This window comes from Eschscholzia californica, unplaced genomic scaffold (assembly GCF_041429995.1).
Source record: "Eschscholzia californica isolate CP2 unplaced genomic scaffold, dmEscCali1.0.p SCAF_5, whole genome shotgun sequence".
In the NCBI taxonomy this organism is placed as follows: domain Eukaryota; kingdom Viridiplantae; phylum Streptophyta; class Magnoliopsida; order Ranunculales; family Papaveraceae; genus Eschscholzia; species Eschscholzia californica.
Window position 1 is genome coordinate 21558653 of NW_028238472.1, and position 60948 is coordinate 21619600.

Here is a 60948-nt window from a genome sequence, read left to right on the forward strand (position 1 = left end):
AAATAGAAGTGACCTCTATGTATTTTACATTGAATTAAGTTGCATTGAGTCTTCAAGTCTGTAACCAATCAATCCCACGATTGTGGAGATAATATAATGTAGCCATTAATGGCTTTCTCCGTGAATGTAGGTCGTGATCCTCCGACCGAACCACGTAAACTATGGTGTTATTTACTTTATGTTTACATCTCTCTATCACTCGATCTCAATCTCCCTCTCTCGTTCTCTGCTTCAATCCGAGCTCACATCACCATCTCACTCGGCTTCACCGAGTTCACCTCTCTATCTCAGCTTCATCCGAGACGAACATCTATAGAGGTTTATACCTCTTCACATGGTATCAAGAGCAGGTTAATCAATCCTGATCATACTTCCGCATATTTTCGATTTTTTATGGATCGATTAAATTATCCTAAGCAGGTTCATCAATCCTGTTTTATCAAATTTCTTTAGCTTCCGCTATTATCAACGTTGTTTTCATTGTGATCGATAAATCACTTTGTCGATATTATTTGTCCAAGTTAATCTTGTGATTCTTTGAGCAGGTTAATAAACCCTCATTCATTCTTCCGCACATCTCCGACGTTTTTTTTTTTCAAATCGTTGCGATTCCATTTTTTTGGAAGCATTAATGGCTTCCAAAACCCTTCTTCTCCAAACCCCTAATCTAAAATCACCATGGTGTTATCCTGTTGAATCAATTAGCTCGAGTCCCGAAGATGTTGGATGATGAATTCGGTGCTGCTTCAAACAGCAAAAGTAGGTTAACTGTCAATCTATTTTGGGCGCTACCCCAAATTATCCGGTGATTAATCAAGCCAAGCCGACTTCATGCAATTTTGGATTTTTATCTTTTCAATTCCAACGGATTTCATGCATGCCTTCTTATTCAAGACATCAAGAGGATTCTTAGTTTTCCGCTTTGATACCTCTTTCTTTTGCACGTCAACTTCTATAGGTTTGGGAGCCTCCTTGACTTCTTTCTTAGGTGCCTATTTAGACACTGAAGGGATTGGACAGCATCACGAGTCCAACTAATGGATGAAAACTGTTGTGATTCAATATCTTCTCTCATCCAAGTTTGTTGGACGATCTAGTCCCAATCTTTATTATTATTGAAATCTATCATCTCTCTCGGCCATTACCCTCCCTCTCGGCTATATATCTCTCCCTCACAATATCACTCGTGGGTTGTAAGCTCTCCCTCATGGTTTCTCTCACGTGAGTGTGAAATTTCACATGGTTTCGAGACGCTATCTTTCTGTCACCTTCTCTTTTATTTGTGACAAAATTTTACCACAGTTTTGTGTGACATCTTTTGCTCATATTGTTGCAAAATCTTTCTGGGACAAATCACTACTGTTTCTTATCTCCGACTATTTCTAGTTGTGATAAAAAAAATTTCTGTCACCTATCTCTTCTTTTTGTGACACTATGTCTTCATCATCCTCTTCATGGATTGACCGGTTACTCTCTTCCATCGTCAACTACATATGGTATCGTTTACTCCTTCGTTTGTTGATTAATTTGAAGCTCACCTCCCTCTCACTAAGTTTTATTCAAGCTCGAGAATGAAATAAAGCAAAAGAAGAAAAGAATGAGATTCAAGCTTACGAAAGAAAATATTATGATATCAAGTTTATGTGCGATTACAAGTTCAAGTTGCAGACAAAGAATTCAGCATCATTGGCAATTGTTCGACATTAAACAACAATTAAAATTCAAGTTCAAGTTTGAATCTGATCGTATGCGAGCAACATCCATCTTTTTCAAGTTCAATTTCCAAGTTGGAAACTTCACAAGTTCCGCTTCCAACTTGAGGGGGAGTGTTAGAGTATAAAGATCGGGATGAATCGAGATCCGTAGATATCCGTATCAACCGTCCAAGATATATGAAGATATTATTTATACTTATACTTATCCTAGATAGAGTCCTAGGAAAATAAGATACCCGAATCACTCTATAAATAGAAGTGACCTCTATGTATTTTACATTAAATTGAGTTGCATTGAGTCTTCGAGTCTGTAACCAATCAATCCCACGATTGTGGAGATAATATAATGTAGCCATTAATGGCTTTCTCCCTGGATGTAGGTCGTGATCCTCCGACCGAACCACGTAAACTATGGTGTTATTTACTTTATGTTTACATCTCTCTATCACTCGATCTCAATCTCCCTCTCTCCTTCTCGGATTTAATCCGAGCTCACATCACCATCTCACTCGGCTTCACCGAGTTCACCTCTCTATCTCGGCTTCATCCGAGACGAACATCTACAGAGGTTTATACCTCTTCACATCGTTTTTGTCGACTTGTTTTCATATCGTTTTTTTTTTGTTCCATTATGGATGAACACCTAGGTTGTTGTATGTTAAAAAGATAACAAAAAATATTTCTAAGAAAATAAGTTTGATTGAGATTCGACATTTAATGAAAGATTTATATATTTTTATTTAAATTTAAAGTGAAAATTAAGGAATTAGTTATGGAATGAGGTAGTTTGGGTTTTATAAATATTTTGACCTAAATAATAATTAAAAGAGTGTTGGTTGTAATTATTATTTTAACTGAAATAACTTAAACCCCAAAAACTAAGGAATATAAGATAAAGGTTGAACCATTACCTAGTGGCAAGAGAGGGAGTAAACTGAGTTATATATACTTAAATCTATTATATAAAACAGAAGGAAACACGATGACTGGGACAAACATCGTTTTCTAATAACGGATACTACTGGAAGCCCTTCTCAAAATTTAAATTATAGTCCTTCTTAGAAATAAAATAGCTAATTTCAAGAAAGAAATTACCGTGTCTTTAGAAAAAAATTAACTATTTTTAAACAAAAAGAAAGCAAAAGATATTTCAAGAGTTAAAAAAAGAAATTAAAATCTCTATCCATAAAATAATAACTAATTTAAGAAAATGAAACAAAAGAAAATAATACCAAAAAGTTACGATATCGACAATATAACAATATTAAATAACACGTTTGGAGAATACAACTGTCCGTGCCTTAGGGCACGGGATATACCCTAGTCTATATAATAAAACATAAGGGAAAACAATGACGGGGACAAACATCTTTTTTTTTAATAAATGATATTGTCTAGAAGCTTCTCTCAAAATTTAAAATATAGTCTTTTGTAGAAATAAAGTTACCTATTCAAAAAAAAATAATCGTTTCCTTCTTAGAAATAAAATAACTAATTTTAGAAATAAAGAAACAAAATAAATTTCAAGGGTTAAAAAAAGAAATTGAAATCTCTCTCTCTCTCTCTCTCAATAGAATAATAACTAATTTAAGACAAAAGAAACAAAAAAGTAATATAAAAAAATAATAACTAATAAAAATCTCTCTCTATCAATAAAATATAACAATAAATTACGTAACATTTGATTGATGCAAATGTGCATGGCCTAGGGCACGGGATATACCCTAGTACATATAAAAGTTTAAAGAGACAATTAAGGAATTGGTTACACAAGGAAGTGGTTTAGATTTTCTAAATATCCTGACATGAAAAATAGTTACAAAAAAATGTTGGTGTATTGCTTTTGACTCAAATAACTTAAGCGTCAAACACCAACGAAAATAAGATAAAGATTTAACCATTACCTAGAGCCAAAAGAGAGAGTAAGATGAGTTATATTATATAGGTTGGGGTGAGAATCGGGCCAGGCTCGGATGCTCATGGGTACTTCTAGTCCGGCCTCAGACATTTCGGCTATCACAGATCACATATCAATGACCTTAGCATGTGGGACTGGGCCGGATAATTTTCTTACAAATTACTTTAGTTGTTTACATTAATTTCGTGTACCCAAAATGAATAATAATCCTCCACCATTTATTAGTATGGTGGTTAGATACCCACACTAAAACTTTAAGGATCCCTATCCGAATCCAGGGAAGTAGAAACTCATGATTTATTGAACTGAAGCGCTAAAAAATGGGTTTAGAAATTAAAAGGAAAAAAAAGAGCTTTAAAGAGGTAAAGTGAGTTACAACAAAAAGAAGGTATTAAAATGTTTCTTGAAAGAAATGGACCAAGTGTTAAATGACATGATAAAAAAACGAAAATGAAACCGTCGTCTGCAAAAGGACCAAGTGTTAATGGTATGATATAAAGACGAAAAAAGGAAAGGCCGTTGATTTCATTGAATGTAATCTACTTTTCTCGACTTCTGTATCAGCGTTATTTTATATTTTGACAGTATATATGTTCTTTAGTTGTCCAGACTGAAGAGCGAGAACATGATTTAGAAATAAAAAAAATGAGAAAAGCGTTCCAGAGAGGGAAAGTGGGATAAAAGAAGGATGGTATTGATTTTCATTTTTGCTTTCTTAAGTAGATGCTACAAATCAAGTTTTAAGGTAAGCGTTCATCCTCCCCTATTTGCTCCTTTAATTGTAATGGATTTCCTTCCTCTGACCGCAGAGTAATTTTCTTGCATGCTTAGGCATTACCCAAAAATATCTTTTTTTGAAGCTCGAAATTTAGGGATCTATCAAATCATAGCCTTGTTGTAATTAATACATCTCCAGATGAAGTCTTGTGAAACTTTTATTAAGGAATGCCTGAGAAAGAAAGAGTTTTAAACAAGCTTAAAAGACAACACGATCTATTTTATAATTTACATATTTGCTGAAGCATGCAAGTCTTTGTATAACCTATTTCGTATTAGATTTACAAAATCTTATTATTTCTCTAAAATCATTTCTGTTTTTGCCAGTAGAATTAGTAAACTAAACCTATAATTGATTTTCTAGACGTTTGAATAATTATTACAAGTATGACATAGAAAATTTTCTGATTTTAACCTATCGTTTGTCAAATTGAGTTTAATGTGTTAGCATTTTTCAAAGAAAACTTTGATCAAGTAAGGATTTAGATTTCTGTTTTCTTCATTTTTATTTTCAATTTAATAAAAACCAACTCTGCATGTTTTTTTTCTTGTTCCTTATTCATAATGTTTATTAAGCAAAGAGAGCCAGTGATTTTGGATGATCTGATATTAAATACTGTAATTTAATCTTGCCATACCTAGACGATTATATTTCAAAGTTTTCAACTATTAAATTTTTTGGGGTCTATTATTTTTTTAGGGGTTTGGATCTTCAAATTTGATTGACGAATTTTATAGATACCAACAATTTCTTTATATTAAGATAATATAGTATTCATGTCTCGAGCTCAAGATGTCAAGATCTCAAGACCTCAAGGATGAAAACCAATTTTGAAACCACTCCAACCAAAAGTTCTTGACACGATACCTATAATTGGTCATTTGTGGTATATACGTTCTTTCCCCTAAGAAAATATGATTTAATTATGTTTTCGCCACTAATTCGTGACTAACTCGTTGTTTTGGCCCCATAATTGATCGACAGTTCATTTTTACCCCCAAGGGCCAAAAGAGTTTCAACTCTTTCAAGAAATACTCTTAGTAGTAAAAAACGAACTACTAAAACACTTAAAAATAATTAAATCCACCTAATCTCTCATTCTCTCCTCCATTTCACCACCTCTCTCGTTCACCTTATCTCCCTCTTTCTCTCCCTCTCTCGTCACCTCACCATCTTCTCTGACAAAGGTTTCCTGCCGGCTACTTTTTTCCGCAACCTTCAAATTAAAAATAAAAATATTTATTTATCACTTCTTTCTCTCTCGTGTTCTTCCTTTTTCTATCTTTGTCTTTCTTTATCTCTCTATTCTTCTTATTTTCTCTTCTTTCTTTCTTTATTTCTTCTTCTCTTCTTTCCCTTCTCTTTATTCTCTCCCTTCTCTCTCTTCCCACCCATCTCTCTTTTCTCTCCCTTCTCTCTCTTCTCTTTCTCTCCAAACCTCAAGCAAAGGGGAGGCTTCACCGGAGATCTTGTTCACTAGAGCTCGAAAATCTAGTGAACTAGACCTTCAAAGGTCTGGTGAACGAAACCTCCGACGAAGGCTCCCTTATGACAGAGAATTAGAGAGAGGAGAAAGAAAAGATAGACAATGGAGAGAAGAAGGAAGAAAGAAAGAAAGAAAGAAAGAAAGAAGGGAGAGGAAAAAGGAAAACTAAGAAATAAATAATTAAAATGTAGTTTGAAGGTCGTTGGAGGAAGTGGTCGGCCAGCGACCTTCGTCGGAGAAGATGGTGAGGTGGCGAGAGGAATAGAGGGGGGTGCAGGAGAGAGGTGAGGAACTGGAGGATAGAAGGAGATGAGGCGGATTTAATTGTTTTCAAAAATTAATTCTTTTTTGGCTCTAAGGGTATTTCTAGAAAGAGTTGAAAAAAAAAATTCTCCACAGGGGCCAAAATGAATTGCCGCACACTTATGGGGTCAAAACGGTGAGACGGTCACAAATGTGAGGTTATTACGAAATTAACCCAAAATTTATTTTATTTCAGGACTAATCTTTTGCCCTCTTGTAATTTTATCAATTTACATATTAATTCCAAAAACTTTGTAAAAAATACCATATAAATTTTTATTTCGTTGAAAAGGGATCGATCAATTTTTTCAAGGCTTCAACTCTTTAGGTATCTTTGTAATTTGTAACAGCTTGCAAGAGGTTAGCAACAACTTACAAGAGGGTTGCAAAAACAAATTGGAGTTTTAACTAAACGAAATGTAAGGACTTGGGTTTTTAACTAAACAGAATGTAAGGAGTTGGGTTTTTAACTAAACAGAATGTAAGGACTTGGGTTTTTAACTAAACAAAGTATAAATCGTCTTTTTAGCTTAAAAAATTAAAATTGGGTTTTCGGCCTTACTTTTGTATTTCTAATTGTTGTCTATAGGGACAAGAACTAAAAAGGTCAAAATAATATTGAAAATTAGTAGAAAAACACAAAACATTTCTTAATTATTATTCAGGTCAAAACCATACAAAGACTAAAGTACCCTTTTGTCATTTTTGTAACTAATTCTTTTATTTTATTTTTAAAACACTTCAAATCTATATAACTTTTTCTTGAGATGTCGGATTTGTATGAAATTTATATATTTAGAAAGGATTTTACATTAGCTTTCTAACAAGATCCACTTACAATACTTAAAAAAAAAAAACTTAGCAAAACGTCATTTTTTTTTCTTTTTCTACAAATTGGGTTTGCAATTTTTGCAAACATGGGCTTGAAAAAATGTAAATTGCAAACAAGGGTTTGCATAATGTAAAATGCAAACTGGGGGTTGCAAAATGTAAGTTGCAAACTAGAGTTTGCAAAATGTAAACTAGAGTTTGCACAATGTAAACTGCAAATTGGATTTGCAAGCTTTACAGACTGTAATCTCGGGTTCAGATTTTCCAAACTCAATTTGCAACACGATAACAAAAAAAACGAGATTTCTTCTTCAAATCTGAAAATTTTCATATTCATATATCAGAATTAGTTTGCACTCAAAAACAATATCTAAAACTTAGTGGTGGTGATGAACTAAATCAAAGAAAAGAATCAAAGAAGAAGAAGAAGAAGAAGAGATGAACCAACGAAGGAAAAAATATCACGTAAAACAAAGATCCGAAGTAGAATTGCCTCACCGTCTCAACCGCAAATCTTCCAGCGGAATGAAAAACGAGCTTAAAGAAACAGACATGAAGTAAATGACATAGAAAAGCTTTCATCTTCTTCATTTTCATGTAACAAAATCTATATTTTGTTTTCTAGTGCCAATCGGTACAATCACATGAAGCAGTGAGATCATACGAAGCCTTGTCATTCTATATATTTAGGTTGATTCGAAGAATTCCAAATCTTGCAAAGGGCTTTCATGGCTGAATCAAACCTTTTTTCAAACCCTATCGAACAAGAAGAGATTAAATCAATAATAATACGAGTTTATCCATGAAATTAGATGGCTATTTGTCGGATTAAAACTAACATTGTAGACAACATTGGTGGAGAATAAGATAAAGAAGATGAAGGCTAGGACATTCTAGAGAGAGATAGTAAATGAGGGGAGAAAAAATAGAAGTCAAGATTACGGGGGTATTTCTGGAATGGTTTTTTTACAAATGGCCTAAAAAATAACTAGTCATATTATTTTACACAAGGCTGACAAATATGCCTTAATATTACAACACATTTTAGTTGTTTGAAAAAGTGAAGTGCTTTTTTACTTATAATGTAATTTTGACCTTTTTTTTGTGGAAAAATGTAATTTTGACCTAAAGAGTCATTTTCTATAGTTTAAATACTTCATACATTTGCAGGATAATTATACGATTACAACATTGTACGTACTACTCGATACATATTACAACATGGTTATATCAAATGGATGTGATAAGCTTAAGTGGGGAAAACCCAAACAGTACAGGAATCGTGATAATTGCTCCAAAGGACATGGTAAGTATCCTAAAACCATCAACTACCTACTAATACACATTGAGACTTTTATTTCACAAGTATTACAAGTCATTGATACATCTAGGACCGGCTCAATGGTGGAATGGGCCTAAAGTAGACTCGGAAAGAGAGGTCCCTTTATTAATTTTATGACAACGTCACAGAATTATGCCTGAGTTACTACCTGTCAACAAAAAAAATACTCCATTACTTACCTTTTTTCCTTTTTAGTTTTTGGAACATATTAATTATTTCTTATATAGAATTTGAAATTTCTCTTATGTCTTGAGAGTTTTTTTTCTTCTCGTCTATTATTTTAGAGAGTTTATTTAATAAAAAATAATAATAACACATGAAATAGCAATACAATTTTAAATAATTTGCGTTTAACAGGTATGAAAACAAATTTTATGATGGATTATATGGTTCGTGAAGCTGGGAGTAACCGCAACGTTGGATTTAGCGATACTCCCTCATCCCTAATGTCCAATTAGAGATACTCTCTTTTTTAATTGGATAGTAGTGAATCTCCTTTTTTTGCACCTAAAAATACGAAAAAAATCGGTACGCTTATTATATTTTATTTCTTCCTCTCTTATCACTACGACAGACATAACACTCTAACTTCGTCTTCCCATGAATTTTTCGATCTAGTTTGTAAGTTCATGACTTACATAATACTCTAATTGCGGTCTTTCTAGCAAAATTTCAATCTCATTTGCAAGTTCGATTAGTAATTTTGTTTTAACTTTTCGTTCAATTCATATTTTCAATTTTTATTTGTATCTTTTGAATATATACGAGTTATAATTAATAGGAATTGACAACGAATATCAAGAGGTCACTACCAAATTGATTACACTTGAAAACAAATTTGAACGTAAAACAAAAAAAACAAATGAGAAATTATTTTTCTTCCTTACAATTTACGAATTTTCTATCAAATTGTTGTGATTTATCAATTTTAATTTTTCGACAAATATTTTTAGTAAATTAGAAAAATATGGATAAGAAAAAAAAAAACTAATAGTTATAAATGACTTGGGAAATTTGTGCCCATGAATTAGGAGTTAGATTTTTTTTTTGTTTCTTTGTTGAAGGGAATCAGAAGTGAGATGGAAGGAGGGAAACGTTTATTGTGAATTTGTGACCGTGAGTTAATGTTAATGGCATTGGTTGTAAATAAACTGATTTACAAGACTTATTCATTATTTTTATTATTTCCCTAACCAACCTTTGTAATGCTAGCTGTCAACTTCCCATATCTGTTTCTTCTTCTTTCATATCTACGGTAAGGAGCTCGAGCTCATACCCGGAGGTATGAGCTCGAGCTCAATGAATCATTGCCCTAAATTTCAAAGCGGCCAAAAATCATTGTTTTAGCAACTATTTCATTTCTACTTTTAGCAAAAATATCTAAGTCATTCCAATTAAGATTTTCTGAATGACATTCAACTGTAATAACAACTTTGAGCAAAATTAGATGCATGCTAAAACTTTTTAGTCGACTTAGTAATACAGTTTAGGCGTTCAAACTATCAGGGCCATATAGTATTATTTTTCACAAAAACTTCAAACACCTGCTATATTTACGACGTAATGTCACACATTAAAAGTTTTCAATGTTACGATCAATCAATATATCACATAATTATTCAATAGAAATAAAAACATAATTGTACAATACAAATATTTATAGAGAACGGTTGCTTGGGTCAAAATAGTAGGTATAATAAGCAAAAACGTCAATGGCGTTTTGAAATAACGAAATGTGTCACATTAATTATGTGTAACTATGTCCTGTTTGTGAGATAGTATCTCCGACTATCATTCTGGTCATTTTGTATTTATCTTCACTCCAGAAATACCCTTAGCCAACAAAATTGATTTATTCTTTACAGAAATTATACAGTTCTGCTCCTCCTCCTCCTCCTCGTCCTGCTCCTCGTCCTGCTCTTCTACTTTAGACAGAGTTCATCTTCTCCGTCTTCATCTTATTCTCATCTTCACTGTTATGGAATGTAGAGAGAGAAACAATCTGAGACCGACAATCTTCTTAACCTCTCTCCTAACGAAAAAGTTAAACCAAATCTATTTTAGAAACCAAAGGAAGACGAAGAAGTTAGATCAAATCTGTTTTTGAGGTTTCAATTTTGTCGACTTGTTTTCATATCGTTTTTTTTTTGTTCGATTATGGATGAAGACCTAGGTTGTTGTATGTTAAAAAGATAACAAAAAATATTTCTAAGAAAATAAGTTTGATTGAGATTCGACATTTAATGAAAGATTTATATATTTTTATTTAAATTTAAAGAGAAAATTAAGGAATTAGTTATGGAATGAGGTAGTTTGGGTTTTATAAATATTTTGACCTAAATAATAATTAAAAGAGTGTTGGTTGTAATTATTATTTTAACTGAAATAACTTAAGCGTTATTTCCCTAATGGCCCCCTACTTTGTGACCAGCTTCCCGATTGGCATCCCACTTTACGAGAAATACCATATGGCTCCCTTCCGTTATAACACCGTTACTCTCTCTCCTCCATCTCTTTTTCTTTCTCAGCCATGTCATGCCACATCATCTGTTACGCCACCTCATCACCTTCTCCGGCAGAGGTCACCCGCCAGCCAAATTTCCGGCCGGCGACCTTCAAACTAAAAAAAAAAAAAAAATATTCTCTCTTCCTTTCTCTCTCTCTAACACTACTCTGACGAAGGTAGACCTTCGCCGGAGTGGTTTGTTCTTCAATGAAGAGACCATTGTCTGTTCTTCAAGAACATACCACTCCGGCGAAGGTCTCCCTTCGCCGGAGTAGTGTTAGAGAGAGAGAGAGTGGAAGAGAGAAAAAAAAAATTAATTTGAAGGTCGCCGGCCGGCGACCTCTGCCGGAGAAGGTGATGAGGTGGCGTAACAGATGATGTGGCGTGACTTGGCAGAGAGAGAAAAAGAGATGGAGGAGAGACAGTAACGGTGTTATAACAAAAGGGGGCCATATGGGTATTTCTCGTAAAGTGGAAGGTCAGGCGGGAAGCTGGTCACAAAGTAGGGGGCCATTAGGGAAATAACCCATAACTTAAACCCCAAAAACTAAGGAATATAAGATAAAGGTTGAACCATTACCTATTGGCAAGAGAGGGAGTAAACTGAGTTATATATACTTAAATCTATTATATAAAACAGAAGGGAAAACGATGACTGGGACAAACATCCTTTCTTTATAACGGATATTATATGGAAGCCCTTCTCAAAATTCAAATTATAGTCCTTCTTAGAAATAAAATAACCTATTTCAAGAAAGAAATTACCGTGTCTTTGAAAAAAAATTAACTATTTTTAAACAAAGAGGAAGCAAAAGATATTTTAAGAGTAAAAAAAGAAATTAAAATCTCTATCAATAAAATAATAACTAATTTAAGAAAATGAAACAAAAGAAAATAATACCAAAAAGTTACGATATCGAGAATATAACAATATTAAATATAGAAAATCGGGTGAACCGTTTGGAGAATACAATTGTCTGTGCCTTGGGGCACGGGATATACCCTAGTCTATATAATCAAACAGAAAGGAAAACGATGACTGGGACAAACATCTTTTTTTAATAAATGATATTGTCTAGAAGCCCCTCTCAAAATTTAAAATATAGTCCTTCGTAGAAATAAAGTTACCTATTCAAAAAACAATTGTCGTTTCTTTCTTAGAAATAAAATAACTAATTTAAGAAATAAAGAAACAAAATAAATTTCAAGGGTTAAAAAAAGAAATTGAAATCTATCTCTCTCTCTCAATAGAATAATAATTAATTTAAGAGAAAAGAAACAAAAAAGTAATATAAAAAATAATAACTAATAAAAATCTCTCTCTCTCTCAATAAAATATAACAATAAATTTCGTAACATTTGATTGATACAAATGTGCGTGGCTTAGGGCATGGGATATACCCTGGTACATATAAAAGTTTAAAGAGACAATTAAGGAATTGGTTACACAAGGAGGTGGTTTAGGTTTTCTAAATATTCTGACATGAAAAATAGTTACAAATAATGTTAGTGTATTGCTTTTGACTCAAATAGCATAAACGTCAAACACCAACGAATATAAGATAAAGATTAAACCATTACCTAGAGCAAAAAAAGAGAGTAAGCTGAGTTAAATTATATAGGTTGGGGTGAGAATCGGGCCAGACACGGATGCTCATGGGTACTTCTAGTCCGGCCTCAGACATTTCGGCTATCACAGATCACATATCAATGACCTTAGCATGTGGGATTGGGCCGGATAATTTTCTTACAAATTACTTTAGTTGTTTACATTAATTTCGTGTACCCAAAATGAATAATAGTCCTCCACCATTTATTAGTATGGTGGTTAGATACCCACACTGCAACTTTAAGGATCCCGGTCCGAATCCAGGAAGTAGAAACTCATGATTTATTGAACTTAATTATAAATACAATAAAGGATGAGTGCTTAGGATAGTCTTTACAAGTCACCGTGCTCCGTGCTGCTCCTTCTGTCTTTTCGATTGGGTTAGTGAGTTGGGCCTTGGTGGCCCTTTTAATTCAAACATAAGTGCCTATAAATTCTTTTATGTAAGCTAAATGAAAGTTAGGGTGACCCCTAAATTTGGTGGCCCAAAACCAGGCTTTGCTCGCTTTGGGACAGTGCAGCCCCTGTATTGCTTAATAAATTAGCGGTTTTTGTTGTACACTTTGTATTATCTCAGTCTAGACCATGTCATAAAACAAGAAATAAATAATAACATTTACATGACAACAAATGTGGATGCATCCTCCAACAACAAACTTTCTCCTTGTCGATTTCATCATGACCAACCAAAAAAAAAACTAACTCTCCAAATGACCAAACATTTGTGGGAAGTTATTTTTATTTTTTCGACTGATGTACAAATGCTTTTAGGTGAGCATGCAGAAGAGATTCTCCATGCAAGGGTGTGTCATTTAGTATTTATGAGATTCTCCATGCAAGGATTGTGTCATTTACTGTAATATTTATGAGATTCTCCATGCAAGATTGTTCATTTACTACTCATATTTATAAGACTCTCTTCTCCTTCCTAAAAATAATTTCTCGACCAAACTTAAAACAGAGGAGCTAACATATCAAGCAATATTAGTTCAAGCAATGGAGGAAGTTGTTGTAATTGTTGGAGCAGGTCCTTCAGGAATAGCAACTTCAGCATGTCTCAATCTTCTATCTATTCCTAATATAATCTTAGAGAAAGAAGATTGTTATGCTTCCTTGTGGAAGAAAAGATCCTATGACAGATTGAAGCTTCACCTAGCCAAACAATTTTGCCATCTCCCTCATATGCCACATCCTCCCAATACTCCTACCTTCATTCCAAGAGCAAATTTTATCCAATATATAGATCAATACGTATCCAACTTCAATGTGAACCCATTATATAATCGGTCAGTTGAGTCGGCGGAATATGATGATATCCATGGAAAATGGAAAATCAAAGTCAAGAAGACAGATACTGGCGTGGATGAGATATATGTTGCTAAATTCTTAGTAGTGGCTACTGGAGAAAATTGTGATGCATATATTCCAAAAATACTTGGATTAGAGACTTTTAAGGGAGAATTAATCCATTCAAGCCAATATAAATCTGTGAAGATTATAATGGGAAGAATGTTTTAGTTGTTGGGTGTGGAAATTCTGGCATGGAGATAGCATACGATCTCTCAAATTATGGTGCATCAACTTCCATTGTTATCAGGAGTCCGGTAAGCTTAAATTTATCTTCATATTTACTAGTTTCGTTTTCTTGGTACAAACTTTACAGAGACCAAGATTAAAAAAGTTGATAAAAACAACTAAACTAAATTAAAACAAATAAAATTTGATATGGATGCAGGTGCATGTTGTAAACAAGGAGATGATATACCTCGGTATGCTTCTTTCAAAAATGGGAGTTCCTATTGGACTAATGGATACTATAGTTGCTACACTTGCTAGATTCAGATACGGCAATTTAACCAAGTATGGCATCCGTAGGCCTACGGAAGGTCCATTTACCCAGAAAGCCACAATAGGCAAAGCTCCCGTTATTGATGTTGGCACGGTTGAAAAGATAAAAAATGGGGTCATAAAGGTAACTGTAATTTACATTTTATACAAATAGGCAAATTAGCTAAGATTTTTGCTCAATCTAAAGTAACCAGTAGTTTAAATAAATCATCATCAAATTCGATGATGTGCGCGCCTATAGAGCTACCCTTATGCATTCCTTCAGTAATTCACGTATCAAGATCTTACTTGTTACGAACTTATGATGCGTTAATATGTGTTCACAGGTACTACCTGAGATATTGGAGGTTAAAGATAATAATGTGACCTTTCAGAATGGACAATTGCATAAATTCGATGTCATTGTCTTCGCAACTGGTTATCGTACTTCAAATGCTTGGGTTGAGGTAAGCGATTCTAGTTTCTACTGGTCACTTTAGTCACCCGATCCCTTTGACTCCAATAATACTAAGAAGTGATGTTATTGTAATTTGGTTGATAAATTGAGTAAAATGTAGGTCATTTGTTAAATATGTGCAGGATAATGGGTATTTGCTAAATAATGATGGGATGCCAAAGAACAAACATCCTACTCACTGGAAAGGGGAAAATGTGATATATTGTGCTGGGTTTTCCCGGAGAGGTTTAGCTGGAGTTTCCATGGATGCTCAAGCCATAGCACATGACATCAAGTCTGTCATTTCTAGTGAAATGAAAAGATAGGGTCGATTGTTGAAGCAGACATTGTGACAGTATAGCATTGGTCAGGATAAAATTTTGGTTTCACACCTTTAACTCTCCAAGAGAGTTTTTGTTGTAAATTAGTATTTAAAATATTTATCCTCTGGATAATTGTAAACATAATTCTTTGAATAAAAAATTTAGGAGAGTAATACATATTGTAATTATCGAATGAAAAAATATTCTTTGACTATCTTTTGAGTAACCTAAATTTGTTAAATCGAAATATCGATTCATTTCAATTTGGCCCCCAACACGTGACCAATTAGAAAATTTGGCACATATAATTCTCCAACATTTAACTTTAGCTCCCAAATCTATGATTACGTAGTCAGATTAACAACCAATATTTTCTTTTTCTTATTAACACAATATTTTCTTTTGCTTATTACCCTTCATTTCGAATAGTTCCTCTCCCTGTCCTCTATCAATTCTCTCACTGGAAAAAGTTGTCAGCAAAAGGTCGACGACCTTTGATGAGCCAAAAAAGGTGCGAACTTAAGTGGAGGTATTAAGTAGTAACTCGGTAAGACCGAGGTTGATCCACATGGATAGCTCACACGTAGCTTACCATCGAATGTTAATTTTGTCTCCACAAAGACAAGTAATAATATACCTAAATACCTAACTAATTAAACAAGCAAAGAGAGGGGGGTTTTGTAGATTAGACAAAGACCAAAAAAGAAACAAAAGAGAAATAACTAAACTTGAACTAATAATTAAGGGCGTATTCGGTGACTTAGGCTTTTATTTTAACTATGAGAGAGGTTAAGGATTCGGGATCAAATATACTTATGTAAAATGCTTGTTTGGGTCGATCTCGAGTTTGAGTCTTCTCGACTCAAAATTAGATGCTCTGAGTGTTAGATATACCTAATTGTCATAAATAGTCAAAGGGTCATCATATTCCATTAACATCGAGTCTAACATTGGGTAGATCAATTAATAAGTAAATATTACATGTGTTTAACAGAAGACATGAAACAAGATTAAACGATTAACCTAACATGAGAGAGACATCAACATACTCGTCTAATCAATATAAATACATAAATGGAGAGATTCTTGCATTCAAGCACAGAGAGTGTAATTAACATTATTAACATCATGAAACCCATTATTTTACTCTCTTTATTTCTAATTTCTCTCTATCTAGGATTTATCAGTAAGAACAACTAGTAATCAAGCTCTAGAGAGATTATTTTTAACTTTGAATCAAGAATGATAGTATTTATTCATAAAAATAATCAAACCAAAGTATGATAACATGAATCACTCAAGTTAAGTATTTTATCTCTCTATAACTCATCATGAGAAAGTTTAAATAACTCAATACAACCTTAAGAATAGCTTGAGAAACCCTAGAAATCAAAAGAAGAAGAGATGATACAAATAAAGGAACTCAAGTGGAGCAAGAAAGGTGTTTGGCTGACTAAATCATAGGTCGACCAAGCCTTCTCATGACCTAGACGAGCTGAAGAAGGGTGTTGGCCGAGCTAGGGTTGCCTTGGACGAGATCTCCAAGGCATGGTCGGCCATTTCCCTTCAGTCTTCACCTTGCTTTTTCTTTAATTTTGTCTAGTTTGACTTGCTCAAGCTACAATGACTTTTTATTTGACTCCATTTAGTTCTAAGTTGACTATCGACCTCTCTAGCTTGCCCAACGGGTGCCAATTGACAATTTTGCCCTTGTCTCTAACTTGCTCATTAATGTTTCGAAAACTCTGTAGACTTTTTTAAACTCTCTTTTATCCTTTTTAGGTGAAAAATGACCAAAATGCCCTTGGTGATCTCTTCTCTCTTCTAGCTTCATTTCGCTCTGTAGGCTTTAGGACATATCCTTGGACTCTTTTAAGCACTCTTGACTCTTCTACTTAGATGATATCCTTGCATAACTCTTTCATGGTACCTTGTCATAAATATAGACATAACTTATTAGAATTGGAGCATAAAATGGACTAACTTATCTAGTTTAAGTGACCTAAACGTTATGCTTTCACATCACATCAACCTTTAACTAAAAAACTCAATCACCCGTTTCTTCATCCTCTCTCATTTGTCCCACCATAGACACCACCATCTCCTTCACCATCTTCATTTATCTCCTTCAATTAAAATGCCCACAATGATGAAGTCTAAATTTGCATTTAGATTACAATTCAAATGCTTCGTTAAATCTGAAACTATTCCTCAGGAGTTTGGGGCGAAACCTGCATAGAACTCTAAAACCTCTCCAACGCTCAAGTCAGTAAAGGCGTTCTTGCACTTAAATTAATGAGGATTAAAGTACCGAGTTTAGGAATTGGACATTTGATTGATCCTTTAAACTTGAGATTCAGCTTGTAATCGTCCCTTGTTCAAGACGAGTTTGTTACCTTTTATAGGCTTCTTTAGCCGACTTCGATAAGTGGTTTTGATGAGGCCGTTAAGATCCATTGTCTTGAGATGATACTGCTTTTTAGCTGTTGTAAGATATCGAGATTTTTCTTTGGAATTATCCGTATATTTGATGGATGCAAGTTCCCAATCTTGTATATTCTGTGGGGAAAGTTTTCTCTTCGTGACACTCTTGTATCCCAAGTTTATTAAATACTTAAGATCTTCGCCGCTTAGGATCTTGGATCAGATCCAGGCTTAACTCGGGAAAGCACTAGGCACGCTTCTACCCCTTTCATTTCAGGATTGAGGTATCGGCCCCACTTACGCAGACTTCCTCCCTCTATACCAGAATCCATATCAGACCTGAATGTATTTAGAGCCAGTGTAGGGCTTAGCCTCCGATGACACTCGTATTGACCCCCTAATTTTGGGCTTGGGTGGTAAAGCTCTTTCCGATTCACTTACCTGGTGACCTGCTACTTCTTAGTCGAAAGAAAAAAAACTAAAGAGTAGAATAACTTATAGTATTTCTTTTATTTGCACAAATTATTTATGTAGAGATTAAGATAATGCAAGATTAATTTATGAAAATAAATCATTGGGATTAAGGATACACCTGAACTAACTAGGGCAGTATGTGAAACCTGGTCTTACTTACCTTGTGTGGTGAGATGTCTTCTTGCAGCATTGCTTTCTAGGGTTGCTTACGTTTCGAATACGAGAGGTTTGAATACCTTTAGTTCTTGAAGAACGACTTTCGTTTTTCACTTTTGATTTTCTGATGTCAAGTTGTTTGATAACTTGATCGCGTTTTTTCTTTATAACCTTTTGGTTAACTAATTACAAAACTATTGATGACGCGTTAGACACTCTTGCTTCTTTCATTGGTTAAAAGTCTTCGTCATTTCTGATCACATTAATTTCATGTCTAACTGAGTCAAAGATTTGCCGCAATTTCCTAACAAATATTTATTACTTCGCGAATTTCCAAGCCACCTTTAATTTATGCTTCATCTGTTTCAGATTTCTTTTCCTTCACCTTCTGTTTATAAATAGTTTACCCGATCCTTGTATTTTTTTCATTGGCAACTTTTTCTAAGTTGTTCTTCTTCCTTGATTTATTTCTTTAAACATTCTAATCTTTTCAAGATCAGGCCTTTCCTTGAATTTGATGTTGAATTTTCGATTTGTTTGTCGTTCTATTAATGGTAACTAAGCTAAATGGGAGAGCCATTCAAGGAAGTCGTGCTAACCTTGGGAGTCAGTTCTAGTTACTCCGTGGTACATATGAAATTCAGGTGGTGTGATAATTTTCTCTCATCACTTAAGTTTTCGGTAAAATCCAGTTGCAAGCCGAGAGAGACTCTCGGGGTTTCTGATTTCAATATTGGAAGTTGGATGACACAAGGGCAGCGTTTGGGGATTTCGTGGTTTTTCTTTACTCAGGTTGTTACCTCTTTCTTCGAGTGGCTCGATTATATCTCTTCGCCCTCCATATGTTGATGAGGGACGAAATTTATTTGTTAGATGGGGGAGACTTATGACGCCGGCTTTGATTTTCTTTTAGTTTTCACTCTGCACTTTTTTAGTGGATTTACAATTTCTTCTATAATAGATCCAGATTGGGATGTAAAGTCTCTTGTCTTTGGCTATAACAACAATTGTAAAGTGATGATGACGATTCGAAGATGAAGAAGAAGAGAAAAAAAAAAAGGTTTTTTCCGTGATAAAGTGTTGATGACGATTCGAAGATGAAAAAGAAGAAACAGAACGAGAACAAGAGAAAAAAAAAAGTGGCGGGTGCTTCCCTAGTAGACCGATATCGAGGCGTAACAACAATTTTAATGGGTGCTATCAACCGCTTCCATCCGCTGACCGTTGGCGAGTTTAAATTTTGGAATAGTTAATTTATTACTTAGGTATACGATTATTTAGCACATCATTTATTTCAATGGATTAACCTATTATCATGAATCATGAAATTTATTCGTAAACCTCAAACTTAAAGTATGATGAGTTAAGTTTGTGGCCATCCAACTCAAAATCAATTGGCAATGAGTGGAGAAGACCTATACTTTATATTCTTGGTTGCTAGTTATCCATTCTCCCATGTGAGACTATTCTAACACGCTCCCTGTGTTTTTTTTCTTTACGGGTGACGTGGAGCACGTGTGGCTTTTAAGCCTATCACGTGTGGGCCTAGCTAGTTTGGGCTACAACCGAATAAATCATGAATACTTAAATCTCACAGAAAATGGTAAATTGGGGTAATATATAATTGTATTCTTGAATGACAAATAAGTATGGCATCATCCAATTTTAAGTAATTTATATAATTCACATAGAAGGTTTAATTACATAATTGATCCACAAACCTTTTAAGTTGGAAACTTCAATAAATAAAAGGAAATTGAAAAACGACAATTCTTATTGACAAAATCACTAATCCCAAATAAAGTTTTTAATCAGAAATAATAGAGTTTGGATAAATCTTCTTCTTTGTACTTTCAAACATGCTACTATAGAAACTTGATTTTTTCTTTTTAAAACATTTATCTTCACTTATCTTTTCACTTCTTTCTTCGTCTTCGATTTCGTTTTCGTTTTCTTTTCTGTTCAACTCTTCTTTATAATTCTTCTGGAGCACGTACGCTTCAACAAAACTGGCTGCCATGAACGACATGGTCGGAATGAGAGATAAAAAAAATATGAATATGTGAAGATGAGAATTGTTGAACCATTAAGGTGGAATTTATAGTCCAGTGTTTTGTGCTTTGGTGACTAAGATACCACTTATTTTAATGGATTTTTCTACTAGTGCTGATTATTTTAGGTTTTCCTATCTTCTTTGTACATTAATGACTTTAAGTAGGGGCGTACTTGGAATTTAAGGAGTTTCAAAAGAATAGATGAATGATGACAAATTTTAGTGGATCTTTTGAATACAAAAGTGATCTAAATATAATCATGTCGTTCAATAAAATTTTAATGGGAGGATCTAGCTGAATTCCATAAAAATCAAGATTGAAGGCATGATCATGAAAAACAGATGAAATCATTATTGAGAGGATCTAGCTGGACAAATGAAGACATCCAGCAATAGCTTAATTCCTTTAGAGCATCTCCAATGCAAAATTCAAAAAAAATCTCTATTCGTCCTATTTGTCAAGTTTCAATTGAGATTCTCACTCCTAGATGTCGAAAATAGAGATCCTCAATTCTTGTATGTCTCCAATGCAACACTCTAAACTCTTTTATTTTACTTACGTGTCATAGTTATTTTTGTAAAAAAATAATTAGTTATTTTGGAAATATATGAAGACTTGATTTCTATTGGTTGAAATTTAAATATTGATGAGTTGGACAATTAGAGATATCTCAAGAGGACACTCTGAAAATAGAGTATCCTCTTGAGATATCTCTATTCCACTCTCGACACATCATCTTTGAGATCTTAGTTGAGTTTTGCATTGGAGATGATTTTTTAAGAAAAACTCAGAAAATCCTAGGTGGCACTCCAAGTTTTGCATTGGAGATGCTCTTAATAGTCCTCAAACTCTAACACTTAGAGGTCCACATATGATTTTTCGAAGCTTTTGTTAAAAAACTTTCTCTGTAATGGGACACTTTGTTAGAAACTCTATTATAGGGTGGACACATTTATTTATTTATTTTATTTTTTGATTAAAACCACAATTACATTCATAAGTGAAATCGATCCACAACATTACATGGTATAAGATTTTTTATTCCTCCGAGAACTACATGAGAGTTACATAAATAAAGTTCTACACAGAACTTTCGAATGTAAAGTGTCTCATGAAGGAAAAAGAATTAACAAGACAAAACAAAAAGAGACCCTGAAGGTCGTACAATGAAAAGATTCTCAAGATCGAGAATGAAAAGACCTTAAAGATCGACAAAAATATTATAATAATTTTATATGTAGGATGAACAAACTAGACGATGTTGAATTTCTCTAAAGTTATTATAGAGTTTCAAGAGAGACAATATAACTTTAGAGTATCTCAAGAGACACTTTAAAGTTAGAGTGTCTACTTGAATTTCTCTAAGTGTCACCCCACTCTACTTTAAAATCATGACCTTTAGAGTGTACGCATTGGAGAAGATTTTTTTTTAGTTCTCTAAATAGTCACATAAAAAAGAGACACTTTAGAGATATAATTTTGAAACTTGACACTTTGGATTGATAGAGTTTTTATTAAATGTCTCGTTGGAGATGCTCTAAGAGTTAATAATTTTTAAAGATCCCGAATTATAGTTGGAGTGTTTTATATGATAATGTGAACGGGAGTGCTACATGTTCCTTGACAGAATTTGTGACTTAATGACTCTTTTTCACTAAAAGACAAAAATTGATCAAAGCTAATAAATATTCAAAATACTTAACCGTAAAAGGTTATAAATAAATTTCTATCTACAAGGCTTCTGTACCAAAGTATTTGAGTGTGTTGTGTGCGTCATTTTCATGACTAGTTTGGTTATGAAAGAATTAAAATGTGTAGATAAACTAAAAGTAGTTTTAGATGATACTTATGACTCTTTTGTTTTTGAATATTGATTACAATGGTCATTATAAAGACATTGAGACATCGATACGATGTGATAAGCACGATACTGCCGAATTACAACCACGGCTGTGTTTGAGGGAGGGCGGCCAGGGCATCCGCCCTGCCCCTCCCCCCCCCCCCCCCCCCCACATATTAGGTATAGTGATTGGGCTTATACATACATGTATTAGAGGGTTCGACTCCCACACATCAATTATGAATGGCCCAACAGAGATGAGCCATGCATCAATGGTTGTGGGTTTGACTCTCATACATGACATTTTTTTTAATTTCTTAGGGTGATTATGTAAGGGTCCCTATTTATTTTTGTAGGAACCCGAATTTCACATGTTCTTATTGTATTTAATGAGGTTTCAAATATTTTATGAGCTTCATGGTTTTGGAGAAAATTCAACATGTTTTTTAAACTACAAATCAAATTAGACTTCGTGAGCATGGGTATCTCTCTTATCTTTTAATTTTTTGCACCGAAGTATTTATATAATTTTCAGTTTTATTTATACCTAAATAATTTTCACAATATCATCAAGTTTTATGTGAGTTTATTGTGACATGAAATCTTAGTTCTACATGTTTTGACTATCATCTATAACATTCATCATGTTTCTTTTTACCATCTAAGAGTCTAATTACTTAATTGTTATAGTGCTTGCATATCAAAGAAACTTCACTAGAAATTAATTGAGCGATTGTTAGAAATTTCACACTACGAGTTTGGTTTCGTGAACAATCTAATGTCTTCTATATTATTAAATCGAAGAGAGAAGATGAAATCATTTCGTTCTAGAAAGAGAGAGAGCTCGGGTTTCATTCTAGAGAGAGAGAGCTTGGTTTTCTCTAGTTACCTTGTTATGTGATGTAGATTGTTGCGGAAGCGTAAAAGTAATGGAATCCACCATTATTATTAAACTAAACTAATGAAATAAAGCTGATGAAATAACGATAAAAGCGATAAAACGATAAACTTGATTAATAATAAACTTGATTCATAATATTCTCTGATCTTAATAACAAGGACAAACCTGATTTCCTTTTATAGGAACTTAGAAACTTCTAGATAGACTCAAACTAGAAATCCTAAATATCAAAGATACTCAAACATAGAAACTTCTAAACCTAGACTTAGTAGGAAATACTAAACACGTGGAAACTCCTAAACTCTAACCCTAATGGACTCGGCCATGAGGCCCTCTAACTAGTTTGGCCATGAGGCCCAATTACTTGGTCGTGAGGCCCATGTTGATGGTCGCCATCATACTCCCTATCCGAGAACGAACTTGCCCTCAAGTGAGACTCAACAATGCCATCCTTAATTCCCACTTTGCACGAAATTTGCTGAAAGTTCGAAGAAGACAATGATGGACTAAATCAGTAGCATAAATCGCATACTGCGAAGAATCTCGCAAAAGCAATTGTACGAAAGAAACTTCCAACAGATTGCGACATCTCCCATCGTCTTTTAGTTTGATGAAAAGGACCACAATACCAAATATAATCAGAATCGAATGCTACCAAGATACTCGCAAAAGCAGTAATAGTGCATAAAAGTTCAATAAATTGCGGCATCGCTCATCATCTTTTAGTTTGATGAAAGATACCACAAATACTACCTTTGTTATTCTTGGAAAAACAATGAATGTCGTCCTCCCATCCAAAACGTATAAGACGGAGTTGTAAAGATCTTGAAATCCACCATCTTTGAACAAAAGGAGTGAAAATACCACATCCTTCTTGATGGAAAAATCAACTCTGAATATCGGCATCCACTTCATCCCTCTCTGTGTATCTTCCCTTTCACTAACAACTTGAATCATCTTAGCACGTTCATCTTGGTGAAGTTTATAAACCCTAACGCGGTAATTACGTGGAAAATTAGTTACTACCCGAACTAACATAGCACCATAAATAATATTATTGGCCGAAGTGTTTCTCTTTGTAGAATATGTCGTAGCAAAAATACCTATCTCAATTATCTTTCTCAGAAGTGTTTTATCCAGCACGTAAGAGACATCAATGAACAAGTTTATGTAATTTGAATCATCAACATCACTATGCTTGTCAATTCCGTCAAGTGTAAAGAATACAAACCTAAGGTGTTCCGCTTCGACCTCCTTTCCTTCGTTCTTTAATTTAATGGAGACAAATTTCGTCATCTCTGACTTCAAACTCATACACTCATCATTCATCGTAAGACCAACCCTCAAAGCCGAAAGAAATTGATAAATCTGTTTTGGTGTCTTCAAATAAGTTAACGTTCTCTGTACACATCTTGTTCCATGAGTATCACAACAAATGTCAATAAGTTCACATCGATCTCTAGTAACAAAGTGAAGAATTTCAGTAAACTTTTCTATGTCACAAACCGCTAAAAGTTCTTGAACAAGATAATTCCCAAATTGATATGCCATTAGTTGAGCTACATGAACTTTCAATTCCAAGAAAATCATATTGATTTCTTCCACTGTTCCTTCTTTAAGTTTATTTTGTAGTATTTGACACCCATGTTGATCTTTTGAAGACTTCATCCAACGCTCCTCAAAGTTGGTCAGAACATCATATACCGCTGGACCATCAATCTTAGAGTGCATATCATGCCATGGTTTTCTTGGACAACCAATAGTTGGACCCGTGAAGTTGGGTTGGTGATAGTAGGGGTGAGCAGCGGTCGGTTTTTTCCGGTTTTGGTTCGAGCCGGAGCCGAACCAATAAGTGGCGGTTTGACTAAATCATCGGCCGAATTCGAGCCGATCATTCGGCCGACCGACAAGGTTCGGCTCGGTTGAGTTCAGTTGATCGGTTTAACCAAACACAATTTAGAGAAAATGACAAACTAATGTTATTCATTTCATTGGATATACAGAAAATAAAAATTAATAGTGCATCGTACTTTTCCACCATTACATATACGGAAAATAAAAATTAAAAATTCATCGTACTTTTCCACCATTAAAAACAAAAAAAGAAGTAGAAGTGCGAATGCAAAATCTATATTTTTAAGTTACTAACTAAGAATGAGTTGTGGTACATAGAACATTAGTGAAGACTTACCTCTAAAAACCTTTCAATCAAGTTGAATAGGTTGTGGTTGACGAAGCCGACAACAACAACTAAGAAGGAGGATAAATTTAGACTTGGAAGATTTGATTATGGTTTTCCTAATCTTTTCCCTTATTAACTTTACAAAATTATTATTTCCTCTTTCCAAAGAGTTCGGTCGGTTCGGTTTGGGCAGTTTCTAGAAACTCAAGCCGAAGCCAAACCAAGTCGATTTGGGTTGTTCGGTTTTTCAGTCGAACCAAGTCGAACGGTGATCGGTTCGTTCCAAAAACCGATCGCTGCGGTTCGACTTGGTTTGTTTTTGCCGATTGGTTCGATTTTTGCTCACCCCTAGGTGATAGTCATCTTTATGTAGTGTTTGTAACCTTCTATATACGGGGTGTTTTTTATTATCATATTGCCCATCAAGTCCTAACTTATAAAAGGCAGCAACAAACTTTGTATGTAACTCTTTAATCCAATTAACCATTTGCTTCTTCGCCAAAAATAGGTCATGATCATCAGAAGAAACATTAGTATCATTCTTGTCAACAAATCCAACGCCTTCTTCATGTCTGATCCCATCAACAAGATTCCTAAAAGTCTTCTCAACTAGATTCATAGGGTTTATCCAAATTTTAGGAGTTGAAATCAATGAAGATAAAGATGGACAAAGAAGTATTTTATGATTTGAAACAACTAATTCTTCTCCCGGGATTATATACGGAGCAAATAATTTATCCGAGTTTGTGTTATTCGATTGAATTTCTTCCTCTCTATTCATCTCACTGAACTTTTCTTTCTCCGTCATTGAAAAACTAGTATTTATTTTATCAAGAAAATATCCTTCAACAGTATCGACCCTAGTAGTCGAAGAAATTTCGGATAATTTGTTCGATTGCATTTGAGCTTCTATATAAGATAGGTAGTCATCGAAAGGAAGAAAAACATACCTGAAAATCCTTTTCAATATATCCCAATCATCAATGAACGATTTTCCTTTATCAATAAGTCTCCATTGCAGTGCATTGAATTCTTCATAGATTCTTTCGGACATATGTTGCTCAACCAAAAGAATCTTATCTTTGTCATGAACTTCTTGATTTCTAAACCAATCTTCCATGTGTTGAATCCAGAAATTTATATGGAATTGACCTTTGAATAGTGGAATTTTAGAAACTTGATGAATTTTTCTTTCATCTTTTCGATCAATATAAAATTGTTTTCAATCTCGAAAGGGATCCCAATCTAAACGTGTAAAAAATTTCTAGCATTCAAGAAGAGCCGTATCCATGAAAAAAAATTCATCTTTTGTTCCCAGATTCTTCAAGCTCTGAATACCAGCTGATGTAGATTCTTGCGGAAGCGTAAAAGTAATGGAATCCACCATTGTTATTAAACTGAGCTAATGAAATAAAGTTGATGAAATAACGGTAAAAGGGATAAAACGATAAACGGTATTAATAATAAACGATAAACTTGATTAATAATAAACTTGATTCATAATATTCTCTGATCTTAATAACAAAGACAAACCTGACTTCCTTTTATTGGAACTTAGAAACTTCTAGATAGACTCAAACTAGGAATCCTAAATATCAAAGATACTCAAATATAGAAACTTCTAAACCTAGACTTAGTAGGAAATACTAAAACATGGAAACTCCTAAACTCTAACCCTAATGGACTCGGCCATGAGGCCCTCTAACTAGTTCGGCCGTGATGCCCAATGACTTGGCCGTGAGGCCCATGTTGATGGTCGCCATCATTTGTTTGGTTGTCTGGAAAATCTAGACTTCCTTTTATACTGAGGGGCAAATATGGAAGGAAATGGTCAAAATAGGGGCATTTGAGCAATACTTGGAAACAAGGGTCATTCTACCGAACTATTTTGGGTCAAAGGTCATTTGACCCAAATTCCCACGTATAACGTATGTTTGAATGTACCGTACAAGGTTTGCAGTAATTCACGAATTAGTGGAAGATTCCATCATTTTGGGCCAGTAATACCTTGCGGTTAGCAGTTGTCTGACCAACACTCCAGGTCTGGTGTGGTTCCCGCAAGAGCCCTCATGTTTCTCTTTTATTACGTATTCCTGCTCGTTTTCTACCAACCTTCGTAATATATGTGCAGTAGATCTTCAATATAGTAGGTCTTCGATCAGAGTATACATGACACTCGTCCTTCTACCTGAGCGAGCCTCACTCGCATCTCTTTGCGTCTAGCCATAGTTTAGACGCCTGACTATGGTACCAATCCATACCAGTGAACCCATGTACAAAATTATGATACCAATGAAATTCCTAGCTAACAAGATTGAAGGATGAAGTAAATCAAAACTATTTCAACATTCTTAATAGTACAAATCTTTAATGACTTGCCAAGTAAAATACAATCTTCCAAAACTTACGAAGCCAAATACAAGGACCAAATGATGGCCATGTTTTATTTATTTAGGTATCGTTTAGTTTTTACACATTCTCGGAATCTTCCGTAGAACTTATTTATCTTAAAATAATCAAATACTTAATACAAGGAGGAGTTTTCGAGCACAACAATCATCAACCACATTCTCAGAATCTTTACAGGCTCCAATTTAGATTCTAATTGCTAGTTAGATGTTGTACAAAATGAACACTTCAATTTGAAGACTTTATTAGAAACAATTTAAGCATAAAAATTGTCATTTGAAAAGATTTTTCAGCCTATTTGAAGCTTCTAAGATGCATTTTCTGTGACCGAAAGCGCTAACTCTAATAAACTCTTCACCCCCTGGACCAAATCCAGTACCTGGAACTGTACTTATGTGTGTCTTTTCAAGAATTGTATCAAAAATATCCCATGAACACAAACCAGGGAAATGAACCCACAAGTATGGTGCATTCTTTCCCCCATAAACCTTCAAACCAATTGATTCGAACGTCTCCACCATTATTTCTGTATTATCTTTGTAGAAGTCAATTACACCCCGTATCGCCTGAAACATAGATTCGAAAGGATCAATAAATTGAGTAAAATGCGTATATAAACATAATGCCGACTTTATACCCTTTATATATGAATTAGAATGATTATCGACTTCATATACGAGCCTTGTACTAACCTTGTAACCTTCAGAGGAAAGACAAGCAAGTCCACCAGCCTGAGCAATATTAGAAGCACCATTGAAACAGGTGCAGACGATTCTGTTATAGTCGTCTATGACCGGAAACCCATTTGAATAAACAAGCTCTTCAGGGACTACTGTCCATCCAAGACGAACACCAGTGAAACCCGCGAATTTGGAGAAGGATGATATCTCAATGGCAACCTATACATAATAAAAACCATAGTTAAAGGAGAGAGGGAAAAAACAAGCTGAAGGCTATCTTCTTTTACGGCTGACAAGGTTAAGAAGATGGTTCATACTGTATCATACCTCTCTCGCCCCAGGAATTTCGAAGATAGATTTTGGGCTGTCATCTGAGATATAAGCAGCATAAGCAGAGTCATAGATAATGATTGATCCATTTCTCCTTGCAAATTCCACCAGCTTTTCCAATTGATCCCTTGATGCAGCATAACCGGTTGGATTGTGTGGAGAACAGAAGAAAATAATATCGGTTCGAGCTGTAGTAGATAAGTCGGGAAAGAAATTATTCTCTGGACAACACTTTAAGTACTCTATGTTCTTAAACTTGCCACTTCTCTCTTCAAATTGACCACCTCTGCCCATTATAATACTTGAATCAAGATATCCCTGTCATACGAAAAAAAAAAAAAGATGTTCTGAATTAACGGTCAAGACAAGCAGAGGAAGGCCTTTATTCTTTTTCTAAAAACCCTTTTCTAGTTCTCTCTCATCCCGGAGGCCCATATTAGTGGCTTAGCAAAGCCTCTACTGCGCAAGCAAGAAGTCAAATTTGGGTTTTTGTTGTTTCCTTCTCTCGGATAGAAGATAACTATCACCAACAAAAAGTATATATAACAATATTCAGTCATGCCCAAATTGTGAATCATGGATTATATTGAGTTAATGTGATCATATATCACTTGAATCATATTTGGGAAAACGCTTACATGTACTTTAACTATATTTTCTTCTTCACCTTTTTTGGATTTTGTAGAGATAACAATTGGAAATAACCATACCGGAAAGGAGGGGTCTTGCACGGCCGTTGTGACATCGGAGCCCAGAAGCAGCTGAGAGAGGAAACTTTGTATCAGGTTTGCAATTCATGTAAACAGGAAAGAATAAAAAAGTGATAAGAGAATCATAATATTTATACATATATATATACATGAAAAGACCGATGCAAGTTGCAGGAAACTTTGAAAATTACAAGTTAACAAGAAGCGAACTTTGAGATAAGGGTAGCCAAGGAAAGAGGAAATACAAAAGGATAATTCTAAATAAATGAACTTTTCGGTAAAAGATGTTGTAATATTCTTATGAGATATGATGTTCGTATTTCTATCAAATCATGGTACTTGAAGTAGAATTATCTTAAGTAACTCAAATACCTGAATGCGAGAAATGTCACACTGGGCACCATCTGATACAAAAATTTCAGTTTCTTTTACACCAACATCCCGATAAATCGTTTCAGCAATTGCCTTCCTCAGTTCCTGGTATAACATAGAAATCGACCACCATTAGCAAAATGCTTAGGTGGTGTACAAAAGCACCATATAAAACTGAACTCTTGAACGTAGTTTAATACTTTCGTTCAAAGCGTGAGACTTCCAGATCTCCATGTACATAAAGTCTCGTATCAGTTAAAATGTAAGAGGCAGTTTCTAAAAATTGAAGAGGAGGTTTAAGGGGCAGCTATAGGCAGTTTCTAAAAATTGGGATGGTTTCCAATTTTTTGGCTCAATAGGCAGTTTCCAATTTTTTTTGGCTTATAATATATATAAATAGGGGTTGAGTGCTTTGTAATCAACACACCAACACAAGCAACAACAACTCTTCTTTAGAGAGAGCTAAAGAGAGAGAGCAAGTGAGAGAGAAATTTTGTGTTCATAGTTTTGAGCGGTGTTTAATTTCTCGGTTGTCGAAGATCTAGTATAGAAGGTAAATTTCTATACGGTACCATCTTGGGACGAACTTGCGGGTTGTGTTAGTCGTCTTCATCTATCCTTCAATAAAGATTTCTTGTTCGCCCGAGGACGTAGGCTTTAAAGCCGAACCTCGTTAAATTCTGTTCGCATATTTGATTTTGGCTTAGCTTTTCGATTAATCTTCATAATCGGATCAATTTCTAGGATAGGTTCGATAGCTTCCGCGACTTTTAGTTATAACAATTGGTACCAGAGCCTTGTTGAGATTGAACGAAGAGAAGATGGGATCGAGAAGTGGTACGGTCAAAGCAGGGAAATATGAGATAGAGAAGTTCAATGGGAAAAACGATTTTTCTTATTGGCGGATGCAGATGAAGAATCTGTTAATCTCGCAGAAATTACACAAGACGTTGACGGGAAAGAAACCAGGAGATATGTCAGATGAGGATTGGGAGGAGTTAGATCTCGAAGCACGGGCTACCATTATGTTGTGTCTTGAGAGGGACGTGGCGTTCCTAGTAGACGGAGAAACAACGGCGGCGGGTGTGTGGTTAAAGCTAGAAAGCAGTTTCATGACGAAAACTTTAACAAATCGGGTCTACTTAAAATCCAAATTATTCACATGTAGAATGGAAGAGGGTTCTTCTATTCAGGAATATGTGAATGGGTTTGACAGGATTATCTCAGATTTGGAGGATATTGATGTTAAGGTTGAGGATGAGGACCAAGCCCTCATATTGTTACTTTCATTGCCTAAATCCTATGAGAACCTTGTTCAAACTTTGATGCTTGTTGGTGATAGTCTAAGCATGGAAGAGACGAGAAATTCGTTATTAGCGGATGACCTTCGTAAGGTTGCTACTAACAGTATGGCGTCGGGTGGAGTAGACAAGGATCAAGCACAAGGGTTGTTTGTAACGAGGGGGAGGAGTAATGAAAGGGGAAAGGGAAAGGGCGGGAAATCTAGATCCAAATCTAGAGGCTCTTTTAAGAAAACGTGCTTTAGTTGTGGTGAGCTTGGCCACTTTAAAGCGGCTTGTCCAAAGAGAAAGTTGAAGCAAAAGAACGAAGACTACAAGGGGAAACAAGAGATGCAAGAGGCGGGATATGTGTCAGAAGACCCGGATGAATGTTTCTCGGTGACAGAGGTGTCAGAGAAAATCTTCGATAAGTGGATGCTTGATTCAGGGGCGTCACACCATATGTGTCCAAATAGGGAGTGGTTTACTACCTATAGGAGTATAGATGGTGGTACAGTTATACTGGGTGATGATAGTATATGTAAAACTGTGGGACTCGGAACAATACGGATCAAGATGCACGATGGAGTGGTGAGAACATTGACGGACGTAAGACACATACCCGATTTGCGGAAAAATCTAATTTCCCTTGGTGTGTTGGAGCGGAACGGCTGTAAGATAATTATAGAGAATGGCTCCATAAAAGTCGTTAAGGGTTCTTTGGTGGTAATGAGGGGTACTCGTTACGGTAATTTATACAAACTTTTGGGGACAACAATTACTGGAGATGTAGCAGTAGGAATCAGTGGAAGGGATCCAACGGCTAGTACGAGGCTTTGGCATATGCGCCTTGGGCATATGTCAGAAAAGGGTCTATCTCTGATGTGCGGGAAAGGCTTGTTGAAGGACATGAAGAAGCCTTGCATGGAGTTTTGTGAGCATTGTGTGTTCGGGAAGGCACACAGGGTGACGTTCTCTACAAGCAAGCACAGGAGCAAAGAGGTGTTAGACTACGTACACACCGATGTCTGGGGACCGGCAAAGTTACCTTCCAAGGGTGGTTCCAGGTATTTTGTTACATTCGTTGATGATCATTCGAGATTTGTCTGGCTTTATTTTCTGAAGCATAAGAATGAGGTATTCAACACATTCCTGGTGTGGAAAGCAATGGTTGAGAACAAAACTGGTCGAAAGCTGAAGACGTTAAGGTCGGATAATGGGACCGAGTACACGGATGGGGCATTCAAGGAGTTTTGTAATCAGGAAGGCATTGTGAGGCACTGGACAGTAGTAAACACACCTCAGCAGAATGGAGTCGCAGAGAGATTGAACCGTACACTACTTGAGAAGGCTAGATGTATGCGCTCCAATTCGGGACTAGGCGTAGAATGGTGGGCAGAATCTGTTGCTACAGCTTGTTATATTGTGAACAGGTCTCCACATTCTTCTTTAGATGGCGGCATACCTTACGAGGTGTGGTCAGGTGAACATGCAGATTACGGGAGACTTAAGGTTTTCGGTTGTACGGCCTATTACCATGTTAAAGGTAACAAACTTGATAATAGAGCAAAGAAGGCAATTTTCTTAGGATATGCTACAGGAGTCAAGGGTTATCGGCTATGGTGTACGGAAGACAAGAAGTTTGTAATCAGCAGAGATGTGGTGTTTGATGAGTCATCTATTGTAGCTATGGCGAAAGCTACGGTGCCTAGTTGTGGTGATGTTGGGTCTACTAAAGCTCAAGTAGTGGAAGTAGAAATCGAAGACCAACGGATTTCTAGGAATCATGATCAGGTGGAGCATCAGGATAATACTCAGGATGAGGAAATTGATGAACCCGATCATGAGGAGGTTCAAGGGGAAGGTACACAAGTTTTACAACAACAACAGCAGGATGTTTCGGTACACACTAGGCCGAAACGGTTATATAAGCCGGTACAGAGGTTAGGGTCAGACAAACCTCTTAGGCATTATGGGCAGGCAAATCTGGTTGAATATGCACTCTCGGTGGAAGACGACGAGCCGGTCACCTTCAAACAAGCTATTACCGCGGAGGAAAGAGAGAGTTGGTTGGTTGCTATGCAAGAAGAGATGGAGTCTCTTCACAAGAACCAGACATGGGAGGTTGTCCCATTGCCCGAAGGTAAGTCTGTTATTGGTTGTAAATGGGTGTACAAGAAGAAAGAGGATTCTTCCGAGATCAAGGGTACAAGGTATAAGGCAAGACTAGTGGCCAAGGGTTATGCACAGAAAGAAGGGGTCGACTACAATGAGATTTTCTCACCAGTCGTGAAACATACTTCTATTCGGGTGCTATTGAGTATTGTTGCTCATAGTGATCTTGAGCTGGAACAACTCGATGTTAAAACCGCCTTCTTGCACGGAGATTTGGAAGAAGAAATTTATATGGCTCAACCTGAGGGATACAAGGTTGAGGGTAAAGAAAATCAAGTATGTCGTTTGAGGAAGTCTCTTTACGGATTGAAACAATCCCCTCGCCAATGGTACAAACGATTTGATTTTTTCATGCTAAAGCATGGTTTTCGCAGAAGTGACTATGATTGTTGTGTATACATCAAAAAGCTTCGCGAAGGTGACTTTATTTATCTCCTTTTGTATGTGGATGACATGCTTATTGCTTCTCGAAGCATGGTGGAGATAGATAAGTTGAAATCTCAACTCAGTCAAGAATTTGAGATGAAAGACATGGGCGCTGCAAAGAAGATACTGGGAATGGAGATTAAAAGAGAGCGGTCAAGTAAGAAACTATACTTGAATCAGAAAGGTTACATCGAACGAGTAGTTTCTCGGTTCGGGATGCAGGATGCGAAGGCGGTGTCAACACCTTTGGCACCACACTTCAGGCTCTCGGGAAAACAATCTCCCACTACTACGGTGGAGAAGGATCATATGGATCGTGTACCGTATGCTAGTGCAGTTGGCAGTTTGATGTACGCTATGGTGTGTACTCGTCCAGATATTTCACAGGCGGTCAGTGTGGTTAGCAGGTTTATGGCAAACCCAGGGAAGACACATTGGGAAGCTGTGAAGTGGGTCTTGAGGTACTTAAAGGGTACCGTTGATACGGGTTTGTGCTTTGGTGGAGACACATGTCAGGTAAGCGGTTATGTTGACTCGGATTATGCTGGCGATCTAGATAGAAGACGATCTACTACTGGTTATGTATTTAAGGTACATGGTGCTCCAGTTAGTTGGCGATCGATGTTACAATCTACAGTTGCGTTATCTACTACGGAGGCCGAGTATATGGCTATGGCCGAGGGAGTGAAGGAAGCATTGTGGTTGTGGGGTCTTCTGGATGATCTAGGGATTAAGCAGGAGTGCGTGGATGTATGGTGTGATAGTCAAAGTGCGATCCACTTGGCGAAGAATCAGGTCCATCATGCTCGTACTAAGCATATCGATGTCAGGTATCACTTTGTACGAGATGTCATAGAGGAAGGTGATGTTTCTCTCATGAAGGTACACACAGATGAGAATCCCGCGGACATGTTGACTAAAGTGGTGACATGTAGCAAGTTTCAGCATTGCCTGGAATTGCTACAAATCGGCTCGTGTTAAGTTGCCCGAAAGGGCGTAATGGCGACAAGGTAATCTTTATGTGAAGGGTTGGTAGAACTACGGTAGGCTTGATCCTATAAAAGGGTACGTAGGCAGCCATGGACATATGGTGCAGTCGGATGAAGTTACAAAAAGCAGATATATCTTACAAGGAGTATCCTGGTGTTCGTCCAAAATTTGAAGTATATCAAATTGTGTACGAGGTGGAGAATTGTAAGAGGCAGTTTCTAAAAATTGAAGAGGAGGTTTAAGGGGCAGCTATAGGCAGTTTCTAAAAATTGGGATGGTTTCCAATTTTTTGGCTCAATAGGCAGTTTCCAATTTTTTTTGGCTTATAATATATATAAATAGGGGTTGAGTGCTTTGTAATCAACACACCAACACAAGCAACAACAACTCTTCTTTAGAGAGAGCTAAAGAGAGAGAGCAAGTGAGAGAGAAATTTTTTGTTCATAGTTTTGAGCGGTGTTTAATTTCTCGGTTGTCGAAGATCTAGTATAGAAGGTAAATTTCTATACGGTACCATCTTGGGACGAACTTGCGGGTTGTGTTAGTCGTCTTCATCTATCCTTCAATAAAGATTTCTTGTTCGCCCGAGGACGTAGGCTTTAAAGCCGAACCTCGTTAAATTCTGTTCGCATATTTGATTTTGGCTTAGCTTTTCGATTAATCTTCATAATCGGATCAATTTCTAGGATAGGTTCGATAGCTTCCGCGACTTTTGGTTATAACATAAAATGTAAGACGAAATACAAAATTATGATAATACCTTGTTGCCTTGCTCAGCTCCATATCCTCTATAACCAGCAGCTGTTGATAGAGCACGTGATTGCTGGAAAATTATATAATGGTTGATCTCCTTAGTCAAAAAGGAAACTAAATCTGTTGTTCAATCGAACTCATCAAAATTAATTGTGAATCATTTGAAAAGCGTTTAAACCTTACCGCAGCCATACCCAATGTAATGACATCTGGAATAGGCTCTGTAGTATCGCCGATCCCAAGACTTATCAGCTTTGCATCCGGGTACTTCTGGTTATGCTCATACTCATGCCTAGAAATCTTAATTGTATCACACGAAAAGAAAAAAAAAAGTTAAGCACAAGACACTTGGACTATGATCATATGCAGAAAGTTGTAGAAAACTATGCGAAGAATAGGTAGACCCATCTTTCAGACTATAATGACCATCTACAGGAAAGTATAACAAAATCTTCTATAAATGCATACAATGGGTCCCAGTCGAAATCTTATAGCTGAAAGTTATTATTGAAATCTATTCAAGACCATGAAGTTGAAGCCGAAGTCCTACTATATAGTTTGAAATAAATAATGCGGATCTTTAAATGTTTCCTTTAGAAGCTGAAGCCCTTCTAACACGTAATGAGCTATAGAAAAACATATTTTAATAATTTTAAAAGCAATAACAAGTGACATAATGAACAAAATGAGATAAGCACAGAAGACGAGTAAACTGAAAAGATTCAATCGATTTACCTCAGGAAACAAATAACCATTTCGGAGTTTCTCTAAGTTTGCATTTCTAGGAACTTTTGTTTGAAAAGCTGTATCATAATCCAACAGAAAAATATTGTGAGTAGGATGTAGTATTTTACATATTTCAAACTAGACCGAAAATAGAGGATTAATAACTCAGGGAAGGATATGAGAACGTCGGAAGCGAATATCACCTGTCCTAATAGTCTGGCTTCTGATGGACATCCCAAATCCTCTCTCTTTATAGACAGCCATTGAACTGCAACAAATGAAGTAAATGTAAAAAAGCAACTATGCATTTAGTTTTCGAACTAGTCCGTAAGAAGAAAATTAATCTTTACATTACCTGGTCTGTAACAGTTTGGACGGATTTGTGGCCATCGATAGGTGAATTTGATACATAGTTAGTTTGAGTCTTGCTTCCTCAAACTCAAATTACGTTCAAAATACACTTTGATACTGTATAATGTATATCAAACACTTAAATGTGATATGATCAGTAGCACCAGTTCGATATATATAGAGAGCGTAATGTTACACTGCAAGGTGGAAATCCTCGATTGGATTACATTGCCTGACCCCAACCTCGGGCCCACCCAAATATGTTGATGGTGGGTGCCATAGAGTGAATAGATGTGAAATGAACTATCTCATTATAAGACTTTCTTTAATGAACATTAGTTACCCTACGCAACAATGCACTTCGATCAAAACTCATTACGTGAAGAATGTTACCATTTTCCACATTCGTCACCTAATTTTTCCTGTACTTCTGTACTTGAATCCTCAGAATTTTCCAAAAGAAGGATTTAGAAATCTCCTAGAAATGTTGTACCATGAGAAGTAAAGACTAGTCTTAGCTTGCCTTAGAGACCGTCGATACACAAAAAGTCCGTGTTGGTTTTAAGTTCTTTTAATCTTCATAGTCTCACATGAGAAAAATAGTAATAATTCTTTTTAATACAAATGGTGTTGAAAATGACTCATTGGCTATATCATATTCTATCTAAATAACTACAAGCCGTACGAAAATGAAATTTGTGAAGCACCAAGGTAAGAATAAAGAAGTTCCCTGTCAAACCTAGAGAAGTCCCCTGTCAAACCTAGAGAAGTCCCTTGTTAAACCTAACAAGCACTAAGGTAAGCATAAAGAAGTTCCCTGTCAAACCTAGAGAAGTCCCCTGTCAAACCTAGAGAAGTCCCTTGTTAAACCTAACAAGCACTAAGGTAAGCATAAAGAAGTTCCCTGTCAAACCTAGAGAAGTCCCCTGTCAAACCTAGAGAAGTCCCTTGTTAAACCTAACAAGCACTAAGGTAAGAATAAAGATGAACGACCCGTAAAAGAACAATCTAAATTCGGTCAAACTTTCAAAGAGAACTTGCCACATTACTCGGGCATAAAATTCATCAAAAACTTTTGCGAACCTAGCATTTCCATTACCAAGAAGGTTCCTGCTACTAGAAGAATGTCATGGAAAGGTTATATTATACTTTTCTATGTACACATGCATGGAAATCTTATTCTCTCAGACAATAGGTCAAATACATTAAGGGCAATGGGTTGACTCATATATAGGTATACTAAAACAAGTCATCATCTTACAAAATTAAAACACTAAAACTTGACTAAGAAAATGAATTTAATATCAAGACATTTTTAATAAACTTCCTACCTATTTCCCATGGTTCTCTACCCACCTAATTAATAAAACTAATGAAAATGATTTATTTCTCTTGTCTATTTTCAGATTATGAAATTTCCACTATTTTTTATGAAGTTTCTCACTTCCAAGAACACATTATAAAATCAAACTCCTTCTATAAACCCACCTCTAAACAACCTCAGGAAAAACAAAGCAGAAAATGACTTTACTATATGAGACAAAAATCAATAAGAAGCAGTCGAATGCCATACGTATGAAGTGGGGAGGAAAAGAATTTAGTGGGTGGTTTGTAACTAATTTTCTGAAAAAGTGGGAGGGAGAGAATAGTGGGTGAGTGGTTATTTTTTAGCAGTGAGAAACCGTGGTTTTTGTGGTTGGTTATCAAAAAAGTGGGAGAGAATTAAGGAGGCTCTGATTTAGTGGGTTTGAAATTCAATTTTAGTCGTTAGATTAGATAATTCTTGATGAATATCGGATGGACGTGAATATCCATGACATAAATCTACGGCCGAGCTCAAAAAAGGCCATTGTGCTATATATAATAGATATAGAATTAAGGAGGCTCTGATTTAGTGGGTTTGAAATTCAATTTTAGTCGTTAGATTAGATAATTCTTAATGAATATCGGATGGACGTGAATATCCATGACATAAATCTACGGCCGAGCTCAAAAAAGGTCATTGTGCTATATATAATAGATATATATATATATATATATATATATATATATATATATATATAATGTACAAGCAATACAAGATTCAAACATTAAGTAAGAAGCCAAAATTAGTTCAACAAAAAAAAAAAAAAAAGTAAGAAGCCAAAATGACAGAGAAGAGAAAAACATTACATAATTATCATCAGACTATATGTTGAAAATGGGACTCCCTAAAATTATCATCAGACTATATGTTGAAAATGGGACTCCCTAAAATTACTTAGCTGTGAGGTGTCTAAGTGAGGACAATATTGTGCATGGGGGAGGGGGGGGGGGGGGGGGGGGGGGTTGTGTGAGACAAGTTGTGTGTCTTCACCAATGTTAAATTTGGGTGGCTTGTGAGAGCTCAAGACAGGTACAAAATTGTCTAACACGGCGCTAAAAGATATCGAAAATTAAATTTAATAAAGTCCATAGCAACGAGCATTGGGCATTTGGACCTTTGAAACCGCTTAAAATCGGATTAAACTTATTTTAAGCATTCTGTCATTTTATTTTATTTTATTTTCGTGTTTAAAGCCCAGTTTCCTTAAAAAGTAGAAGCAATAAATCCTGCTTTATGCTTTTTGCTTATCCGATAAGCAACACGGTGATTAGAAAAAGAATTCTTCTTCTTTTACGCTACTCTTTGTTCTATTTCCTTCTTTCATCTTCCCTATCAAGTTTGCGTTTCATAAGTGCCAAGGTTCCTGTCAAAGCTAAAAATCGTAATGGGAAATGATAGAGTGACTTAGAAATTGGTACTTAGAGGGTGACATATTTCCTCATTTAGAAACAAAAGCGGTCCCCACCGTAGTCAAACTTTGAAAAACCCTTGTCTTTTAGTGATTCCACATCAGCTGGGCATTAAAATGCCCAAAAATTTGGGCACTCTAGCATCTCCCAATCGTAATTGACATATTGATCTTCTTGTTAACATCAATTTGGTTATACGATCAATCTAGTTTTACCCAAAATTTTATTTTCTCCTTAAATTTGTTCCTTCTATATTATATTCAACTACGAAAATAGACTTGATTCATGAGTTGTTCTTCATGATGAGAAAATATGGCTAATATGTGTTTAATATGAATTGTCTACTTTCATTGGAACTCTATCTATTGAGATATGAGACGGATCGAGATGAAGTGATATTAGACATATCAATGGAGTGGTCCGACCAAGAGTCCTAATGCAACACAAAGTGGGTCGACCAAGTCCTAATGCAACACAAAGTGGATCGACGACAGCTCCTACCGAATTGGATTAACATCAATGAAGTTTTAGTCGATCCTAACTATTGTATTTTATGTTTATCTAAATACCTTTCCTTGTACTATAAGTACACATTGTATCTTCTCCCTTAAATGTACAAGTACGAATACAAGATACAAGAAGATTATTTTGTAACGTATTGGTTCTCATATCTCTCCCGAGCTTTCAATCTTCACATGGTATATTAGAGCAGGTTTGATATCAAAACTTAGGATTTCCTTTCTCTCTTTCCTTCATGGCTACCCCTATTGATATCTCTTTTGAAACTAATTCAACTATGGCGACTAATGGCTCTTCTGAACATTTGATCAAAAAAAAAAAATGGCTCTTCTGAACCAATCCATACGCGTTCATCTCGTCTTTGATGTTCATCACTCTGATTCTCCTACAACCGTATTAATCACACCTTCAGCGGAGATAACTATGCCTCCTGGTCTTGAGCTATGAGAAAGGTTCTCCGTACTAAAGACAAATTTGGGTTTGTTGATGGATCAATTTGATAAGAACCTAAGTCCTTCTCTAGGCCAGCCAAAGATAAACTTAATATTAATAGAAAACTTTATTAATAATTTCAAGATTCATATTCCTATCTACTATGAACTCAGCCATATATATAGGCTACAACTAGCCAAATTAGACTCTAACTAGGACTCAATATTTAGAAATATCGAATTATAGAAACTCCTAAATTAGTTGGAAACTTTAAAATATAGAAACTCCTAAATTACTTAGAAACTCTAAAATATAGAAACTCCTAATACTAAATAACTATAGAATATCTCCCAAAATATAGAAACTCCTAATTTTAATATAGAGAATATCTTTCTCTATCATTCCCCCTTCTTTGACAGCATCCTTGTCCTCGAGGATATTCTCGATCATAGTTAACACCGGGTCTTCCTCCTGTTCGACACTTGGTAATTCATCATCAACTGCAGTATTGGGGAGAAGTGCCTTCCTTAACACAGAAACATTAAAGACAAGATAAATTTTAGCTCCTTCTGGCAACTCCAAGCGGTACGCTACTGGACCGATTCTTTCCAATATTTTATATGGACCATAGTACCTTGGAGATAACTTCTGACCCTTCTTACTGTAGAACTTTGTCGGTATGGTTGTAACTTTAAATACACGTACTCTCCTATTTGAAATACTACATCCCTTCGTCCCTTGTCAGCATATTGTTTCATCTTATTCTGGGCAGTATGAAGATGACTCTTGAGGTTGGAAAGAATGTGACCCCTTCGTATAAGTGCTTCATCTAATGTCGCAGTTTGTGCTTTACCCGGAATATATGATGCTAATACGGGAGGTGATATACCATATACTGCCTCAAAAGGGGTTAGTTTTGTCGATGTATGATACGAAGTATTGTACCAATACTCTGCCCATGGTAGCCATATAGCCCAGCTTTTTTTGTTTATCTCCTACGAAGCATCGCAAATACGTTTCTAAACAACGATTCACCACCTCGGAGGTCATCGGTTTGAGGGTGGTATGTTGAACTCATCCTCAGTGCAGTGCCTTGTAAGCGAAATAATTCTTGCCACAACTTGCTAGTAAATACTGCATCTCTGTCGGATACTATAGATTGGGGAAAACCATGCAACTTGACCACCGATTCCAGAATTTTTTTAGCAACTGTAGCTGCTGTGTATGGGTGTTTTAATGCCATCAAATGGATGTACTTAGTGAAACGATCTACCACTACCAAAATTACTGTTTTTTCTTTTGACTTCGGTAATCCTTCAATGAAGTCCATAGATATAGCAGTCCATATAGTTGTAAGAATGGGTAAGGGTTGTATAAGACCTGCAGGAGAGAGGGTGCTATATTTATTTTTTTGACACGTGTCGCAACTAGCAATATATTATTTGACATCTTGATGCATCCCCGTCCAGTAAAACAACTTTGAAAGTCGCTTCATAGTCTTCAGTTGCCCTGCATGCCCTGCAGCCGGTGATGAATGGAACTCAACCAATAACAATAGTTTTCATCTAGATTTTGGACTTATCAATAACTGGTTTCCTCGCAAGTACACTAATCCATCCTTTACCGTTAAATTCTTCTCACTGAAAGAGGATTTGTTTATCTTTTGTATAAAATCTACTATCCACGGGTCTGTTTTTAACTCAGGCTTTAGATCATCCATCCAAGCACAACTCACATATGTAATTCTCTATAATTTTCCGGACTCATACTTACAGATAATGCATCGGCTACTTTATTTTGCCTATCAGGTTTGTACTGAATTGTATAATCGTAACACAATAATTTCGCAATCCATTTTTGTTGCATGGGGTGGCTGCTTTAGCTTCCAAAAAATGCTTCAAACTTTGTTGATTAACCTTCACTATGAACCTTCTCCAAATGAGGTAAGGTCGCCATTTAGTGATGGCATGAACCATTGCTAATAGTTCCTTCTCATACGTAGATAATCCAAGGTGTCGTGCCCCTATCACCTTACTAGTATACGTTATGGGTCTACCTTCTTGCATCAGATTTGCCCCGATTCCTACCCCACTTGCATCACTTTCAATTATGAACTCCTTACAAAAATTTGGTAATGCTAATATTGGGGTAGTCGTCATAGCGGTTTTCAAGTTGTTGAAGGCTTTAATTGCTTCCATGGTCTATTTGAAACTATCCTTCCTAAGAAGTTTAGTCAACGAAAAAGCCAATTTACTATAATCAACCACAAAGTTTTGATAATAGCCAGTGAAACCTAAAAACCCTCGTAATGCTTTTAATGACTTCGGCAATGGCCAGTCTATAATGCTTTGAATCTTGCTCGAATCCACTTCTACACCCTTAGATGTGATGACATGCCCTAAATATTCAACTCTCTTGGTATCAAAAGAACACTTACTCAATTTGACCTTGAGTTAGTATTTTTCTAGTATCTGAAATACTTCTCTAAGGTGTTCAGGGTGTAAATTTCAATCTGAGTTATAAACCAATATATCATCAAAGAAAACCAACACAAATTGACGTAGCTGACTTCTGAAGACATGATTCATGAGATGTTGAAAGGTAGTTGGTGCATTGGTCAACCCGAAAGGCATGACAAGAAACTCATAATGACCATCATGTGTCTGAAAGGCAGTTTTATGTACATCTTCCTGTTGCATCCTATGATGGTACCCGGACCTTAAGTCTAATTTTGAGAAATACAAAGCCCCATGCAATTCATCTAACAGTTCATTCTTTTGACCAAAAGCATACCTATGATGTCGAACATTAATTGGTGAATTGTTGGGATGTAAAGTAATGCGATGATCGTGACTTCTCCTGGATGGCAAACCTGTTGGTGTTGAAAATACCACAACAAATTGTCTAATCAAGGATTGAATTTCTGTATCTATATTGGAATTAGCTTCATCGTTTTTTTTCACCTGAAATTTGGCACAAAACTTCCAATGACCCTTGTGTGAGGAGTCGTTGCATGGCATGGCTGCTGGCGATCTTCACTTTTCATCCTCTTACACCTTCCAAACTAAATTGTTTACCTTGTATAGTGAATTTCATTGTTAAGTACCTGAAATCCCAAGTTATTGGCCCAAGTGTTTGTAGCCAACTTACTCCTAATACCATATCACAACCCCCAAGTTTCAGTATATAAAAATTTCCCGTGAAAGCATACTCATTAATCTTATACTCTAGGCTAACACATTGCCCTTCACAAGTAATTCTTGACCCTTCTGCTACCATAACTTCAAAGGATTTGTCAAGTACAGTTTTAATACCTAGCTTCTTCGGGATGGAAGCATCAATCAAATTATGTGTACTACCTGAATCAATTAAAATAATAACTTGAGCCCGTTTGATTTCACCTTGGAACTTCATGGTTTGTGGTGCAGGGAAGCCATCCAATGCATGCATAGAAATCTCCACATGTTCTTCTTCTTGTGTGTATACCTCTTTATTAACTCCCTCACTTTTTCAGTTTTGTTTGCATCCTCATTATCTTCTTCTTTCTCAATGAGGAATAAAGTTTGTGTCTTACATCGATGGCCACGATACCACTTCTCATCGCAATTGTAACATAATTTTTGTTTCCTTCTTTCTTCAGCCTCAACTGATGTGAGTCAGTGAATTACGGGTGCTTCATTATTAACCCGGTTTGGTATTATTGGTGGTCTTGAGTTCAGTGGTTTTGCATTGATAAGGGGGTTTGGTCTTGTAATACTTCTATAACTTTGGCGTCTCAAAGAGACTTTTTCGTCTTGTAATCTAGCTATAGACATTGCCTCATGTAAGTTTACTGGATTAAAGGATTTGGTTTCCAGTCTAACCTCATCTTCTAATCCACTCATGAAGCAACTCATTAAAAAATTATCTGGTGAACCATTAACCATGTTTGAGAGACGCTCAAATTCTTCTTGTTGAAAGATGGATCCTGTTTGTCGTAATTTTGCTAGTGCAGCCCCTGCATCTTCATACGTCGTTCTCTCGAAGCGACCTACAACCGCTTCGGCAAAATCTTCTCACGAACGAAAATAGTTACCTCTTTTAGCCCATCGATACCATTGTAATGCTTTCCCATCTAAGTAACTGATTGCAAACTGAATCTTTTGGTCTTGTGCAGTGTCATAAAATTCAAAATATTGTTCAGCTTGAAAAATCCATCCTTCCACATCTGATCCGTTAAACCGTGCAAATATAACCTTTCACCTTTAAAACGATCACTTCTTTGAGACACAATTTCTCTATTTTCGACCAATCGACCAATCTTCTCAATCAATAATGATTGATTTACCGTCATCTCAGTCATCTTTTCTGCCAATTCACCTAATTGCTTCTCCATTCTTTCTTTTTTTCTTATCGAGTTTGTACCATAAACGAGATTCTCTAACGAAGATAAAAGTAATGCGAAAGCGAATGATGGGAGCGTTTGCTCTGGATACCAATTGATAAGAACCTAAGTCCTTCTCTATGCCAGCCAAAGATAAACGTAATACTAATAGAAAACTTTATTAATAACTTCAAGATTCATATTCCTATCTACTATGAACTCAGCCATATATATAGGCTACAACTAGACAAATTAGACTCTAACTAGGACTCAATATCTAGAAATACAGAAATATAAAAACTCCTAAATTACTTGGAAACTCCTAAATTACTTAGAAACTCCTAAATTACTTAGAAACTCTAAAATATGGAAACTCCTAATACTAAATAACTATAGAATATCTTCCAAAATATAGAAACTCCTAATTTAAATATAGAGAATATCTTTCTCTATCACTATTCCCAAACCTACTTCTCCCTCTGAGTTACATTTATGGGAGAGATGTAATGATCTTGTCGGGAGTTGGATAATCAACTCAGTTGCACCTGATCTTCGCTCTTCAATTCTTTATGATAACGATGTCGCTGATGTTTGGCGAAATTTAACGATCGTTTCTTTCAAACCAATGCATCGAAGGTTTTTCAATTAAAACGTGTTATCTCTTCCTTACGACAAGAAGGTTTGGACGTTTTGTCCTATTTTACAAGTCTTAAATCTCTTCAGGATGAATTATAACCCTTACTCATTGTAGAACCATTAATATGTGGGCATGGGAAATCTCTTATTGATCACTCCAATCAAGAGAGAGCCATAAAGCTTCTTCAAGAACTTCATGATCGTTTTTCCTCCATACGGAGTCGAATCCTTCTCATGGATCATTTTCCATTTATATTGAAGATTCATAGCGTTGTGAAACAAGAAGAAACTCAACAAAATATCCTTCTGAACTCGCTTCCACGGTTGATGCAGTTGCCCTAGCTATTGGACGGTTTGGTAATCATAATTCGAACCGTGCAGGTTGTTCGGAGAAACCACGTTTTAAGCGACAAAGACCCTTTTATGATCATTGTGGTCAATACAGACATCTACAGTCTACAAGCTATAAATTTTATGGCTATCCGGTCGCATCCAACCAACACCACTCGCTTCCATGGTCGCTGGAGGGACAGAATTTGTCCACTTTACAAACTACAGAGGTGCCTTCAGCTGCAACGGTGCCTCCAGCAACCTTCGTAAGTATAGACCAGTACAAGTACCTGGTCCATCTATTAGAACAACAAAGAAGCTTTGCAGGCACCCCCGCCTAGAACTAGCAAGGACCGTTTATTAATTTTACAGGTACCGCACCTTTAGGTTATATATTTTGCAGGCTAATGGTTCAACTTCTACCGATAATTTACAAGGTATGCATTTCTTTTCCTCTAAGTCTCTTTGGGTTATTGGTGCCGCAAGGCCCATCTCCTCTTCACTCTCATCGTTTTCTTCTTCCTCTATCGCTCCTCTGAACTACTTTGTTCGTCGTCAAGACGGCTCTCGGGTTCGTGTTTTACACATTGGTTCCATGTTTTTTACTAAAGATTTTTATCTTCACAATGTCTTACATATTCAATCTTTTAAGTTTAACTTAATCTTTGTCTCTGAAATTACACGTGCTCTTTCATGCGATGTAACTTTCTCTTCTCATGCTTGTTTCTTTCAGGACCAGCCCACAACTCGGATGATTGGAGTTGGTGATCCTCATGAAGGTCTCTATTTCCTAACACAAGTCCGAGTGTTTTCAGTTTCCGCTTCTAGTAGTAGTCCTATTAGTTTTGATTTATGGCATTGACGCCAAGGTCACCCGTCTTTAGCTAGATTTCAATATTTTTTGTGTCGTTTTCCTTGTATTAAGTCTTCTATGATTAATAAAATTATGTGCATTATATGTCCTCAATCCAGACAATCACCTTTACCTTTCTCTACAAGCACTTCTACTACTTCTCGTCCTTTTGAACTTGTTCATGCAGACTTATGGGGTCCATTTTCGGTTCCTTTTTTAACTTCTCGTGATTATCTCACTCTTGTTGATGATTTTTGTTGTACTTGAGTATTTCTGATGCACTCAAATCTGAGACAAAACGACAAATCTTAATTTTTTTTTAACTATATTAAAACTCAATTCCATTCTAAAATTGCCTCTTTTCAAAGTGGCACGGGAAACGTCATCTTTCCCCAAATTCAGATTTTTCGTTCCGACAATGGAACGGAGTTTATGTCTCATGACCCCCACTCCTAGTTTCAAGACCATGGCATTATACACCAACAGAGTTGTGTCTATACACCCCCAACAAAATGGGGTTGTTGAACGTAAACATTGCCACATCTTAGATGTTGCCCGCGCTCTTCGCCTCCAAGCTAAACTTCCAATTTCTTTTTGGGGGGAGTGCACTCTCACAACTGCTTACCTCATTAATAAACTTTCGACACCACTCTTGAGTGACTTATCTCTGCATGAAAAGTTACTTGGTTCTCCTCCCACGTTTGATCACCAACATTGGTTTGGTTGTCTATGCTTTGCACATAGCATTAGGATCTCTCCAAAATTTGATTCTCGTGCTTCACAGGGAATTTTTGTCGATTATCCTCATGGCCAGAAAGGCTATAGCATCTATGACCTTTCTACGAAACACATCTACGCCTCTCATAATGTGGTCTTTCATGAATCTCGTTTTTCGATGGAGTCGCCTCCTTCCTCTCCTCCTCATCGAACACCCTTTCTTTACATCAGGATGATCGTTCGTATACGTACTCGGCAAATCCTTCGCATGGATTATGCCTCACTGAGGTACCCAAAGACGACCATTTCTCAGCAGTTTCGATCGATTCATCACCTGTCTGTATGGGTGCTCCATCTCCAGCGATACTTCCATCTGCCTCGGTGCCTAGAAATTCATCTGAGCCCATTTCAGACCCAATCGATATGGGCACCACTGTCCCTTGTGATGCCCAGCGCCCGAATTCTTCAGGCACCTCCTCGATTTCTCTCCATGTCATCGAATCTGACCAGATTCCTTCTACACTTATGTCATCTCTCTCGAACGTCCCCATTTCTGACGCAGCAGATACAATTGCCATATCTTGTCCCCCAACGTGATCGCTGACTGCCGTCTTTTCTCTCGGATTACTTATGTAATATCGCAGTTCAACCTTCAACGATTTCGGTTTCGTACCTCCTTTTTTATCACATCTCTTTTGACAAATTTTCATCAACTCATAAAGCTTTTCTCACACCTGTCGTATCCATAACCGAACCATCCATTTTCACTCAAGCTAGGAAATCCCCGCATTGACCGGAAGCCATGGCTAAATAAATTGAGGCTCTCAAATCGAACAATACTTGGACTTTAACACCCTTACAATCTGGTAAACATCCTATAGGATGTAAATGGGTGTATAAAGTTAAGTTTTGTTCTGATGGGAGCATCGAGCATTATAAGGCGTGTCTCGTCCCGAAAGGTATACACAATTAGAAGGTCTTAATTATTATGAGAACTTCGCTCCCGTCGCCAAATTGGCCACGGTTTGCATTCTCCTTTCCATCGCGACCATTAAGGGTTGGTCCCTTATCGACTTGATGTCAACAACGCATTCTTACAAGGTGACCTTGACGAAGAGGTCTACATGAAGTTGCCTCCCGGTCTTTCCCCTCAGGGGGAGTCTCGCTTTTGTAAGCTCGACAAATTGCTTTATGGTTTACAACAAGCCTCTGGGCAGTGGTTTTCCAAATTCTCTTCCGCTCTTCTTCAAAGGGGTTTGTCCAATCTCTGGAAGGTTACTCTCTTTTTTCCTACACGACTGCATTTCTATCTCTTTACGTCCGCGTATACGTTGATGACATCATTATCAACGGAACATGTTCTCGGACAATCTCTGATCTCAAGTCTTTTTTGGATCAGACTTTTTTGCTTAAAGATCTCGGACGCCTACGATATTTGTTTAGGAATTGAGGTGTCCTGCTCATCTCAGGTATTTTTCTTTTTCAAAGAAAATATCTTCTCGATATCTTCTCTGACTCGGGGTTAACTGTTGGTCGCCCTTCTCCAGTTCCTATGGAGCAGAAATTAAAACTTGATTCTTCGACTGGTACACTCCTATCCGACCCCACGCCTTTTAGTCGGCTGATAGGTCGCCATCTCTACCTCACTGTTACGCGTCCTGAAAACACTTATGCGGTTACTTATTTAAGTCAGTTCATGCACTCACCCTATTTCGATCATCTAGATGCGGCTCATAGAGTCCTTCGATATCTGAAGGTATCTATTGCCAAGGGATTATTCTTATCAGAGTCTAGTTCTCTCCTTGTCTCTGGATATTGTGACTATGATTGGGTTGGTTGTCCTACAACCAGACGATCCACAACGGGCTACTTCACTATGTTGGGTTCCAACCCCCTTTCATGAAAGTCTAGAAAGCATCCTACCGGTGCTCGATCTTCTCTTGAGGTTAAGTATCGTGCCTTAGATACTCTCACTTGGAAGCTTCAATGGCTCAAATACATCCTACATGATTTTTGGATTGATCATGATCCCCCCGTGCCGGTTTACTGCGATAACCGTGTTACCTTACATATAGCAGACAATCCAGTTTTTCATAAGCGAACCAAGCACATCGAAATTGACTCTCACTTGGTTAGTGAAAAGATTCAGTCAAAGCTTATTGCTCCCCGCGTGAGACCAACCAACGACCAGCTAGCTGCCACTTGGTGGTGAAGCCTTTAACAAGATTATAGGCAAGTTGGGCGTCATTTTCATTTCTGCTCCAACTTGAGGGAGAATATTAGACATATCAATGAGTGGTCCGACCAAGAGTCCTAATGCAACAGAAAATGGGTCGACCATGTCCTAATGCAACACATAAAGTGGGTTGACCACAACTCCAACCGAATGTGATTAACATCAATGAAGTTTTAGTCGATCTCAACTATTGTATCTTATGTTTATCTAAATACCTTTCCTTGTACTATAAATACACATTGTATCTTCTCCCTTAATGTACAAGTACGAATACCAAATACAAGAAAACTATTTGTAACATATTGGTTCTCATATCTCTTCTGAACTTTCAATCTTCACAAGAGATCTGACGAACAAGATGAATCCAAGATATTGGAAGATATGAAAGATATTGATGATATATTTTCTTATATTTAAGATATTCTTGTAACTTTGTAATGATAATATTAGATAGATTTATATCGTTTCTTAGTTTAGTTAGGAGAAAACCACAATTATATTAAAATGAATCACCACAATTGTGAGGAATAAAGTATGTAGTCGTTGTGGTTTTCTCCGTGGATAGATGGACGTAAACAAAGAACACCATATCTAACGAGGTTCAGTCGGATATTACGACCTACATCCTCGAAGAAAACCACAACTTACATATTTTATTCCTCACAATCGTGGTGATTCGTTATAATAATTTATCTAGTATTACAGTTAGATAGTTACAAGAATAAATATAAGAAAATATATCATCAATATCTTCCAATATCTCGGACTCATCTTGATCGTCAGATTTCTTCATCTCGATCTATCTCATATCTCAATACTATCTCTTTAGAAAAAAGATTCAATATCAGTTGTTTATTTTGATTTGAACTCTCTCTAAAACATTTCTTTCTACAGAAAAACTTCGTCTTTTACTTCTTCCAACCCCTTGACTAAAATGAGAAGAACATAATTGAAAAAGATTAGGATTGTTGGTGTCTATTATTTATTGATTCATAAGTTGTTCTTAGTGAATAACAAAATAATGGTTAATACTTATTCAATATCAAATAGAGATCTGATTAAATAATACAATTAACCTGGTAATTTTTATTACTAATTTAATTGGTTAAGGTCATCATCAAATAGAGAAGTCTTAATATTATACAAGAGAATATAGGTAGAAAACGAATCTATTTTACTTGCAGTGATATATAATGAAGAGAAAAGAATCATAAACAAATCCAAATCTCAACTTTGAAGAAGTAAATTCAATGGGTGATGGAAAACCATTGACCTTAGTCATTAAATAAAGAAGAATCTAACATATTGTTAATTTTTAAATTTCACTTGAGGTTTTCAATTTTACTTCTAAAATTTAATTTTGTATAATTAGCTAAGATGTGGGAAAACTTGGAATCTTAATTGTTCATTGAAAACAATGAGGAGGTAGCTGCATAAATAGACTGATAAGATATAAATTAATGAAAAGTAAATGAGACTCTTCCCTAGCTAACAAATTAAGATAGTTATTAGCAAGAATTTGATCAAAAGAAAACTCTTACCTAGCTAACCAATTAAGATAGTTATGAACAAGAATTGGATCAAAAAAAAAATAGAGTATACAATTGTAATTTATAGATAGTTTCAGCCACTTTTACCCGGTCTTAGTTAAATAGATTGACTATGCCTAGAAACCCCCTTGTGTTATGGATCAACACACATTCAATGAGTGTTTTGACCACTTCCATTTTAATCTGTAATAATACCTTTAGAAATCTTCTTTCAAGTCAAACATTTGTCAATTTGTGGTGGCCTGTGGTGGCCGCGACTTTGAGGCATAAACAATAATACAGGGGAATAAATTCTCCAAAAAATCTATGTTTTTTGTATATATTTTTGGGGCATTTTATATCTTAACTCAAAAAATTAACTTGATCAAACATTGGCTCCTAGTTCTCATCTTCTCTATCCACCTTCATCACCATAAATTCCCAGCACCACCATTTCGACCAGCATTGCCACATATTCTCTCTCCTCTCTTATCTCACTGTTACCCTCTCTCTCTCGGTCTCTCCCTCTCGCTCTCTCTCACTGCCTCTCTTTATTGCTCTCACTATTTATGTCTCTCGATCTCTTATTGTTATCTCTCTCAGTCTTTCACTGTTTCTTCTTTCGATATCTCATTGTTTCTCTCTCTTTCTCTCTGTTCCGGCGAAGGGAATTGTTCCCTTCGTCAAAACCAGACTTCGAGGAGGGGTTCGGGCAAATCCTACGAGAATTTTGTGGCCACAAAACGTTTGTGACCCTGACCATTTCGTGGCCACAAAACGTTTCCTGACCCTAAACATTTCGTGGTCACGAACTCTCTGAAGAGAGATTTATACAAACCGCAAGAGAGAAGGAAAGAGATAAAGACTTCGATAAACAGAGATAGAGACTGCGAGAGAGAGGGAGAAAAAAAAAAGAGAAACTAATCTACAGAGAGATATGTTTACAGCGAGAGAGATGAGAGTGATCTACAATGAAAGAGAGAGATCTAGAGTGAGAACGACAGAGAAATAGTCAGTGAGAACTACGGAGATCGAGAGAGAACGAGAATGAGAGATAATTTGAGACAGTGGGAGAGAGTGCGCTAGTGGGAGAGAGAGAAGATGAAGATTAGGGACAATGTTTGATCAAGTCAATTTTTGGATTAAAAGAAGAATATCCTCTTTAAATCAATCTTTATTTAAGTGATTCTTTTTGCCCCGGAGTTTTTTTTTATTCCCCAAAGCCGCGACCATTGTGTTTTGTGCAAGTTCCAGAGGGTAACAGACCAGGTTCTACCTTGAATAAGGAAGAGTGTAAAAATTTGTGCGATAAGTTTTTAGTTTGACCAAAAAATCATATGATAAAAATAAGACGAATAATCACTCGAATTCAACTAAATAAATTTTGGAAAGCATAACATAAGTTAATTAACAATACAAATTTAGGTTGGAATACCGGTTGTTGGTACATTGACTGCTTCAACTAATTCATTGGAACGATTAATTCATGTATATATTATATTTAAAATGAAATTAATGGCGTGTACCATATGTATATATATATATATATATATATATATGCATATTTAGATACATGTACTAATAATCATTTAAATAATTCCCACAACAAGAATCCAAAGGCTGCTAAGTTCCGGAATTCAGGATTACAGTTTGAGAAAGAGCTCGGCTATATTTTTGGCAATACAACTGCAGTAAGTGAGATGGCGCTTGCTCCGAATTCTGGTGGAATGTCTTCATTCCTTCAGTACTTAAACAGACAAACATGACCAAACTCATGATATACAATCATCTGTTAGCGCTCAAACCAATGAAACAAACAACCTTCTGATGCTAACACCGGAATAAGAGAGTCAAATGAAATCCAACGTTGTAGTAGACAATAATTACAAAATAAAAGGCATAGAAGATCAGCTAGAGCTTTTAAGATTAGCAACACAAGTATTAATAATTTTAAAATACATGTCAATCCACTACTCCGTACGCTAAAAAGAATGGCTACAGGTTGGTGGATGGAAGAACATGATAACGATGTCGTCGGTTTTGATTATAATAATGAACAACATGGAGAAGGCTACGAAATGCAACCACAAATTACCAATCAACAACAAATGCAAGTGGCCAATACCAGTTGGTTAGTGCATTTGCACTGCAATGTAGAGGTCCCAGGTTCGATCCACTAGAAGTACAAATCCAGAAATATTGAACTTGAGTTATTAATAGTATAAAACAAACTTGTTGGGCTCTAGGCCTTTTTCATTTCTTGGTTTAACTTAGACAGTTATCGTGCTTATCACATCTTCATGATGTATTAATGTCCTGTATCGACTAACGAAGAAAGGAGTCGATTTCTCAAAAAAAACGCAAGTGGTCAATATTCTAGAGTTCATCGATAACAATATTGTCAGCCTGAATGAGATATATGAAGATGATGATTAAGTTGATATATTTTTCCTTTCGGGAAATAGGATCGTAGACCCAATTTTAAACTTGTTTTAGTTAAAAAGGCAAGTTTTGTTTTTTTTGCTAGTTAAAACCCAAAATTTATATTCTTTTTGTTAAAAACTTAAATATTTGTATTTTATCTGATTAAAAACCTAATATTTTTTGCAAAGTGTTGCAAAATTGTCGCAAGGTGTTGCAAAGCTATCCCAAAGCGTAAATTTGATATATATTTTTATAAACATAGTAGTAGAACATAATAGTAGAACATTACACTATGGAAGATAAATTTGATATATATTTTGTTAAACATAATAGTAGAACATTACACTATTCTGAAAACAAAATTGTATAACATTTCTCCTCCAAACACTCGGTTCAACTAACAATACAAAATTCAAAAGGTATAGTTGGTTTCCAAGATATAACTGTCAAACAAAAAGATTGATTAAGGTCTAAAACATAATTTTCCATCTTTGGTAAAAATTTCAGTAAAAAAAGATTAGAAAAATAAATTGCCCCTTCACCCAGTGCTTACCGTTTAGTCGGTGAGAGGGAAGAAATTAAACTGAATTTAGACCCCAGTCGTATGGCTGATATGTAACCTTCAACTGTGTGTTCGTTATCAACTCCAGTAATTCTTCTAATCTCTCCGACTCTAAGTAATTTGCTGCATGTTTTAGAACTTCTCCCTCGTTCTTTCCGAAGTCTACACTGTACCTGTAGTATAAAACAGGAAAAAGCAAAAAACATTCCGTCTTAGGAAGTTATAGTACACCTATAATTTAGACTAACAATCATATTATGCATGACAAGAGACATAACCGGAAAGCCTGGACTTCGTTTAAGTTCGGGCTTGCCCAGCCAAATAGGAGAGATTCGCAAGCCCAACTACTTTATGGGCTCAATCGGTTTCCTCTTCGAGCTACCACCACACATGAGTAAAATCTCATAATGAAGAAGTGCAGGGATCACATAATATGAAGAAAATGCATGAATTTTGTACATGATTTTGAGTCACCAAGTAACCCGAGATAGACTCTGTTAAACATTGTTTTGGTTCCAGTCGAGTCATGACCAAGGTCCGAGCGCAACTACTAAGGCTATGGGTTCAGCTTGTGTGTTTCTCAATCTACTACCTCACATGAGTAGAATCTTCTAATGAAGACTTTTAAGGGCAATATCATATTATCCTTTACGAAGTGAGATCTTGTTTCTTAGTTAATAACTTACCATTTGAGGATTTTACTAGCCGTAGCCCCCTTGGTTGCAGGATAGAAAACAAGACCACCATTCCTCAGGAAGTTGCGTGCTGCCTCCATTAGTTGGTTATCGATATCTCTAGCTGAGTAGCAGCGGAGTGCAGGCCCAGATCTGGTACCACAAACCAGGGCAAAGTGTACCAGAGGTTCAGTGTATGGAAGAGCTATCTGATCCACAGAGCAGCAAAAAAACGATAAGTAAGAATGTAAGATATTCAACCACATAAAGGGGTATCCAAAGTAACGTGGATAAAACGGGTACAGCAGAATGTGGATAAAAGTGGCAATAAAAGATCTTCGCAGTAGTTCAAACCCATTCTTTGAACCTTATAAGCCATACTCAGAATTGTGAAACATAAATGCACATCACGTTTTAACCCACTTTGACTTCCAACCGATATTTGTATTGGTATTTCATCATTCATGATGTCGACAGTTAAAAGCATGAAGATTATCCTTCTTATAATAATAAGGCATCACGAACCCTAGCAAGTAAAAGCTTTACTTCGTCATGTACTAAAATTGGCAGGAAACATAATGTCAAAAATATAAAGCGAGTAAAATATAGATTAGGTAGTCAGCTTATGTGATCAAGCTGAATATAGTAACAACTAGTTTGGATATGTGATCAAGAATTTATGGCTGTAAAATCAGATGGCACCTTAGAACGGGGATCTTTTGCACTGAACGGCTTGGTGATATTGTATGGGGGTCGTTGATTGCCCCGTAAGATACCATTCTCAATAGCAGAAAGTGAGTAGGTGCACCCTCCAACAACATATTTGAAGTCACCGAACATTTTCCTCCGCTCCATTGCTCCAACAGGGAAACCCCACAACATTATTACATGGATTACCATCATATTGTATAGATTTATGAAGAAAGCAATCTTCTCCTCCCTTGGCAAATCTTGCAAATCCACTCTCTGGAGCTCCTCAACCACCCTCAAATACCTTTGTAGAAAAACCCATAGTAAATACCAGAAGCAGATAAGTATAACAGGCTAAATATCAATATACTGTTATTAATTTATGAGTTAGGACCACCAACCTTGCAAACTCCTCAGAGCGATGAATAGTTCTGTAGTCAACACGGTTTCCATCTTCAAATGTGTATGCTTCCAAAATGGCGAAGGATAGCAATCTTAACCTTGATGCAATCTCTATTACAGGCTTAGGTTCAACATCAGTCATGCCTCTTGGGATGTTGTAGCATTGAGACAGCACCACTGGATCTTGATCCAGAAACCGGTACAAGTCGTTACCATCTTCAAAAACATTGTCACTAAACCAGCAGTAGAGTTCATAGAACAGGAAACAATCATTACCTCGTCAGAAATGGAAAACTCAGAAGTAAACCGAAATAAACTTTGAAGGCAGATACTCACTGAGAAACATGTCTGAAGAAGTGTTTACTGGCAAGCTTACGTCCAAGCTCAGTAGCCTGTATCGGAAGAAGATAAAGAAGTAGAAACAAAAATAAGTTAAACATATAAGAAAAGGAAAGAGAGTGGTAAAAGCCAACGTTGAATGTTCCAAAGCTTAATAATCATACATACTGACCTCTTCTCTTTCCATGTATTGATCCTCAGACAAAAAATCCACAGCTTCGGAACCAAGAAAGCAGTTGGTAAACCTGCGCATCTTATAAAATCGGTCCTTTACTGAAATAGCCTCTCTCATTCTCTTGACGATTATAGCCAACTCATCAACTGTTCCACTGCAGGAAACATCATCTTCACCCGAAAGTGGTGGCAAAGGCGTGTCAGAGGATGGTTCTTTAGTGATTATCTCTTCAATTTTCTTGTCAAGTTCGCTAGACTCATCGATGGCCTTAAGTTCATCGAACCCACCAATAGAGTGCTCATTGAAGAACACCTTAGGAACAGTTGAAGACCCAGTGAGTTTCTCAAGCTCCATCTTTCTACTCGGGTATACATCAATATTTATTTCAACATAAATGAGCCCTTTTGACTGCAGAAATAACCTCGCATCTTTACAATCTTGGCATCCTAGCCTTGTATATAGTGTGATTCTTCCCTTCATGGTTGGCGGCTGAAGGGAATCTCCAGTGTTGCTGTCCTCCACTTGCTCAACTTTCGTTTGATCCACATCTAGTACAATCTTAATGAAGCTTAAAGGATTCCAAGCAGGACGTTCCACTGGTTTTTTAGAGACCTCAGTTGATATATCACGTGGCGTCAACTCCTCTTCTTTCTCGTCACTATCAGGAGGACTCTGTCCACTCCCATTTTTACCTCCAGAAAGTCGACGAAGAACATTAGAAACTGCCACAACACCCTTCTCCTTAACAAAGTTCTTAATTGCAACAGCCTTATCAGGCCAAGCAGACACTTGTGCCTCCTGGTCGAGATCCGAAGAACGAGTAGATGAACTCCTGACAATATCTGCCTCAGAAACCTCTGTTCCATCAAAGACAGGCTCCTGCTCATCCTCAAGAACATTCTCTGTATTTTCAATTCTATCTTCTTGATTTTCAGATTCTGTGTTCACTGTCTCGTTTTTCTTTTCATCGAACACTTCTTTTTCCTTTTCATGGTGTAAAGCAGGCTTTTCTTTTAAAACATCCACAGATTCTATGTCTCCCGATAGCTCATCTGTAACAACAATTTTGTCATTCTTCTCTTCATTATTGGGAAATTCTTCTACTTTGTTGTTGTGTTCCGCAATACCCAGAGATTCAATCTTTTCGGGTAGCCCATTTTGATTTTGTTTATCAATCGAATCTTTGTTTTCCATGGCAATATGGCACCAATAACAAAATGAAATGAATCTTCTTTGTGCAACCCTCCTTTAATGTGCTTGCGGTAATCCAACCTGAAAGACAATTCAACTAAAACAGTAAATAAATGGCAAATAACAAAAACATAAGATCTTTTGAGACTTAAGATCTGATCTTCCACTTTAGTTTCTAGTAGTAAGCATGGAACAGTCAAAGTTGAACAACAACCTCTTATCTCCATTTACTTCTAGATTTACCAAATATTACCTAATGATGTGTTCAGGACATTAGAGAAAGGACTCTGTTCGGAAACTAATTAGATTCATAACAAGATCTTTCTTGGAAAATTACTTCATAATAAAACTAGGAACGAACTTCTCAACAAATCAATGATCCCATTAATTTCATTTCTGTAATATCGGATTCAAACACACCATAACAAGAATGACCATATTAAACACTATCATTCCTCAATATGACCAAACAAGAATCAGTCCTTTTAAATCTTTCGTACACACCGAAAATGAATTGTTTTCAGATTTTGCAAGTCCTAAATCTTCATTCTTTTTATAAGATGTGGTATATATCTCTTAATGACAGAGGCTAAGATTACTTTTGATTCAACAGAGAAAAGTATAAAACCCTAGCCTTATTTAATAAACCCTAGCCAAGTATGGTGAAACTATAACCATATTCTTCAATCATCTCCCCAAAATAACCACTGGATAAAATAATCAAATCTAAGAAAGATAAAACATATATCTTCCACAATCACTCAATCAAACCTAAACTACAAACATCTAATGCGAAATCACAAAAAGATTAGAGAAATTAATTTAACAGGGATAATAGAAACCGCGATCTTATACAATAAATACAACAGAAAAAGAAGGTATATTCAAAAACCAGATCACACAAAGAAAACATGCAAGTAAATCACAAAGTATATAAGGGATTATCAGAGAAGATAAAAGAAAATACGGCCTCTAGATCGATGAGAGGCAGGAAAAAAGCGAAGTAAAAATGAAGGGATTGAAGGAAAAGGATAGTACCAGTTAGATGAAAGAAGCTTGAGTTGAGGAAAGAGGAGTGAAAGAAGATGAAGAAGATCTGATGGGAGAGAGAGAGAGAGAGGGAGGAGAAAGAAGATAAAGAAATGGAGTTGAAACTGCCGCAAGTGGCGTTTGTTTTCAATTGGAAGCGGGAAGTAAGACGGATTGAAAATGCATGCACGGATTTTGACAAAAAATTTCTTCCACAGTGAGATCAGTAAAAGGTTGCTATTGGGTTTGACTCCTATAAAATAATACAAACGGGGTGGAGCAAAAGGCCCAAAAGTTCTTAAGAAGATCCACCCCATAACACAAATAAGTTGCAGGGGTACGGGCTAAACTACGTCACAATGAGCGCCCCCAGAAATCCATAATTATTTAGCTTACACGGTGACCAAGCCCATGAATTAATGACTAATGGGTCTGATCTATTTATCTTCTCAGACCCCAAAGGAACGTAAAAATAGCAAACACATCCAACCCTGATAAAAGAGGTCAGTCCTCACCTTCTGAAGCGGACCTCCCACCGTGTATCTGTTGATGAAACGTTACAGTCATTCAAGATGACAATATCCTGGATATACCCGTTAAGGGGTTACGATATCTGTATTTATGGTGATAACCCATGCGTTACCACCATTAAAGACGACAGCTCATCATTGGGCAACAGTCGATCGAAGACGTTATAAAATGACTGGACGAAAAAGGATACAGATCATCCAATCACGGACAACAACATCTGACATCCAAACATTCGACCATATACAAAACAATCCACTACGTTCTCTCTCATATAGAGTGAACAACTAGTTATCGACTAATACATCTGATAATCAAAACACACATTGAGCTATCAGCTAATAGATCTAATTCTCGGGCAAATCAACTTACTACTTTCTCTTTAATCGATCGTCCAAACTTCTTGCAAGTTATCTTTCCCTCTCTGGATGACCAGACGATCGTTTGTCAAGGAAGGGCAACCCACCTTTCTCTCTCTTGGACGACTAGACGAACGTTCTATCAAGCAAGGGTGACCTACCTTTCTCTCTTCTGGATGACCAGACGATTGTTCTATCAAGGAAGGACGACCTACTTTTCTCATTCCTAGGCTACCAGACGACCGTCCCATCAAGGAAGGGCGACCTATTTCTCTCTCTCCTAGCGATCAAAGTAGATAAGCTACTTTATCTCTCCCAGAAGTCAAACCTTCTTTACTTTACCCACGTGATTATCTACGAGGTCAGGTCCCTAAGGTTTTCCACTTTATCTATTTACGATATATACCCCCGGACAAGGCAAACCTCAACAGGCCTCATTCAAGGACGGACCGACCACATAGGCTGTCATATTATGTCTCCAAGGAAGTCAGTCTACCCGTAGAGACCGAGTTCCGACCACTCTGCGAGCCATGCCAAACTTCGACCATCTCCTCCACGGTAACATTCTAAGGATAATTCTTGCAAGCTTACTGACTTGACCCTCGGAGTCCCTTTGGCAGACACCACCTGAGTGTCCTCCAAAGACCTCACTGTCACGTGTGTTTTTGTCTCTTATCATAGGTTAAGCCCAAAGATATCGTTGGTGTCCATAAAAATATTAACAGGTGAAGGTCCGATTTCCGTCAACAGCCCCGTCCTGCTGACTTCTTGACCAGCGATTTCGGCCCCTCATAACAAGTCACAAGTCAGTTTCTTATATGTAAACAAATGGAAATTACAAACTTATGTGTACTTTACACGATATTTATAGATTTGTCATTGAAAAAATTACGGGTTTATGTTGTGTTTCTGATAAAATTACATATATGTCACCCGCTTGAATAATAACTCGTAAATTTTTTTTCCTTTCTCCAAACTGAAATATTTTCTTTCTCTAAAATTACATTTTCTGATTTTTTTTCTCTTTCCAATTCTTACCTTTTTTCCAAAATCTATTTTCCTTCCAATCTATATTTTCTCTCTCAAAATCTTTTTCTCTATATTTTATTATTTCTCATTATTTTCTTTCTAGATTTTTTCTCTCTCTTTATTCCTTTGACACATATTTCCTCTCTCCAATCTCAACAAATTTCATTCTCCTTTTACAATTTTTTCTCTCTAGATTTTCATTAAATATATTCACTTCGTTTTATACTTTCTTTTTATTTTCTCTTTTTAACTATTTTTTTTTTGAAACTTAGATTTTCATTAAGAGTCCTAAGTTTTCTTGTATGTAAAAGACAACCACAAGGGTAATGAGTATAAAATAAAGCCCCAAAAATCGTTTTAAATTTAAAAATTTACATGACATAATCAAATGTCTTATTCATTCTTTCTAAAACATAAGTTATTTGGGGACAAAGTATTGCATATTTTGTCATAAACAGTACATAATCAAATGCCTTATACATTCCTTCCTAAATGTAACTTACTTTCATGACAATTTGCATGACGTTTTTATAGACAATACATAACCAAATGTACAGTACTATACATAGGGGTGGGCATCGGTCCGGTCGGGACGACCGCGGGCCTTAACTTCATCGGTCGGTCTCGGTCGGGCACTCAAAATCAATGTTCGCCTGTTTACTCGGTCGGTCCGGTCCGGTCAAAATCAACATTTCCATTGACCAAATCCCGCTTGTGACCGAGAGACCGGTCGGGACTCACCGGTATCGGTCGGACGGTATCGGGCCAAACCACCTAATTTACAATTAAATAATACCTAAATGAAAAGTTAAAATTAGATTTCATTAA

General features: G+C 36.3%; 2 protein-coding genes, 1 long non-coding RNA gene and 1 pseudogene across 7 annotated transcripts; 2 read left to right on the forward strand and 2 right to left on the reverse strand.

Annotated features, from left to right (window-relative positions):
* The first annotated feature begins 4252 nt into the window (after positions 1-4252).
* On the forward strand, positions 4253-9085 carry LOC147537793 (uncharacterized). Its single transcript, XR_015226350.1, has 3 exons — positions 4253-4378; positions 8202-8337; positions 8731-9085. It is a non-coding gene; the product is annotated as an uncharacterized LOC147537793 (long non-coding RNA).
* A 4272-nt stretch (positions 9086-13357) lies between these two features.
* Positions 13358-15311, forward strand: LOC147537794 (putative indole-3-pyruvate monooxygenase YUCCA10; annotated as a pseudogene). Its single transcript, XR_015226349.1, has 4 exons — positions 13358-14092; positions 14224-14460; positions 14663-14782; positions 14916-15311. The product of XR_015226349.1 is annotated as a putative indole-3-pyruvate monooxygenase YUCCA10 (transcript).
* Positions 15312-27530: 12219 nt separating this feature from the next.
* Positions 27531-50809, reverse strand: LOC147537795 (putative LL-diaminopimelate aminotransferase, chloroplastic). Of its 3 annotated transcripts, none has more exons than XM_086642663.1 (11): positions 50731-50809; positions 36333-36672; positions 36181-36245; positions 35987-36054; positions 35435-35551; positions 35259-35321; positions 29628-29732; positions 29256-29306; positions 28543-28863; positions 28228-28434; positions 27531-28101 (listed from the first exon to the last, which is right to left on the reverse strand). In XM_086642663.1, the coding sequence occupies exons 2-11, from the start codon at positions 36386-36388 to the stop codon at positions 27808-27810; spliced, it is 1347 nt and encodes a 448-aa protein (XP_086498789.1). In that variant the 5' UTR covers positions 36389-36672; positions 50731-50809; the 3' UTR covers positions 27531-27807. The 3 variants fall into 3 exon arrangements, with proteins under 3 accessions (XP_086498789.1, XP_086498791.1, XP_086498790.1); XM_086642665.1 differs by lacking the exon at positions 50731-50809 and adding an exon at positions 39925-39942 and having other exon boundaries at positions 36333-36699; XM_086642664.1 differs by lacking the exon at positions 50731-50809 and adding an exon at positions 37242-37901 and having other exon boundaries at positions 36333-37067.
* A 2628-nt stretch (positions 50810-53437) lies between these two features.
* LOC147537796 (electron carrier/ protein disulfide oxidoreductase) lies at positions 53438-58576 on the reverse strand. Of its 2 annotated transcripts, none has more exons than XM_086640378.1 (7): positions 58214-58576; positions 55982-57256; positions 55807-55862; positions 55470-55703; positions 55081-55372; positions 54391-54587; positions 53438-53877 (listed from the first exon to the last, which is right to left on the reverse strand). In XM_086640378.1, the coding sequence occupies exons 2-7, from the start codon at positions 57176-57178 to the stop codon at positions 53721-53723; spliced, it is 2133 nt and encodes a 710-aa protein (XP_086496504.1). In that variant the 5' UTR covers positions 57179-57256; positions 58214-58576; the 3' UTR covers positions 53438-53720. The 2 variants fall into 2 exon arrangements, with proteins under 2 accessions (XP_086496504.1, XP_086496505.1); XM_086640379.1 differs by having other exon boundaries at positions 55982-57272; positions 58214-58504.
* Between the last annotated feature and the right edge of the window lie 2372 nt (positions 58577-60948).

Coding starts and splice junctions, on each gene's coding strand:
- LOC147537796 (XM_086640378.1), bottom strand. CDS start 57,178: ATGGAAAACAAAGATTCGATTGATAAACAAAATCAAAATGGGCTACCC. Junction 55,373..55,469: donor CGCTCTGAGGAGTTTGCAAG/GTTGGTGGTCCT, acceptor TTTTCTACAAAG/GTATTTGAGGGTGGTTGAGG. Junction 54,588..55,080: donor CAAAAGATCCCCGTTCTAAG/GTGCCATCTGAT, acceptor TCTGTGGATCAG/ATAGCTCTTCCATACACTGA.
- LOC147537795 (XM_086642663.1), bottom strand. CDS start 36,388: ATGTATCAAATTCACCTATCGATGGCCACAAATCCGTCCAAACTGTTA. Junction 35,322..35,434: donor TTACATTGGGTATGGCTGCG/GTAAGGTTTAAA, acceptor ATAATTTTCCAG/CAATCACGTGCTCTATCAAC. Junction 28,435..28,542: donor AAATTCCTGGGGCGAGAGAG/GTATGATACAGT, acceptor TATTATGTATAG/GTTGCCATTGAGATATCATC.